The 72,089-nt window shown below is 39.6% G+C and overlaps 1 protein-coding gene across 1 annotated transcript; it reads left to right on the top strand.

The window, feature by feature from the left end:
• Window positions 1-58,547: 58,547 nt before the first annotated feature.
• Window positions 58,548-71,827, top strand: LOC121510592 (core histone macro-H2A.2). Its single transcript, XM_041788682.1, has 9 exons — window positions 58,548-58,754; window positions 62,487-62,666; window positions 66,140-66,246; window positions 67,337-67,528; window positions 69,805-69,903; window positions 70,136-70,235; window positions 70,317-70,406; window positions 70,729-70,903; window positions 71,305-71,827. The coding sequence occupies exons 2-9, from the start codon at window positions 62,495-62,497 to the stop codon at window positions 71,468-71,470; spliced, it is 1,101 nt and encodes a 366-aa protein (XP_041644616.1). The 5' UTR covers window positions 58,548-58,754; window positions 62,487-62,494; the 3' UTR covers window positions 71,471-71,827.
• Window positions 71,828-72,089: the final 262 nt, after the last annotated feature.

Raw genomic sequence — 72,089 nt, 5'->3', positions numbered from 1 at the left:
CAAAATATGAGATTAAATTTCAAATTCATGAGTTTTAAAAGTCAAAATATGAAATAAAATTTAAAATCATGAGTTTAAATAGTAAAAAATGAAATAAAAGTCAAAGTTTGGAGTTGAAAAAGATCAAAACATGAGATTAAAGTCAAATTATGACTTTAAAAGGTCAAAATAGGACTTAAAATGTAAAATTCTGAATCTAAAAGGTAAAAATATGAGATAAAAAGTAAAATTTATGAGATTTAAAGGTTAAAATATGAAATAAAAAGTAAAAACCATAAGTTTTAGTCATAACTGTGAGATGCAACATTGAGAATATACTGAAAACACAAATTCCTGCAAATTCCTACGTTCCTGACTTTTTATCAAATTATCTTTACTGTTTACTTTTTCTAACATTTATGACTTAACAAGGACATGATAAATCATCAAGATTAAGTTTACATTTTTATACTGGAGGAAATCTGCAGACCTCATACTGGTGGGCCAGTTCTGATAAAAATATCATATGATCTGGTGGGCCGGGTATAACTGTACCACAGGCCGTATTTGGCCCCCGGGCCTTAAATTTGACACCCTTGCCATAGACAAAGCTAGATCCCTAAAGAGGAAAGACTGTGCACCCGCTGCAGCCAACAGGAGGTGGAAACAGAGCTAACAACAGAAATCTTGAAGGGAACGTTTTTTTCCAACAAGTTTTTAAATTCTAATAGCAGATCCTGTAACAGGTCAATAATAATCGTTTTAGTCTTTTTGTTTCCATTCAGGCTGTTGGTAACAAAAGTGTCCCATTGAAACTTTTTAAAACCACAGTTTTCAATCCAGCCATCACAGTTAAAAAAAAAAAAAAAAAATTTATGATATTAGGCTTTTATTCTGTAGTCATTGCTTCACGCTTGCAGTATTTCCTGTTTGTCACCTATTGACACACATTTGACCATATTTGGCATGAGGGGAAATTGCATGAGTTTTTCCAGGTTTCCACTAGGGGCGCTATTAGAACAATTTATTAAAATCTTAGAATTAGACAAAAATACAGGAAAATAAAATATGTTGCTCAATCATGACATATTCAAGGCTGTGATAATCCCCTTCAAGGAAATCCAACTTGCATCTTATATACAGAAAAAATATTTATATTTTTGGTTTTTACATTCATCAGGGTATTTTGCACTTTATTATAAACAGGTATTTTAAGGGTTAAATTCCCAAAACATAACTACTAATTGATTTATGATCAGGTCTAATCTTGATAAATAAACAGCAGGTAAAATAAGTATTGAACACCTCACCATTTTTCTCAGTAAAAATATTTTTAACGGTGTTATTGACATGAAATTTTCACCAAATGTTGATGACAACTAATGCAATCCACACAAGTTAAGAAATTAAACCATAGCTTTTCATAAGTTATGCAATGTGTAGTAATGTTGAATGACATGAAGAAAGGGAGGTGCAGAAAGTCACAACACCAGCTGAGATCAACCAGTAATTAGAAAGCAATCCTGCCACGTGTCAGTGCAAACTAAAATAAGCTTGTTCAGTCAGAAAAGGACGTCTTATTACCAAGAAACATCTCATGATGGTAAAGCAAAGAGCTCTCTCAAGGCCTCTGTAACCTCATGTTGCAAAACATGCTTCCTCTCCTGTCACTCTTCTTCCTCAGTGAAGCTGTGACTGTGACATGCTCAGCATTGTCATCTAGAGGGGGTGGGGGGTTTAAAAGCACAGCGCCCTCTTGACCCCGAGTTTGCCAAGGTGACATTCCAGCCCAGGTCAGTACAGACGCTCCTCAGTTTGGGTAGGAAGTGCTGATGGAGGAGGGGACAGGTGTCTGTACCCCCCGCACATGTGGATCCATTAATCAGGGGCTAGTAAGGCCCCTAGTGACCATCAGTGAAACACAGCAACTGTTTTTAGAACCACGCCGTGGTATGAGAGTTTCTAAGGATGGGGCTTAACTGAATGGATCGCCGCGTATGACGTGTCAGGCCACGTTATGCAAAACCGCAATACCAGCACTTCATCACAGCTGAGCAAAGAGGGGAACATGATCAGGACGAGGACAGCAGGCTTAGGCTGGACCAGAACGAGGACCTCCTCCTCCTCAGACGCTGAGATTCTTCGCTCTCTCCAACCGTGTGACGTCTCCTGGACTGTCAGGCTGCTGTTGTAGATGATCTGTTTGGTGCTGCAGACTCTGTGAATGTCATCAGTCCTACAGCAGAATAATACAGCTCTGAGTACTCTGAGTGTTTAGGATTCGATCCAGGATGTGTAGTCATTGTTGTGTTTTAACTCTTCATTTACACTGAAATGTTGTTTGGAAGGCACAAAAAATACAGACATTTGAAAAAGTAGTCTTCAGTTTGGCACACTATAAATGTATTATGCTGTTTCAGCCAAAGTCAGCAAAGGCCTGATGGTTATAGAGATTATCTTGGAAGAATTTTCTGAGGCGTGAAGAGAAAATAAGGTGAGTTTTACCCTCCCTGATTAGAAATCCAAAATGGAGAAACAAGCTGTTTCCTCATAAATGTTAGAGGAAACACAACATAGAAAAAAACTACTGTTTGGGGCCCTACTGGGATGGATATTATCTTTGCAATAAGACAGTTGTTAAAATGGATATTCCACAGTCAATCGGAAGTGATATTATCATAAAATGGAAGAGTTTAGGAACAACAGCAACTCCTAAAACCACAGAGCGGGATCTACGACTGCTAAAGTGGGCATACAACATGCAATTTCCAAATGACTCTCTAACCGGTTACTGCGGCGTGCACCGAAGCGCCGCGGGTTTGCTCCAACCGAAGGTAAGCGACATCGCCCACTGGAAGCGTCTCTAGAGCGCTGCGCCATGATTACAGGATATCTGTGAGTTCACGCAGGAGTACTATGTCAACAGTGGATGATTTTACCTTTAGGGGTTAATTTATCACCCTTTCTGGTATAAGTCTATGATATTATTGCTTCCTCCGTTGGGTGAGTACATTAGGAAGTGAAAAGATTAATGTTTGCTTAAAGGATCTGTGGTTTTATGTTGTATTTTGAAAGAAACTGATATTCTACGCTTGTGACTTCCTGTTTGGAGCTTTCTGATCCATGAGAATTGACACAGTTTGGCAGAAGAAATAGACCTGCAGTGTATCTTGAACAAAGCGGAGCAGAATGGCTTACTCCACCATAAAGGTGTGGACTTTGTTATTTCTTCTGTTTAATGTCCCATGCTCCTGGTAATATAGAAGGACTTCCAGAGCATGATCAGGGGTTGTGTTGATCCTCCTTCCTGCCTGATGGTGCCCTCAGGCGGCTTACTCGCCACATTTTTGCCTTACTTCAGGCTCAGTTTTGGCCCAAACATGCCTAAAAGTTCATCACAGTGCTGTATATAACAGAAAAGTAGTAGTTACCTCCGCTAAGGAGGTTATGTGATGGTCAGGGTTTGTTAGTTTGTTTGTTTGTTTGTTAGCAACATAACTCAAAAAGTTATGGACGGATTTTGATGAAATTTTCAGGAAATGTCAGAAATGGCATAAGGAAGAACTGATTACATTTTGGGAGTGGTCCGGATCACCGTCTGGATCCAGGAATTCTTTAAAGGATTCTTTACTATTGGGAAATAGGGCTAATGGCAGAGCTTTTCTAGTTTCTTAAATAAATCGAGATATTTCACTACCAAAATTCAACATTTTTTAGCTTAAAGGTCCTGCAGACAAGGGATACACATGGATAACTGATTAAATGATCAAATGTCCTCTACCTCCAAGGTCTGATAACTGAAAACTTTATTTTTCAACTATGTCAGACCGATGATCCTGGTCAAATGCCCTCTAACTGTAACGCAGTCACTGTTACTGTTGGTGACGGTTATTGTGTAAAGTGTAATTATGCTGGTCATATAACCTCGGTATTTAGTGCAAATTCACCTCAGGAATGTGGACGTTAACCTGCAGAGAGGACTGGATGGCGGTGCTAGCGCTGCTAACTTTAGCCACATTCTGCAAATCAACTCCACTTTGTTTACCACCTGCTGTCTAAAGTAAGTAAGCTCAGTCTTGACTGTTCTCTGAACTTTATACTCATCAACTTCTTGCAGTAGAGTGTATTTGAATTATTATTCTTGTAGCATCACTGCTGCAGACATCCTGAAGATCTTGCAGAGACTCTCAGCTCTGTTCCTCTGTATTTGGTTTCCTTTAGCAGCCTCTGTTTTGTTTTCTTTGGCACAGCAATGATGCTGGACTTCTTAAAGCTTGTTGACAGGCTGATCCAGGGTCAGGTTGAATGTCACAGGCTGGTTGGTCAGCAGATATTCTGAGGATGCGTCCACTCCCTCTGTTTGTCCCGCTGCTTTCTCAGAGTTCAAACGTCTTTCTCAGAAAGGGTGATCGGTGTGAAAGCGTCCCGTTAACCTCAGCATCGTTTCTGCTCTCTGATTGTCTCAAACATCGTTAAAGTTGTTTGGCTCACGTGTGGAAGACCTTAACGGGACGGTGTTGAGACGGAGCCACATGCTCTGGGATTCCCCTCCTGGTATTCCACATTCTTCCCACGGTGCCTCCTTCTCCGCTACTCTTACTCCGCTGAGGCGTTCCTCTTTTCTGAACGCTCAGGTTAAACGTGGGGACTTTGTCTTTATGGCGTTCTGGATGGTTCAGGGGTCGTTGGTGTCATCAGTGATGTTGACGGTGGATTCCTGGAATCGGCAGTAAAAACTGTACTGAGGTGTTTACCACCTGCTAACATGGTACTCCAATAAAACATAAACAGACCTTAAGTTTTTAATGTATTAATCCCATAAACCTTTAACAGAATATTTCCTACTAATTTAAAAGCAGCTGCCTAAAAACACAATTCTTTATCTAACAAGGTGAAAGTTTATGTTACGTTTGGAAAAATTCTTCAGCTTTCAAAATCTTTATTGGTGGAATATTAAAATGAACAAAATGATCTTCATGGTCTTCTCTGTTTGTTTGTTTTCCTTCTGAAGAGTTCAAGTCAGCTCAGAAAAATATCCCCAGTGTGGACAGAGATGGTCAAATCTTCACCTCAGAGCCCTTAGTAATAAAATACCCACAGAAACGCTGTGATCAATATTTCTAAAGCTGATGTTTGAAATACAAATAAAACACGAATGCAGGTTTGAGAGAGAACAACTGAGAAAGTCTTGGAGCCAGTAGAAGGTAAACTGGTTCATGCACAGGATTAATGGACTTATTTTTCTGAATGAGTGAGGCAGACTGGACTCAAACATGGCCGCCCTCATAGAAGACTAGCTTCTACATGCAGGGCCAAAACGAACCACCAGACCCTCTGCACCTCTGTTAGTGTTGAGAGTATGGAAGCCCATTAATGCCACTGAAGAAAAGAAAAAATATAAAAGAAAGGGAATCATTAAAAAAAAAACATTTTTTATATATAAGACTTAACATTATGATTATGATGTATTATGTATGACTGTCATTTTAAATTTTTATCTCCTAATTTTGACCTTTTTATCTCATCATTTATAGTTTGCATCTGATAAATTTGTCGTTTATTTCATAATTCTAAAGTTTTATCTCATATTTTTGACTTTTTGTTAATATTTCTTAACATTTTTCTCATATTTTGTATTTATCTAGTAATCTTAACTTTTTGTCACATAAAAATGACGTTTCTTATATTTCCAACTTTTTCCTAATGATTTTGACTTTTTCCAATATTTTTGACTCTTTTTTTTTTTAGTCTGATAATTGTGGCTTTTAATCTCATATTTTTAACTTTTTTTGTTATATTTTACAAATTTTTCTCATAAATGGACTTTTTATCTTGTATTTTTCAATGTTTTACCAGAAAACTGTGACACATTATCTCATCTTTTTGACTTTTTATATCGTATGAGATTTTCAAAGGGTTGTGCCTTTAATCCATATACAAAAATGTGACTTTTTATCTCGTATTTGCTACTTTTTATTTCAAGATTATCACTTCCTGTCATATTTTTTCACTTTAAATCTAATTTTTTTACTCTATCTTGTAATTCCAACTTTTGGTCTCATAATGAGTTTGTCTCATATTTTTGACTTTTTTCCTCATAAATGTGATTTTAATCTCATATTTTGACTTTTTATATTATAAATATAACTTTTTCTCATATTTCCACTTTTTCCTGTTATTGTGACTTTTAATCCAATTTTTGACATTTTATTTTATAATTGTGACTTTTGCTCTCATATTTCTGACTTTTTTTATCAATAATTCTAAACATTTTTCTCATAATTTTGACTCTTTCATGTAATTCACATGGTCACGACTTTTTCTCATTTTCAACTTTTTCTGTCATAGTTCTGACTTTTTGATTTAATCTTTATACTTTTTATTTGACAATAATTTTCTCATATTTTCGATTTCAATTTATATTTTTGATGTTCTGTTTCATTCTTGTGACTTCACCTCATAATTTAATTTTTTTTATTTTCATGTTATTTAAATGTTTTATATTTTAGACCTTTATTTGTGGGGAAAAAAACCTCTTTCACCTGGTGTGATTTTCTTTCAGTCGTCAGATTTCAGCTTTAAAATCTATACATATTCAGTTTTGGTTCATATAAAATTATGGCTTTTTAAGGTAAAATTAGTTTTTTTTTTTCATAAATTTACCACTTTTGGAATATTAAGCCTTATTATTTTTGTACATTTATAACTTTTCAAGTATTGCAGGCCTGAGCCCTCTGAAGAGGTGGTACCAGGTGTGATTCTTATGGGCACAAACATTAAAGAGATGTGAACATCTCATATGACCGGCACAAGGGTACGCATCAGCGAGTGGAGCTGTAAAATTAACTCTAAACGTTTCCTGTCTCTACTAAATCATCATGTTCATGCAGCAGCTCATCTGCTGAGCTGAAGGGTAGAAGTATGAAGAGGGTCGCTGATGGCATCTCAAGAACAATGAAAACCTCCAGAGTAGCAGGATGCACTCTGCTGTTTGCATCATGAGTGTCTGCTATGATTGCTGCTGCAGCTTTTCTCCCTTGTAGTTTTGCTAACCGTCTTCATGCATGCTGCCACCGCTCCTGGGCACGGTAACCAATCCTGCTGATTGTGAAAATGCCTTTAATTTCCTGCAGGTGTCCTTCCTCTCACCCAGTAACAGCAGGGATCAGCTGCAGAAATAAATGAATAGATCTGATTTTTTACAGCTTTTTATGTATTTTTTTAATTTGATAAATTTATGGACTTCTTTCAGCTAGAGCCCAAACTCAGGATCAGGTCCTGATTAATAAGAAGTGTCCCGTCTCCCCTCGCCGCTGCAGAGCCTCTCTCTATATTTACCAGGTATTGTTGTCATAGCCAGCTCGCCACACTGGGGCTTCAAAGGGATGCCCACAGAGCGGCCCAGCATGCCGACACAGCCTTTGAAACCCAACACTGTTATGTGATGTTGTTGGGGTGACTGTCCATCATGGAGGCTCATAAACAAACGGCCCCAAACATGGTGGAGCATGTGACATGGACGACCTTTCTACCACTGAAGCAGCTGAATTACTCTGAATTAACTAATGTGTTAAATTAGGGGGGGTTAACTATTAGACACCTGCTGCTGGATGAACACTGATAGGAAGTTTAATCTCTGTTTTTATCTAGAGAGACGATGGAGGAGCAGAACTGTGGCTTCACTTCTGACACAGTCATAGAAGCAGCAGAGGCATTCACATTAGAGGATGAAAGTGCATGCAGAAACATTTATCCTGGTGTTTTTTGGCTAAAACATGTTTACAAAATTTTGGCACATTTGACTTTCCATACATGCTGTGGAATCACTACGACTGACAGAGAGAGAGAGCAATTCACTGAGAATCTAGAGAATAGCGGGCTCGCCTATTTTGTCCGTGCACCGTACGTAGTTATTGGCCCAAGAAACAATTAACAGAGAGACATGTTTCACTTGTTGCAGCAAACTTCTACTATTTTTTTAAGCTTTCTGTTTCCTCACTGGTACAATAACTTCATGAGTAAACTGGGTTTTCAAAGTAAGAGACTAGTTTAGCATTTCTATAGAAAAAATCCCTTCGTTTGTGCAGAATGCTTTTATTTTGAATAGTTCCTGCAAGGAAATAAAAAAAAATTCTGAGGCACATTTTGATGTGCATTTGTACACATGTTAGGAGGGACGTGATTTTCTGAATGATGTTCATTCTAAAAAAAAACTGTCATGATCAGTGGCGCTCCCTCTCTTCTGCTCAAGTTGGCTCAGACTTTTTCATAATTCTCTAAACTAAATAATTTTCACATTACTTAGAGAGCCATGGTTTGCTGTGAGTTGGGGTTCAGCTGTTTCGGTTATGGACTGGTCAGAGGAGTAATTTCAGTGAGCTGATTGGTCCACAGCAGTGATCAGCTGAATGTCTGAGGTCAGTTGTTAAATGGATCATTGAAGTAAAGTCCTGTTTGGGTTGTGGGTGCTGGAGCCCTGCACCCCAGGGAGGAAATGAGTGAACAGGAAGTAAAGGCAAACGCTTAGAACGTTCATGATCTACTGATTTATCACATTATACATTTAAATCTCTTAATAAATCATCTTTATATAGTGCATGAAAGAGTTTATTTGTATTCATTTAAATTTATTGATATTTAAAGCAAATGTTTAAAAAATTATCCAGTGAACTTAAGATCTGTCCTCTCTTTGTAGAGAGTCATGGGGGGGCGGCGCCCCCTATTGACCAGCCGCCAGACTGAAGCCTCTCTGAGCGGATATCCTCTGTTTTGTGTCGTATTGCTTTAATAGAAGGATCCAGGACGAAGAATAAAGGAACAGCTGCGTCTCTAGATTTCTTTCTTTCGTGGCTGCTTCATACAAATGAAGTTTGATGGCGTGAGGAATCAGGATTTCCACAGCAGACTGGTGCTTCATGAACATCCAGCAGTGTGTTTCCATAATATGACAGAGAGGGAGCCTGGGTCTGAGCTGTGGTTAATACTGACAGCAGATGCTACCAGACCGGGAGGAGAAAACGGAGCCACATCTGCGTCACTTCTCATCTTCCCTCTCATCTTTGGATCTTTTCATGTCAGAGAGGAAACTCCGGCTCCTCCGAGGTTTTTTCTGATCCCAGTTTAGCAGATCTGACTGCAGCTTTTCCCTTTTCTTCCGTTCGCTTTGAATTCCTGTTTAATTTGGAGAAAAAATATATATTTATGTTCGAAGTGAAAGTTTGAAAAGTTTTAATCTCACTGTAGATGATTTAATTCATTCTAGAACTGAACCTGAAAATTTCAGAATAAAGCAGTCTTCAGAAACAAGGTGGTCAAAGCAGGCTTTTACTTTGAAAAGCACAAACCAGAAATGTAATCATATTGTGTTTATCTTTCCTGTTATATTCTGCTAATGTGGAAACACATATCAGGTATGTCAGGTAAAGCAAGGTAAGTGTGGCTTTTGTAGTTACAACCCCAATTCCAAAAAAGTTGGGTCACCATGTAAAATGTAACTAAAAACAAAAGTCAATGAATGTCAAGTCTTATTGAACATAAACAACATATCAGATGTTGAAACTGAGACATTTTAGCATTTCATAAAAAATATTCACTCATTCTGAATTTGAATGCAGCAACACATCTCAATAAAGTAGAGACAGGGTCATGTTCACCATTGTGTAGCATCCCCTCTTTTTTTAACAACAGTCTGTAAACATCTGGACAGTGAGACCAGTTGATGGAGTTTTGGGAGAGGAATGTTGTCCCATTCTTGTCTGATGCAGGATTCTAGCTGCTCAACAGTTCTGGGTCTTCTTTGCTAGATTGTTTTTTTCCCCTTTTCTGATGCTCCAAATGTTTTCTGTTGAACTGCAGGCAGGCCAGTTCAGGACCTGGACTCTTTTCCTGTGAAGCCATGCTGTTGTGATGGATGTGGTATGTGGTTCAGCATTGTCCCTGAAAGAGACGTTGTCTGGATGAAACCTCTTTCTACTTTTCAGCACTGATAGTTCCTCTTCAGATGTTTAAGCTGCCAACGCCAAAGTCACTAATGTAACCCCATACCGTCAGAAATGCAGGACAAGTTGGGTGGTCCCCCTCCTCTTCAGTCCACAGGACATGGTGGACTGAAGAATTTCAAAGTTTGATTCATCTGGCCACAGAACAGTTTTCCATTTTGCCTCAGTCCATTTAAATGAGCTTTGAGTCCAGAGACAGTGGTGTTTCTGGATCCGGTTCACATATGGCTTCTTCTTTCCATGATCCAGCTTTAACTGTTATCTGTGGACGTAACAGTCAGCTGTGTTTACAGACAGTGATTAGTTGTAAATTAGTTGCAAAATGTTCCTACAGCTGTTTTTATTGGTACCATTTACTTTTCCAGCCTGTTGTGGAAGTGTCCCAATTTTTTTGAGATGTGCTGCTGTCATTAAATTCAAAATGAGCCGGTATTTTTTATGAAATGGTAAGATGTCTCAGCCTTAACGTCTGATATGTTGTTAATGTTCTATTGTGAATAAATTGTGGGTTTATAAGATCTGACATTTTACACAGCGACCCAACTTTTTTGTACCTGCAGTTGTATCACTTTACTATCTTGGCCATTAGACACACATGGCCTTTGGTATGAATAGTTTGGCCTCTATTCTCTAGATTTTTGCCGTGTGAGATGTAGCGCTCACACAGGCAGTCTGAACACCCTGACTTGTTAACGTGCACACAGAAATAAAAACCAGTGTCACAGTCGTCATGCTGCCACCATGCACCCATTCTGAATCAGCTGCAGTTGTGCACTTCTTCTGCAGACCTCTTGCACATGAAATATATAAATGTATCATTGACCTCTCCTCTCCTGAACTCTAAACAGCCAAAGTATGAACGAGGTGTTGGCAGATGTATTTGCTACTGTGGACAGGGCTGCATCCCTCGGCCTTCAGTCCTTCTGGATTTTCTCCCAGACTTGGACTAAGCCCAGGAAGCCGTCATCCTGGTTTCTGACATCCTAGATATCTGTCTCAGAAAGAGGAATCATTGTGTTTCCATAAACTATTGCTTCACTGATTTACTGCAGGCTACAGATGTAGAGACCAGCTCTTGGGGTTGGGTGCAACATTCATTCATTGTTCATTTTTCTCAGTCATGGTCTTTCCACTGTGACGTCATGCTGGGTGGGCAACCTCAATATTTTACTGTTAGTCACATTAGTGTCAAATTTTGGATAGTTGTTTTTACTTTCAACTTTATGAATAAAATCCGCTATGTGGACAATGACACTGAAAATCCAAAGAGAGATCTATTCCTTTCCTGAGAATAAAGGTCCTCACACACTGGGTCCATGATTTTATATGTTGTTTTCACATCCGTAATCCAAGAAACATCCCACACTCAAACCTTGCTCACTGAGTCTGTTGCATTTAAATTTGCCTTCACTGTGAAAATTCATAGAATGTGGCAAATTGTTTTGTGCTGAGCCTGTGGCTCTGTCCCTCCTTCAGTCTGGATCCATCAAATCTGACAGAGAGCTCTGTACAGCACACGCTCACCCGTCACAGCACTGTGAAAAATTAGAGAGATGGAGAAGAACTTTTTAATTCAGTCTCTGTTACGACCTGTGAGTAGGCTACAAACTTCTGCCTTTATCTGTTATATTTCAAGGGTCCAAATCCACATAACAGTGGATGAACTAGCGTTTAAAGACTGGGTTCAGAGTGAGAGAGGGGGAGAGAGAGGTGGAGGGGCGAGCGAGAAGGAAGCAGCAGGCGCTGATCTGAATCATGAAGATGAAGAACCGTTTTATTGACCTAGACTGATGCAGAAAATCACATGAAATCAAACCTGTTCCAAAAAACAAGATTGACAGACGAAAGTTTTTACCTCAGTGTGAAAAATATTTCGAACATGAGCTAACTAGTGTGCAAAGACCTTTAAAGTCAGAATTCTGAGATTAAAGTAAAAATTCTAAGATTAAAGTAACTCTGAGATTAAAGTCACTCTAACATCAAAGTAACTCTGAGATTAAAGTCACTCTGCGATTAATTCAGAATTCAGAGATTAAAGTCAGAATTCTGAGATTAAAGTAAAAATTTTAAGATTAAAGTAACTCTGAGATTAAAGTCACTCTAAGATTAAAGTCACTCTGAGATTAAAGTCACTCTAACATTAAAGTCACTCTGCGATTAATTCAGAATTCAGAGATTAAAGTCAGAATTCTGAGATTAAAGTAAAAATTCTAAGATTAAAGTAACTCTGAGATTAAAGTCACTCTGCGATTAGTCCAGAATTCAGAGATTAAAGTCAGAATTCTGAGATTAGTCAGAGTTCTGTGATTAAAGTCAGTCTCAGGTTAATTCATAATACAGTCAGAATTCTGATTTTAATCTCAGAATTTTAAAACTTAATCTCAACAACTGCATGACACATCATGTCAGTACGCGAGTTCTGTCGTTTTTGAAAAGAAAACAAATCTTTGTTCTTCTTTTAACGAAAAAATATCGTCAGGTTCTGATGAAACTTGCGCTTTAGCAGCATCCACGTTAATCTTTTCCACCATAATTGCACCAGCCTCTTGTTGTTGCTTGCTTACGTCACGACTCCACCGAGCCTGAAAGTACTGCCCCTCGTTGCTGATTAATCCTGTCACCGGGCCCAGACAGTTCAGATGTGCAAGATAGATTCGCCAGTGAGAAACATGGCGTAGCCATCTGCTTTGCAAGGTTATGTTTAAAGGGATACTTCAACATTTTGGCAAATACGTCCATTGCCATAATTCCTATAGTCTTAGTAATAGGTTCGTTACCTTCAGTTGTCGGTGCAAGCTGTTTCTAGATCGGCCGCTGCCGAGTTTGGACCTGCTGTGCCAACTCAATGTAAGCAGACGGTATTCCAGCTTTCCCTCATCAAACTCATCAAATACACAACCCAACAACTCCAAAACGCTCTCGTGGACAAGTTGCGACCTGCACATTCACCACGCTACGGAGATGTTTTTAAGCTAAATGCAAAGCCGGAACTACACTCCAGGCGTGGCTGCTGCACTGTGTCACTCCGCCCAGTGGTTTACTCAAGAAATAGTTCCGAGTATTTGCTTCATGCGTCATAATGTTACATAATTGTATGTTATTATTTCATAAACCATGTCATTCTTGAAATGAGGAGGAAAACATCAGAGCCGTGTCTTCTCCATGCCCGTCTATCCTGGTTTCTACTTCAGGTATCTCATGGTAAGTCTACCTTGAATGGTCCTGATATTATGGCTGGTAATCAAAGCTAAAAGGCAGCATAGACTGAATGATGTTGTGGCTGATGAGGGACAACATGAACAGGTTTTTTCAGGTCAATCTTGGCCCTATTTCTCTGGATTTTGCCTCGTATTGTTTTTGTTGTTGCTTACTGAAAACATACTGTATATTTACATTTATTGTTAAGAGTTTCCCCCTTTTCAGGATGTCACAGGAACATGAACCACATGGGAGCATGGTCTGTATCTTGGCTGTAAGAAACATTCAAACACCACCAGCCTTAGCCTGTGTTTTAATATCTCACAGAGAAAGCGTTCCACGTCCATGCTGTAAAGTATGAGTCTGTAAATCACCGTCATTCAGACCCTCTAAAGCCATGTAGAGTGGAGACCCACTAATAGAACAATTAAACCAGAGAGGTGCACAGAGATCTGTCCTTCGTTTCTGTCTTCATCTGCCTGCTCTGCAGCCTGCAGGTCAATGCCGTACGCAGCGGTAGCCTAATGAGGTAACCCGGGCTAAGTGCTTCCACAGGCGGCTGCCGGCTTGTTCACCGCTGCTGGGAACACGGAGCGCTGGCTGCTCAACAAACATCTGTATTTGTATGAGTGCAATTCTGTAAGTCACTGCAGTAAATTTTCTCTTTTCTGTTTTTTTTCTGCGTGCTCGGCCAGCACACGGTGCTGCATGTCATGATTGATGAGCGTGACTTCTTTTCCAGATGGATGCCTGACCGCTGCAGGATCTTACCTGCTGCCACGGCTCGGACTGCTGGAGGAGCTACAAAAGCACTCCATCATGGCGCTCGTCCACATGTGGGTTTTGCCCCGGCGTAGCACAGACGAGCAGGTTGGTAGACGGCTTTCAGCGCCGCCTCTCTTTGAGCTTTCTGTGAATGGTGGGAGGTTTTTGATATATCGGCTCTCCACAAGAAGCAGATGGCAGAGACAGCGATATATTTTCAATACGTGAGGATTAAAGACGGCTAAATCTTGAGGGCTTCAAGATGTAACCGTATTCTATTTAAAAATCACAGCTGTTTTTTTATTGTGTGACTCAACTTCCCCTTTTTAATCAGCAGAGGCTGTAAATTTAATGAACTACAAACGCAGACCCAGCATGGAGACAGCATTCAGAACAATGTCATTAAATCAGAAACCTGCTTCAGATGCACTTTACTACTACTCTGTGTTTTATCAGCAATGTGTGACTTAAATGTGTATTTATTGACTGTAGAGCTGCAACAAACATCAGTAAAAGCTTTCATCCACCATGAAGTCTTTTACATCACCCTCCAACAGTCTAAAAGAGTTTAAAGCTCTCTGTCAGCTTAATCTGTCTTTAAACATGCTAATTTTAAAAGTTTTACTGTTATAAGGAGAATTAATGATTTATTAATCACACTGACATCATCACTAAACACGGTAAAATGATGAAACTCACGGATTATATTGGTAAGAAGTAGTACTAAATGACATTTTAGTCTTTTGTGTTGGATTTCTATCCAAAATGAAAGAATCGTTATTGATCACACGCCTCTTTAGAATGACTTTAAAAGCAGGTCTATTTACAGACAGGCTATATTTATGTCTACTCATGCCTACCAAGGATATTTTCTTTACCAATAACTTAAAAATAAAAATGTAGGAGAGTAATCCAGTGCAGGGGTGTCAGACTCAATCTCAAATACCATTTAAAATCTTGACTTTAAATGGTCAAAATATGAGATAAAATTTGAAATCTTCAGTTTTAAAGGTCGAAATGTTAGATAAAGTTTCAAAAGTGATGAGTTTTAAAGATCAAATTTTAAAAATTCAAATCATGAATTTAAAAGGTCAAAAAGAAAAAAATTCAAATAGGGAGTTTTTAAAGGAAAAATAAAGATAAAATTTAAAACGTATTTAAAAGGTCAAAATATGACAAGATTAGAAATCTTTAGTTTGAATGGTTGAAATATGAGATGAAATTAAAAATCATGAGTTTAAAAGGTCAAAATATGAAATCAAATTTTAAAAAATGATGAGTTTTTAAAAATAAAATAAAAGATACAATTCAAAATCTTGAGTTGAAAGGTCAAAATATGAAATAAGATCCAAAATCTTGAGTTACAAAGGTCAAAATGAAAGATAAATTCAAAGCATGAGTTTAAAAGGTCAAAATATGAGTTCAAATTAGAGATCTTTAATTTAAATATTTAGTCCAAATATGAGATAAAATTCAAAATCAAGAAGTTAAACTAAACAAAAGATGAAATTTGAAATCGTGAATTTGAGATTTCAGAAAGTGAGATAAAATTCAAAATTTAAAATATGAAATAAAAACACAAATTTTATCCCCACCTTCCTGACTTTCTAACTTTACTCTTTACTTTTTCAATATTTTATGACCAAACAGGGATATTTTAAATCATCAAGGTTAAGTTTACATGTTTTTATTTGTGGAAGTCTGCAGACCTCCCAGTGGGCCAGTAGGAATAAAAACAAATGATTTTGTGGGCTGGTTATAATTCTACCATGGTCGGCTTTGGCCCCAGGACTTTGAGTTGGAGACCCCTGCTATAGTGTGTTAGATGCTGCCACAGGTATAGAGCCAATAAAAATAACTGATTCCCTCTGATGTTTTACCCTTTTATTGATTTTATCAATCAATCAGGGTCAGTATAATTTGGTCTTTTTCACAAAAAAAAAAAGAAAAATACAAAAAACTCTAATGTCAAAGTGAAAGCAGATTTCTACAAAGTAATGTCAACTAAATTAAAAGTGTAATGTAAAATGAGTGACTGCATAAATATTCACCCCCTTTGAAGTGACTGACCTGATTCAACAGAGGTCCCCCTGACTGATGCTAGTAGTCTCACAGTTAGTGAAACGGGGATCACCTGAGTGCAGTTAATGTGTCTCAGTGATTGTAGGATAAAGACACCTGTGTCTGGAAGGTCCAGTCACTGGTTAATCAGTATTCCTGGCTACCATTACACCAGGAGGACAAAAGAACACTCCAAACAACTCAGAGAAAATGTTATTGAAAGGTGTAAGTCAGGGGATGGAGACAAAAATATTTTAAAGGCACTGAACATCCCCCAGAGTTCAGTTAACTCCATCATCATGTGTAAATCTGCGTAGATCACAAACTGAGGCTGAAAAGAAGGAGCAACAGTGAACAGAGAAAACGAGGCCCAACTGCACTTTACCAAAACAATTAATGCTAAGTAGAGTTTTAATGTGAAAATCTGGAGTCCTGGCAGCGACAAGGCTCAGCTCATAAAACCCTGAGTCCATGCCAGCTCACTGTTGAGTCCATCAGCGCTAATTACTCAGTGTCATGGAAAACATGGCCTTTAGGAAACATGCTGTCGACACCTGGACGGGGAGCCTGACAGCCAGAAAATCAGGCTCTTGTTCAAAAATGTGTGTCACTCAGAGAGCGCCGTTCTCCAGTGGGGAGCTCTCATCATTAATTCGTTTTACATGCCAGCCGGGCAGTTTGCCTCCACAGCAGCTCTGAAGTCGGCTCCAGCTCTGAATTAGCACGTTACAGGAAGTAGAACTGTAGGCTGGAAACAGAACCAGCCCTCTGCTCCCAGAGAGACGACACCCAGGGAGAAGGTCGGAAAGTCCACGGCACCGTCCTGTGAGCTGGATTTAAGTTCATGTGACTGCAGGATTATCAGAGGGTTAGCTAGCCATAAACATCATTGAGGGAATAGTATAGTTCCTGTCTACATTCATGCAGAGGGTCATCCAGAAAAGCCAACACAGATGACATGAAACTCTAAACAATCAGGGGGAAACTGGGTCACCGCTGATGACTGAAAGCCAGGGATGTATGTGGTTGATCATGGCATGAAAAGCTGTTTTTCAGTGATAATGTGTCAGTTTCTCTAGATTTCTATAATAACCAACATTCACACATTATCACTACAAACAAAGAAAAGTAAAATACACCTACAGAGGTTTGCAGTCATAGTTCGGTGCATTTAGTCACATGACAAAGACGTGAATGGAGAAATATCTACGCCCAAATGGGGTAACACTCAGAGTGACACCCAGGCCAGGATTAAGACTGCAGAGGGTCCTGGCCACAAAATCTTGGAGGTCCGGCCCCACATTCAAGCATGCAATCAAGGTTTTGAATTACAGGCTGCTATTTGCTGGAAACACATGTAGCTTATACACAGTTGGCTAGCAGCCTTACTACTAGCATTGCTGGTAGCTAAGCTACATTTAAGTAGTATCGTAACCGCTGCACGGACATGTTAGTTGAACATTTTCTAAGATTGTGAACCTCTGCCCATTTTTACTTCTGAGAGACTTTGCCTCTCTAAAATGCTCCTTTTATACCCAGTCATGTTACTGACCTGTTGACAATAAACATAATTAGGTGTAAAATGCATCTCCATCTGTTCTTCCAACAAGTACCGTAAAAGGGTTAGAAGAGGTAGGAAAAAACGAGGGAAATTTTTATCTAAAGTGGCAAAAAAGTTGTGAATATGGGTTACAAGTGGAACAAAAGGGGAAAACAATGGATTAAAATGGCAAAGAATGGTAAAATGGGTTAAATGTGGCAAAGGAAGTGGTGAAATTTGGCTTCAAGTATTGAAGACATTAGTTCAAATGCATTTAATGCAGCAACAATATTTAGCAAAAAAAAGGTTAAAGCTGGTGAAAAAGGTTCCAAAATTGGTCAAAAAGTGGTAAAAAAAAATGGTAATTGGTTAAACATGGCAAAAAAAAGTGGTGAAAATTGGTTAAAAAGTGGCAAGTATGTGGCAGAAATGGGTTCAATGATGCAAAAAATGGTTAAAATGGTGGAAAAGTAGTGGAAGTAGGTAATTGTGGCAAATAATGAGTCAAAAGCAGCAGAAAGGGGCCAAAAAGGGTTTAAAAGATGCAAAAACAGGCAGAAATGGGTTAAATAGAGCAAAAGTAAGATGCAAAAAGAGGTTGGGGGGGGGGGGGGTTAAAATGGGTCTAAATTGGCAAAAACATTTTACTGTGATTGTTCCACAATAATAAGGTGCAGTTTATCACAGATTGGTGAACCTCTGCCAATCTTTACTTCTGAGAGACTCTGCCTCCATAAAATGCTCCTTTTATACCCAGTCATGTTACTGACCTGTTGGCAGTTAACATAATTAGTTGCCATCTGTTGCATCTCCATCTGTTTTTCATTCATACCACTTACTTTTCTAGTCTTTTTTTGCCCCGTCCCTAATGTTTTGAGATGTGTTGCTGCCATCAAATTCAAAATGAGTGAATATTTTTAGTTAATTGGTAAAATGTCTCAGCTTCAACATCTGATATCTGATCAAATATGGGTTTATCAGATTAGACAATCATTGATTTCTGTTTTCATTTACATTTTACACAATGACCCAACTTTTTTGGAATTGTGGTTTTATGTCCATATCAGTAGAATATGTTGCAGTGAAAGATAAACAGTAACAGTAACTCTTCAGGTTTGTGCTTTTCAAAGTAAAAGCCTGAGTTTACATTGTTTAGAGAGACTGCTCTCGTTTGAACTCTTTTGTTCTTATTCTTTAACCTCGTCTGTCCGTCTGTGACCGGCTGTTTAAAAAGAGGAGTTTTTGTACCCCGTCACATCACTGCATGGATTTAAATGGTTTTAAAAATGGTCATACTGCTGCTGTTTCCAAACAATTATGGGATTTGGCCATAAGGAGCCGTCATGATCACCACAAAGACTCAATTTGCAGCTGGAGCTTTGGACCAAATGAGGAAAAACTCACAGAGAGGTTATAGGCTGTAGAAACTTTGGACTAAACTATAATTTGTGGTTTTAAATGTAGAGAGAGGACAAATCTAAAGCATTTAGTGGTTTGTGTCAGAAAGTATTTAGACGTCAGTCTAAGTTTTAAAGCTTCTCAATCCTAAACATTTCTACTTTTCTTACATTCAACCCAAACTTCGAGTGTTGTCCTTTTGGCATCCTGTAAACAAAGACCTCTGAACCGCTCTGATTGGCTCAGGGGCCGGCATTGGTCAGAGCCATTTCCTGAGCTTTCAGTGCTCTGGAAATTAGCGGTCGTCTTCTCTGAGGCCGAGCGGGACGGCTTGGACTCTTGGTGGTGGCACAGCAGGAATCAGGTTACATTCAGAGCATACCTGACATTTCCAGATGAACATCCATTCGGGTGTCACTGCGTTCCTCTCTCATGTCGCTGGAGCATAAATTACAGCTCCTGTCAAACAAACACAAATAAATAAATAAAGAGACAAATGAAGGGATTAAACTCAAAATCAAGGTGAAAGAGGGCATGAGTAATGACCTAAATCATGTCTGCACATTGAAAGGCAGTTTTCCTTTTTTGCATGGTTTGAGAAAAAATGACCCTGTTATTATTATGATTACTATTATTACTACTATGGGCTTTTGCTCTAATTTGATAGGACAGCTGAAGACAGGCGGGGGATATGGGGAGAGAGAAAGGGGGAAAACATGCAACAAACAGCTCCAGGACTGGGACTCGGTTCAACAACCAGCATGTGGAGGACTCCAGCCACTGCTCCAAAGAATGAGCCAAACCAGCACCCGAGTACTGCTTTTATTATCCTTACACAAAGACAGAGTCCACTGTTTGAAATTTTACTTTTTAATATACACTATATTGGCAAATGTATTCACTCACCCATTCAAATAATTGAAATCAAGTGTTCCAATCACTTCCATGGCCACAGGTGTATAAAATCAAGCACCTAGGCATGCAGACCGTGTCTACAAACATTTATGAAAGAATGGGTCGCTCTCAGGAGCTCAGTGAATTCCAGCGTGGTTCTGTGATAGGATGCCACCTGTGCAACAAGTCCAGTCAAGAAATTTCCTCTCTCCTAAATATTCCACAGACAACTGTCAGTGGTATTATAAAATGACAGAGCGGGGTCAGCAGATGCTGAGGCTCATAGTGCGCAGAGGTCGCCAGCTTTCTGCAGAGTCGGTCGCTACAGACCTCCAAACTTCATGTGGCCTTCAGATTAGCTCAAGAACAGTGTGTAGAGAGCTTCATAAAATGGGTCTCCATGGCCGAGCAGCTGCATCCAAGCCATACATCACCAAGTGCAATGCAAAGTGTCGGATGCAGTGGTGTAAAGCACGCCACCACTGGACTCTAGAGCAGTGGAGACGGTTCTCTGGAGAGATTAATCGTGCTTCTCCACCTGGCAATCTGATGGACGAGTCTGAGTTTGGCGGTTGCCAGGAGAACAGTACTTGTCTGACTGCATTGTGTCAAGTGTAAAGTTTGGTGGAGGGAGGATTATGGTAGAGCTCAGAGACAGGATTGTTGACAGGGACAGATCTGGGGAAGGCTACAGAAACATTCCTGCTGTACTGAAGGTTCCCAAGAGCACAGCGGCCTCCAGAATTCTCAAATGGAAGAAGTCTGGCACAACCAGGACTCTTCTAAGAGTGGTCGCCTAGCAAAACTGAGCAATCAGGGGAGAAGAGTCTTAGTAAGAGAGGTGACCAAGAACCTGGTGTTCATTCTGACTGAGCTCCAGAGATCCTGTGTGGAGACGGGGCAAATGTTCAGAAGGATGACCATCACTGCAGCCACACACTGATCCGGGCTTTAAGGCAGAGTAAGAAAAACAGGGAAGTGAAGGGGTTCTGAATACTTTCTGAATAAGCTGTATGTCTTCTAACAATGATAACAATTAGATGGATTTTATCCTTTACAAGAATTCAGCCATTGTGGTGTTATAAAGGAAACCAGTTAATTTGAGAGTTTGAGTTCTGATGTTCTCATCAGAGCTGATGAAGTTCTGTTGGCTATTTGGGTGTTTACGTATATTTCACATTTTACCTTTTTTGTAATTCTCTGGCTTTCTGCTAAAGACTGCTTCTTTAGCTACTTTCACACTGCCTCTCTTTTCCGTGTCTGTTACGCCTTCTTTCCGCAACGCTGCTCTGTATGAAAGCGACCGTTCTACAATGGGGGGGTCGATCTCACCCCACCTCTGATCCGGATCGAGAGATAGTATCAGAGCCGTAACAGACTTTTCCGCGACGAGTGTGAGAGGACATCACGGCATTTCGCAACAGCGAGTGTGTGCTGCTGTCTCCATAAACAGGAGGTTTTAAAATCAGCGTGGTTTAATCACGGCAGCATCTGCACAGTTCCATGATGTGTTCAAGTGAGCTCGGTACTCTGAAGTTTATACAAGTTTAATACAAAGTTTTGAACCGAGAAATCCAGAGTTTCAAGTTTCATTGAAAGCAGCAGCTCGGGCAGCGGCTGCCATCTGATTACAGGACACCGGGTGTGTGTGTGTGTAAGCTCAGGCGTGCACGGCTCTGTTACACTTTTGTGTGAATTGCTCGTTGCGGAACAGAGACGGGAATTCCTTTTCGACTTTATTGTGGAATCTCTGTGTAAAAACAGCTTTTGACTTTTGCAAAGGAGGCGTGCCTGCGGGGTTTACATCGTTCTTAACAGAGATTACCCGGAGAACGGGGCACTCGGAGACTATAAGGAGGAGAATACGGAGGCAGCACGACACCTACAGCCAGGTGGGGAGGATAATGACAGAAATTTGGCTGCATGAAAACATTTCAGACCTAGCTGTGGAGCTAGTAGGCCGCACTATATACTTCGGTAAGACTATAGTGTTCTTTGATGTCTCCTCCCTCCACTTAACCCCTTAATGCCTGTTGTCGCATATTTCATAATACTTTTATGAAACCTCTATCTAATAAATATGCTCAATAAATTACTCAGAAAACTTATGAATACAATCTGATAAATGATAAAAATGCCCTCAAGTGGATTATCAGTTACCAAAAACAACTAATGAATGAAATGAGAAACTAAAAATATAATTTTTACATTTTATGGAAATGTGGATTGTGTGGACCCCTCACACCTTGGACACTGTCGGTTAAATATCACCCACACAAACCTACGCTACCAAGCGTCGTTCTGGTAGGATGGAGGATGTGGGGCTGCGGATTTCTAACCACCACTTGGAGGACTGTATTTGCTGCTGTAGAGGAGAATACCAAATGTTGTATTTTTACTATGCAATGACTGTTTTATCTATTTTAGGTAAGGGGCCTCATGTTGGTCTTTGCCTGGGGCCTCCAAATGACTAAAACCGGCCCTGGTTCCTAACCTTATGTACACATTCAGGCTTCATTTCACAAGCTTTAACAGTCAGAGGTTGAGGTGGGTTTGATGCCAAATAAAACTTTATATTTTTTAAACTTCCTGTTTGTCTGGCGACCACACTGGATTCAACCTTCCTCGTATATTTGTGAAGTGAAATGACTCTACCAGAGTAAACATGCATCATTTTTAGCTGCCGTTTTATAATGGGCGCTGATGTGTGCTGTCTTTTACAGGAAGAGGAAATAGTGCACATGCTATGAGTATGTGCTGTAATGTGTTGCCAACTTTAAATGCCAGCACTAAAAATACACGGCTGGAATGCAGGATTTGGCAGCAGGGACAGGTCGGTGGCCCGGGCTTTGTCGCCACTCTCAGGGCCTGTTTTGACACAAGAGGTCCGTCTGCCCGTCTATCAGACCGAAACCTGATGCCGGCTCCTCGATACAGCCCCCGCTCTGATCTGAGACTTTTCAGGGGACACTCGAGGGGCTCCAGGAGCAGATGAGGGGGGATTTGGGGGGCTATTTCAGGGCTCCTTGGGGAGAGACTTCTAAAAGCACTTTTTTTTTTGTCTGCCACAGAGCAGTGTTCCAGCGTCTGGTGGCTAAAAATACCCGGAATAAGGTATCCAGGCCTAGCAGATCAGGTTGTTCAAACTTTAACTCCACTTCCTGTCCCACCCCCCCTCCACCTCGCCCCCAGTGTCCTGTCTGAGCAGACGCTCCTCCGTAGAAGAAGATCATTTGTTTACATTCAGGTGACAAAAACCTCATGTGGATGCAGGAATTATGATGGGAGTAAAACAGGAGGTCAGGTGATGTTTTATGGAGTGACAGAGTCTGCAGAGGAGGGGGTGTCAGCCTGAAGGGAGGGGGCCAAAGAAATCACACTAACAGGAGAGACAGTTCAAAATGATTGCTAATACTCTATCGTGATCATTTTTTCCATGACTGGTATTCATGTCAAAAAGATAATCCCCAACTTAAACAAAAATCCAAACCTTTTCTTAGACAGGGACGTCCCAATTAAGGATTTTCTTAGTCGCCTCTGATTGGTCAGATTTTGTCCTGAGTGAATGACTGCAATGATTGCCAACCCTCATAAACCCATATTTTATTCTTATTTGAACTCAAACTACATATCAGATGTTTAAAAAATGAGAAATGAAACACTATTAGCTCATTTTAAACTTGGTAGCAGCAACACATCTCATAAAAGTTAGGACGGGGCAACAAAAGATTGGAAAAGTAAGTGGTAACAGCCGGAGAAGCATTTTACGACTAATTAGGTTAATTACCAACAGGTCAGTAACATGGCTGGGTATTAAAGGAGCATTTTAGAGAGGCAGAGTCTCTCAGAGGATGAAAAACTGAGTCAGAAAATTGTTCCTCAAAGTAAAATTGTGAAGCCTTTGAATCTCCAGACATCTACAGTTCATAATATCCTCAAAAGATTCAGAGAATCTGGAGAAATCTTATTATAAACAGGCATGATTCTGAACTGGAAACCATTGCATGGGCTCAGGAACACTTCCAGAAACCATCGTCTGTCACTACAGTTGGCTGTGCCATCCACAAATGACAGTTAAAGCTGAATCATAGAGAGAAGAAATGAACAGGATCCAGAAACACTGCTGTCTTCTCTGGGCCAAAGCTCATTTACAATGGACTGAGGCAACACGGAAAACTGTTCTGTGGTCACATGAGTAAAAATTTTAAATACTTTGTAGAAACCACAGATGCCATGTCCTGCAAAGTAAAGAGGAGAGGGACCATCCAGTTTGTTCTCCTGGCTCAGTTCTAAAGCCTGCATCTCTGATGGTATGGGGTTGCATTAGCGTCGATGGTGTGGGCAGCTTACACATCTGGAAAGGAACTATCAGTGCTGAAAAGTAGAAAGAGGTTTTACAGCAACATGCTCTGATTCAGACAATGCCTCTTACAGGGAAGGCCTTGACTATTTCAGCAGGACAATGCTAAACCATATCCATCACAACGGAATGGCTTCACAGGAGGAGTCCAGGTCCTGAACTATCCTGCCTGCAGTCCAGACCTTTCACCAACAGAAAACATTTGGAGCATCATAAAAGGAAAAATCCGGCAAAAAAGACCCAGGGCTGTTGAGCTGCTAGAATCCTACATCAGACAAGAATGGGACAACATTCCTCTCCAAAAACTTCATCAACTGGTCTCCTCACTTCCTGGACCTTTACAGAGTGCTGTTTAAAGAAGAGGGGATGCTGCACAATGGTAAAGATGGCCCCGTTCCTACTTCCTACTTTTTTGAGACGTGTTGCTTCCTTCAAATTCAAAATGAGCTAATATTTTATATTTAATGGTAAAATGTCTCAGTTTCAACATCTAATATGTTCTGGGTCCCACCTTTGTTTGGAGTTGGGGTTGTACACAGAAAGCAGATAGCTTCAAGTTAACAGAAAACCAGATTAGCTCGATCAGTATGTCACACCAAACACCAGGATGATCATCAGCGTCTGGTAAAAGAGATTTTTCCGTTCAACTTCCTTTCAGTTTAGCACTGAGCTCATTCCAATTCAGTCTTTATGAATAATAAAACAAACACATCTGTTTTAACACTGTATAAACAGGGGTTCACATCTGTTTTTGGCATTCAGATACCGATTGGTAAGCCTAGATGGGATATTTTGGTATTTTTGAAGTTTGTTATATCAGGTACTTGGCGGTAGAATCTCAGCATTTGGAGAACCAGTAAGCTAGCAATGCTACACAGCTCTACAGACAGGAACAGTTTCTCTGTGTAGTTTATCCAGTTTTAGGGGAAATGGGTTAAATTTTAATCAAACAACCCCACAAGGTTTATTTTCCAGATGGTATACCAGTGCATCAGTCCTCTAAATGCATGCTAATGACAACATGTGGGAGAAAAGCTGTTAAAGAGGCACGCCAGGAAGACAGTTTATCGCTATCTATGTATTTGATCCATCTCCACCTATAAACATATTGAAAAGTGTTTAATATTTAGTCTGAGAGAGATTGATGACGACTGTCAGGAGTGTTATCACCCCCCTGCTGCTCCTGGTTACACTTTCCTGAACTCTTCCTCTGATTTCATCCTGCTTCTTTCCCTCACAGGTATCGTATCTTCACAGCGTCACTGCCAGAGCTCGTCCTGTAGAGACAGGCGCAGGTTTCTGGTGGAACAATCTGTGGAGGGTTGAAGTGAGGAGCGGTGGATGACAGCTCTGGTGAAGGATGACACTGATAGAGAGCAAGAGCCACAATCCAAATTTATCTGTATTAGACTGAGATTATTATCTGGGTTAAAATGCTTGTTTAAGACATCAATTTTATCTACACTGTCAACTCTGTCAGGTGACGGTTTTATTCATTAGAAAAAAAATGCATTATCCTTTGTTTATTTTATACTGCTTATTTGTTAAAACACCAGCTAATCCATATGCTAACTTATTTAATTAACAACATTGGTTTAATGGGGTTAATATCAAAATAATGACAATCATAAATTCCCAAGATAGGATGCTGCAGATGAGTGAAAAAACAAGTGAAAATAATTTATTTTATTTCCAAGTATCATGACTGACTACCAGTATAATATAAGTGAAAACATGACCTTTATCTTGAATTATAGAGAGATAAAATGTAATACATTTTAGTGTGTCTGACAGAGTTGACAACAATCCTGATATGATGTGCAAAAACAGTAAAAATGTTGAATTAAAAATCCTTTCCTTTACGCAACTGATAAGTTAAGATCTCAGCCTACACAAATAAATATCCATTTAACTAGTAAAACAAAATACAATGTCAAGTTCTGAACCTGTTTTGCCTCTTTTAGAAGAATCAGTGATATTTATCAGTCATATTCTTTCCTGTACACATCTGATGGAAATAAACAGACAACAAAAAAAGGTTAAATTTGACCCTCAGAGCCTACTGTATACATGTGGAAACAAACTCACTGATGTGACTTGCAATGGAATATTTCTGCCGTCAAAATTTCCCTTTATTGAGGATTTTTCTGGGGGAATTATGTGTAAGACTTTAAAGAGCACGAGTCATCACCAAAGAGCTCTGCATTTAGTATCACTGTGCTAACGACTTTGATAGTCGACCAGTCACTGAGCAATCCAAAGGTTAGCTGGCTAACCGGGTAATGTTTTTCACATTTAATCAGTGGGTATCATCGAGGTATAATGCCATTAAAATCTAAAGCAATTTTAAGCGTTATTTTTGTCTTGTCTTTATTTCTAATAAAAAGAATACTATGTTGACTCAATGATGGCCAGCCTACAGAGCGATATAAGTCAAAACTAGGGCTGCAAGCAGCACTGAAGGCCCTCACACCCAGGTGCATGTCGGGGTGTGCCACAACAGTGTGGGAATAGTTGTCCGCGGACTTTCAGTTAATACACATTTAAATCAGATTTTATGCAAATCACAAGTTTAATATATGAGTCACAGCGACTTCCTGTCAAACTGCGTGATAATGAATTGCTTGCCAATAAAGAAATGGCCCTATCATGCTACTTCCTGTTGCCAGTAGGGGTGCTGCATCAAAACAATAGAATTCACATTTAAATAAAGAGGCAGACCTTGATCCTGCATGTGAGATTTGTAGGTAAAGATGTTTGGTATGTGTTGCACTTTCTTCCTGTCGAATTGGCAAGGTATTGAAGTGCTCAACATTGCTGGGGAGATATCCTTCAATAAAATATGTCTGTGTTGTGGCCAATTACTGAAGCCTTTCTTTCACAATCAGAGGAATGACCCCATTGTCTCACTTCCTGTTGCCAGTAGGGGGTGCTGAGAGAGATGTTTGCATGTGAGCGTGTTTCTTGTGATACCATTGTCTTGTCAGAAGAGCAGAAGATCAAAGAATATTGTTTCCTGAAATTCTAATTGGTTAAAGTCCTTTGGCACCATCAAAACTGCCTTACTCTGAAGTTGATATGAAGCTCATGATGTGTATTTTATCCACTCTTCACTTCCTAGATTAATTTTTTGATTTAAATAATCATTTTTTTGTGAATGTCTGTCCTTGTTAAAGTTAACATTTACAGCGATGCTGTCTGTACCTGTTTGTCTGTAGGCTCCGCCCCCTCGGAGCGAGTACGGTCAGAGCAAAGCCTTCAGTGTTAGAGAAATATTGAATTATTTTTTAAAAGAAGACACTGACAGAGAATCGCACTGAAATTTGTGTTCAGTACATTATTTCTTTGTTGTAACAATGCTTCTTGGCAATAAATTTTATACAGTTGGAAAGCCTGTTTATTTCCCTTTTAAATGGTGCCACATTTGTAAGGAACATACATTTGTGGGATGAGCAGCAGAGCTGAGTATGTGGGTTGCACTCATGAAAGATGACAGCTTATTTTGCTGTTGCTATTGACTCTTGTTTTGTGCTTCTGGTACCCTGAGGAGCTTAAATAATCTACCAAACACAAAACACTAATTTTCTTACTTTATACCATATTATTATTATATTTTTCTTCATTTAGCCATGCTAACTGTTAGCGCTATAAACTGGAAATCTATTGTTCTCTGCTGAAAACATTGTATGCACAAGCTACGGTTTTTAGAGCAGTGAAGAAGAACCAAAGGACCCACTGCAGCAGCAAAGAATAATTGCTTCGGGACAGTTTTTCCCTGAATGTGATCATTAAAATCCCTTCCAGACCAGTGCTGTTATACACAACAAGAAGTGACACAGTTTATCCAAAGTTAAATAACTTTTGCACCATAAATCGTTGCCTTTTACTTGTATTTCCTCTTGAAGCTAGCCATTGTGCCTTCCCATTGACGCTATTGATACCTTTGAATCAATTGCGGCAGCATTTTCAGTGAGCCTGGAACTTGTGTGACTTTTGGAGACTTTAATGATAAAATCAACACCAGTAAACCCGATACTGAACGTCTTTTGTCCTCCTTAATCCAATTATGCTCATGTATTACTGCTAGCTTGAATGCTAACCATCATACTGTTTACCCCTCAATGATAATTCAATAAGAAAATAAAGACATTTCTTGAAGGTGCTTCACCTATCCAGGATAGGCTACTAGGATAGTAGAGTACGTCTTCCATGTAGTGCCAGGTTTTTAGTTTCATTTTAAGGAAAATTTACTGATAAATACATCTCAGAGCATGGGTCATTACTCAGTTGTTTTTAGTTTAGTATTTAATCTAATTTAGATGAAAAACCTTCTGACCCCAGGCTGAAAAAAAGTTTTGATAAGTCTCAGTCGTGATCCAAAATAAGGTTTGATCATTACCTAACATGAGTCACGCATGCCTGGGAAAAGTGGGCCAAACAGACAGAAAGTAAACAGTCAGATAGCTTTTCCAGCTGCTTCTTAACGGTGCCACCTGAGTGCGGTTTGGAAGATGACTTTTCAAGGGGCTCCTCTGCTGGGAAACAGCTCCGAGCCAGTCCCACACGCCGCCGCTGCTGCTGCTGCTGCTGCTGCTGATGGGTTTGTCACACAGGCCCCGGTTAATCCGTGCTGGATCTCCAAATGGGCTCCATCTGACTTTAATTATGGTGAGCATCACAAAACCACAGGATGTTAGGGAGATCAAACACGCTGCATTGGCTTATGGGTCTGCTAACACACTTTAATATGTGCAGATACACGCAGTCACATCAGTGGAGGGAGAATTGAACTTGTCAGGGAGGGGATGTAAGTGGATGTATTTTACTCCAATAAATCATTAGCACATTAAAGTTCAGACATGAGAGCAGAGCTGGATCCTTCCATGGTATTTTTCACATTATGAGGCTTTCAGAGGGGACTTGGCTCTGCTGTTGTTTACACAGATATCACAGTAGTCCACATTCCAGATGATTCTGCTCGTCTAAAATATACAGGAAACAAGCAGGGGTGTCCAAACAACTCGCTGGAGCCCATGGTCACTTTTGATTTGAGTTTTTGTGTTTTTCATGTCTCTATTTATGGAGGAGGGTTAGAAGATAGAGTCGGGAACAGGGATGAGACATCGGAGAATGGCATACGGGAAAGGAGCCGCATACTAGACCCAAATCCAGGCAGCCTGCACACATGGGAGTTCATTTCTAAAAAGGTTGTGTGAAGAGGATTTCATGTCAAAGTGGAGAACTCCAGATGGGGGACAGGAAGTGATTTCTGCATAGAGAAGCGCTATCAAAACATGAAAAGGTTTGCTGTTTACAGCTGCGATAACTGTTCACTCAGTTATTTTTAAGTCCTAAGGTAGTGACATGTTCAGGTCAAAAGTTTAAAAAGCTCACAGAAAAATAACCTCGGTCTAAAGTCTGGAGGGGCGGAGTCAGACAACGCTCACATATGATCCATTTTCATCAAGTGGTCCGGTTCGGTTCTGTCCAGTTAGTCTCAGTAAAACCTGATCTTTCTTGCTTGTGTCTTTGTAGCTGTTGTCAGTCCAGTCTCACTCATTCTGATGGGAAATCTGTCTCTTTAGAGCAGTGTTTCTGGGTCAGGACCCCATTTGAGGTCGCAAGACACTTAGAGGGGTTCGCCAGATGCCTTTACAACTATGAATATTTTTTCAATGATTTTTTTTTCCCACAATTTCGATTTCTGTACAATTTGGATCCATTTTTATCTCTTTTTTTTTTTTTTACCCAGTTTTGCCACTTCACACCAGTTTTGCTTTAACCGTATTTTACTATTTTATTTCACCGTATTTTACTATTTTATATTACCGTATTTTACTATTTTATATTACCGTATTTTACTATTTTATTTCACTGTATTTTACTATTTTATATTACCGTATTTTACTATTTTATTTCACCGTATTTTACTATTTTATTTTACCGTATTTTACTATTTTATATTACCGTATTTTACTATTTTATTTCACTGTATTTTACTATTTTATTTCACTGTATTTTACTATTTTATATTACCGTATTTTACTATTTTATTTCACTGTATTTTACTATTTTATTTCAAAGTATTTTACTATTTTATTTTACCGTATTTTACTATTTTATATTACCGTATTTTACTATTTTATATTACTGTATTTTACTATTTTATTTCACTGTATTTTACTATTTTATTTCACTGTATTTTAATATTTTATTTCACTGTATTTTACTATTTTATTTCACTGTATTTTACTATTTAATTTCACCGTATTTACTATTTTATTTTACCGTATTTTACTATTTTATATTACCGTATTTTACTATTTTATTTTACCGTATTTTACTATTTTATATTACTGTATTTTACTATTTTATTTCACTGTATTTTACTATTTTATTTCACTGTATTTTACTATTTTATTTCACCATATTTTACTTTTTTATTTCACCATATTTTACTATTGTATTTTATGGTATTTTACTATTTTATTTTACCGTATTTTACTATTTAATTTTACCATATTTTACTATTTTATGTCACCGTATTCTGCTATCATATTTTACTGTATTCTACTCAGGTCTTCTCCGACTTCCATTGCACTACTGTCTACACTGCTCTGCTTGGATAAAAACTGATTTTTATTGCTTACATTGTAAATATTTGATGTTAGTTGTCTCAGTCCAAATTGTAATTTTTATTAATATATCTCAATTTTGAGAGCAAAAAGAGAGAAAAAGAAAGAGAGAAAAGCAATTTGATCCTCTACATCTCCTGTACGTATTGCAGAATTGAGTAAAGACTGATAAAGATTTTGAATCTCTTTTGCTGAATTTTAACCCAATACCATCATTTTCCCACTAATGTTTGCCAATTCTAACATACTTTTGCCACTCTAAACCCATTTTTGTCAATTTTAAACCCTTTCCACCATTTTTCTCCCTCTTTTGCCACCTCTAAACAATTCTGGGTACTTTCCACCTTTTCCTTGCTCTGTTGACCCATTATTGCCACTATTACCTCTTCTTTTTACCACTTTTTATGTCCATTTTAACCACATTACACTGTGTTATGCCCATTTTAACAAGTTTAAACCATTTTCCTACTTTTAAATCCCATTTCACCAAATTTCCCACACATTTTTGCCACTTTAAACCTATTTTCTCCACTTGTTAATCCCTTTTTACCACCTTTTCGTGCCTGTTTTTGCCACTTTAACCCTGTTTTGCAATTTTTGGCTTTTCTTGCCACTTCTATTTTTTAACTCTTCTAACCTGTTTCTGCTAGTTTTACACTCCATTTCACCACCTTTGTTATAACATTTCTAACCAATTTTAATTCTTTTTTTAAGAAAAGGGGTTTACATTTTTAAGACAGCTATATACTTCAGCACAAATAAAGATATTTGTTGCTTTGATGAGAGTGGCTATTATTCAGATTAATATAAAACATGGATATCACAGCTTAACTTTACAATGCACCACGATTTTGCTGACCTCCATCGCCCCCAGTTTGACTGGGCCCCAAAGAGCTCCCCCTCTTATCCCCCCTTATGGACCGCCTTGTCTGCACATGACTATTCTTGAATGGCCGGCTGTACCTGCAGAGGGTTGAATACATGTGTTCAGCCCCCTTCAGGTACAGCCGGTCTATGGCACCTTTATTTTTGGGGCTGAGAAAAAAGGTTGAGAACCCCTGCTTTAGAGTTCTGGATCATTTGTCTCAGCTCAGTAATAAAAGATAGTCCCCCCCCCCCCCCAAACAGCTCTTCATTTGGTATCAGTTTGACTTTTTAAATTTGGATTAACTAGCAACAAAAATGGGAGAAAGGAAACTGGCACTCAAACGGGGGCTAGCTCCTGCTGCTAATATAAAAGAGCTGTGTTGTAGAGCTAACGTGTTCAAGAACAACACATCATCACTTGGTCATTTACAACCGAGATTCATTTACTTAACAGTATTTAATATCAATGTTTCCACAAACAATATGTTTATGACAAAAAAAAAAGAGAGAAATGTAAATGGACTATAGTAGTCTACTTTTACACCACCAAGGACACATCACCATGTGACTGTACCCAAGACCACCATAATATGCAAAAATCCATTTTCAGGCTTTGCCCCTGGCCTGTCCAAATTCCCCTCAAATACTAGAAAAATCTATTCCCTTCCACCCACCCTTCAGAAAATGTGTGCTGAAACAAGCCACTCTCAGATTTTCCTCTCATGATGTCACATGGGGAGTAAGCACCCGCCCCCAGGTTTGGTTGGCCCTCCCCGCTTGGAGGAAAGTCCCGCCCTCCTCTCCTGATCGTCCTCTCAGCTGCCAGTGGAGATGCTGGATAGCTCAGTGGATTACCCTGCTGACTTTGGTCCAGAGATTGATGGTTCAAATCCCAGTGTGGTCCTCAACTGTGGATAAAAGTGTCTGTAACATTGTAACATTAGGAGTCTCCATTTCCTGAGAGGGGTGTAGTCAGGGGTGGAGTCAGGGAGCTAATTACCATTTAAAGCCACAAAAACAGCTTGTTCTGAGCAGGGCTGAAACAGAGGGGTTTATAGACGAACTAGAGTGTTTTTTTCAGCAACAAACTTCACAGGCATGTTTGGGTCACCCCTGAAAACAACATAAACTTGTTTTAAAAGGGTAAAATATGTCCACTTTAAGACAGAGCTAAAAATTGTTAGAGGTGGCAAAAACTGGCAAAAATGGTGAATGGTAACCTTGCAAAGCAGATGGATACGCCCGTTTTCTTGTTTTTCACTGGCGAATCCATCTTGCAAAGCTCCCATCTGAACCATATGGGCCCGGTTAGAAAGTGACAGGACCAATCAGCGTCGAGGGGCAGTACTTTCAGGCGCAGCAGAGTCGTGACGTAAACAAGCAGCAGCAAGAGCTGGTGCAGTTATGGAGGAAGAGATTAGCGTGGATGCTGCTAAAGCGCCAGTTTTATCAGAGTTTGATGACATTTCTTTTTTAAAAGAACGAAGAACAGCAGTGAGTTGTTTTCTTTTCAAAAACGACAAAAGTCGAGTACTTACATGTCTACAGTGGCTATGTTTTGTGTTATTCCTCAGTAGCTGCGCACGTGCAGCTTGCTAGCGGCTGCGTCACGTGTTTTGTTGCTCTGATTGGCCCATAGAGATGTGACAGACAGAACGTTCATCCAATCACACTCTGAGGAGTTTTCAAAGCCTCTGCCTTTTCTCAGACGTTTCCTGCTGAAGCTTTCCCAGATGGATGTGGGAAACAAATCCATCTGGCGTGTCAGGTTAGTGAATAGGGGTTACAAGTGGCAAAAATGGATGTGAAAAACTGTGAGCTTTGGTTCAAATTTAGAAAAAGTTTGCAAAGACAATGACAAAAATGGGTCAACAGAGGCAACAAAAGGTGGAGAGTAGCTAAGCTGACAGAAAATGTGACCCAAATTTCCATATACAGCGTGCGCGCCGAGCACCGAAGCGCCGCAGGTTTGTTCTGACCAAAAGGCGAGCGACCTCACTCACTGGAAGTGAGTCTAGAGCGCTGCGCCACGGCACACAAGCCCTGATCAGCAGGATGAGCGCTGGCTATGGAAATGCTCTGATAGACTAGAGAAGGAGTGAAGTGCTTCGCAGTATGGCGATCTGTGGCGCGCATGCTGTACATGGAAATTGGGGGTGATGGAGAAAAAAAAAAGAGTGGCAGAAATGGGTGAAAAAAGTGGTAAAATGGTATTTTAAAAGTAGCAAAAAATTGATTAAAAGTGGCAAAATTGTTTTTGAAGAGGCAAAATCGGTGAAAAAAGGTGATAAAAGGGGTTAAAATTGACCCAAAAATAACAACACACTTATCAGCTCCAAAGTAAAGTTACTGTTAGCCAAGGCGCTAGCACCAACGCTATGATCTGACACGCATGCATCGATGAATCAACAACAATCCCGTACTCTGGGTTTCTCAGGGGCTTTCCATGAGATTTTAGAGTGTTTCTGTGGGAATGTGTGCCCATTCATCCTGTGGAGCATTTATGAGGTCAGGCACTGATGCTGGACCAGAAGACTTGGCCCGCAATCACATTCAAGCATCATCACCAACAGTTCCTGCAGTCTACTCGTTTTAGACTGCAGGAACTACTTGTTTTATGTCTGAATGTGGAAATGAGATGTCATTGCCCCCCCCTCTCTGTTGCATGGAGCGCCATCCTTATCCTCACCAGGGGCGGAGCCAGTGGTAGCGAGGGCCAACTAGGATCCCCCTGAAATCTGACTGGACACTCCAAAATGATTGTCGGTTTGTTGGAAAAAGTGTAAAGCTGATATGTTGGCTGCTTTTTTTTCCTCCATCACTAAGCATATATTAACCTCACCTGGATTGGTTTGAACATAATTGATAAAAGTCATCAAAGTGGCCCTACAGCAGCATGATCCTGTTCTATTTGTGGCCCTCATAGGTGTTGTCTCTTTGTCTGCATGCTTGGACCCTCCTTGGTTTGGGCCAAAGCCCTGAATATTTGCTTTTAGCTTTGCCCCAAGTGGAGACAAATAAAAACTAGAACTAGGAGGTGAAGGCTGGCAGCATGGACCACAGCAGGAAATCACAGGCGTCAGTGTTCCCTCTTTACTGAGAGTGAAGTGCTCTTTGTTTCAGCGATTATAAAACCTCACAGATCAGACCAGGTGCTCCGTCACTCTCACCCTGACCCTGAAGCTTAATGGTCAAAAGTACAAAAGCTCTGAAATAAATAGTCACCCCTCTGGCTGTCAGGATCCTGGTCCAGGAACAGCCAGGAGAGGAAAGGCAGGGCTTCCCTCTCATGTCAGACGTGTGTAGGTGACGACCCGGTCTGAGGAGAAGGATGGTAGGAAGTCCCACCCGGCTGTCAGTGGGGTCACTTTCCCAGGGTGAAACAAACAAGGATGTTCAATGAAAGTACAGGAGATTATCAGAGAACCTCAGAGTATTTTCCTTAAATTCAACAGGTATAACACAGGACTCACCATGGCACTGAACTGTGGTGATTTAACCCCGCAGAGCTGATGGACTGCCTAGATTCCATGTCTGTAGTCAGGTGGATCCATCTCCAAAGCTGTAAGCTGATGGGCTTGTGTGTAGTCAGAGGATGACTGAAACAATCAGAGTCATTTGAGGAGGAAGAGAAGTTAAGACTGGAAACAACGGAGGCTGATGGATGCAGCTCTAGCAGCACTTTGATCCAAACTGGACATTTCTTTAGTAGAAGAGCAAAGAACCACACTGAAAGATTTTCTTGGTAAAAAAGATGTTTTTGCTCGTCTCCTGACCAACTTTAGGAGAGTTTAGTTTACCATCTGAAGAACTGTGTATCACAGTGTTGTGAATTCTCACATGCTGTGAAAATGTAGTGGAACATCTCTGGAAGGAGTGATCGCTGCTGACAGGTGTGTCAGGAACACCTGTGTGCCTGCAGCCAGTATTAAAGGTCCAAATCAGCCATGCAGAGGTCTCTCTGGTCTCCATCCACTCCCAGACCATGAGCATGTAAGAGTGACTGCATTTTCTTTAACATGTTTGTGTTAATGATAAAAATTAGAAATTGAATGTTTGTAGCGTATGTTAACCTATTACTTTAATTGTTTGTTGACATAGAAACCATGGCTTGGGATGGAAATAAATCCTCAAACTTACTTTTGTTGTCATCTACAGAGCCCCAGACATGACATGGTAAAAAAAAAAAAAAACAATTTGTGACCCCAATATAGCTATAACGTACACATGAAATACTTATTTATGGCCCCAAAAAATATTTATGGTCATGAAGTAGGTATAATGTATGCATGAAATACTAATTAATAATACTGATATCATTCTTGGACAGCTGGGTAAGCAAATCGAGCGCACCTTCTCTAAGGTGTAAGGTAGAGGCAGTAGAGAGGCTAAAGCTACAGGATGGACAGGGATAGTGATTGAATTTTATTTTAGGCTGGGAATGAACCACAAAGACATTCTGAAAAGCCTGACATTGCAAGGAACTGTTATTACCGAGAGGCATTTAAACAGAATATTGAGAGCCAGGTTGCTTTACCAGCGGAGGTACAACTTGGACGCCGGGATAGGAGGGTGTGCTCGATTTGCTTACCCAACTGTCCAGGAATGATATTAATATTATTAATTAGTATTTCGTATGCACATTAAACCTACTTAGTGGCCACAAATTGGTATTTTGTGGCCATGAATTTGTATTTCATGCACAAGTTATAGCTATACTGTGGCCACAATTTAATTTTTATTTTGATCATGTCATGTCTGGGGCTCCGTAGTCATCAGCTCTTTAATTTGAGATTCTTAGGCGGTCCACTCTTTCAGCAGAACCTAACAAGTTTTAATACACAGTGTTTTTCCACCTTTTCTGAGCTGAGGTATATCTTTTACATTCAAAAACTTCCAACCAATACAAAGAGTTTGCACTGTTCTCATTTTCAGTGTGCGAGTGGCAAAACATTCTGACGTACAGCCGTCTGCCCAGTGAGGAAACGGGAGGAAAACAGACTCATATCTGCTTAAACTAGAGATATTTGGACTCAGCAGTGATCCATACTGTTTCATACAGACAGTGGATCATTCACACTGACATGTGGACTTAAGTTGAGTTTCCTGACATATTTTGGACCTGATTTTAAGTACATGTAGCCTGAAGGCACTGGACATCACATGACACCTGTGGGTTTCAAAAAGAATTTCATATTTTGATTCATCTGACCACAGAACAGTTTTCTTTTTTCTCTTTGGAAAACATTTGGAGCACAAGAAAAGGAAAAATCCAGTAAAGAAGAACCAGGACTGTTGAGCAGTGAGACATTCCTCTCCCAAAAAAACAGCAACTGGTCTCCTCACTGGTTGAGTGTCGGTTGCAAATGAGACAGCTCTATGTGCCAGCTTTTAAGCGTGACCAGTGGAAGCTGGCACACCGCTGAAAGTCCCCCCACCCCAACCCCTGCCCCTGCGATGACAAGGGCCAATGACGTTGCTCCTCAGTTTTCATAAACAATAGTTTCTTATAAATAAGGACTGATGCTAACCTTGCAAAGCAGATGGATACGTCTGTTTCTGTCTTTCTCACTGGTGATCCATCTTGCAAAGCTCCTGTCTGAACTGTCTGGGCCTGGTTAGAAAGTGACAGGACCAATCAGCGACAAGGGGCAATACTTTCGGGCACGGCAGAGGCGTGACATAAGCAGGCAGCAACAAGAGTCTGGTGCTTATGGCGGAAGACATTAACATGGATGCTGCTAAAGCGCCAGTTTTATCAGAACCTGACGACATTTCTTCATTAAAAAAGAACAAAGAACAGCAGTGAGTTGTTTTCTTTTCAAAAACGACAAAAGTCGAGTACTGACATGTCTACAGTCGCCATGGTTGGTGTTATGCAGTTCTATATTGAGTTTATTCCTCAGTAGCTGAGACGCGAACCTTGGTAGCGGCGACAATGTTGTATTTTGTTGCATTGATTGGCTCGTAAAGGTGTGACAGAACGTTTATCCAATCACCCTCCAAGTTTTTTTTTCAAAGGCTCTGCACTTTCCCAAACCCATTATATCTAAGGTTTTCTAGACGGGAATGTTAAACAAATCCATCTGGTATGTCAGGTTCGACTGATGATAGGTTGTGTAACAGTTTTTATACAAAACATTGGGAAACTTTGGTCGTTCTTTGAGTTTTATTGCTTTATTTTTGTCCCTGTGCTCCATCTAGAAAACAGATTTATTTAATTTATTTTTGACCAAGCATTTGCTTTATTATAATTTATATTGTAATCGAAGTTAAAGAGACTATTTGCAACGTATTTTATGTTTAATGGGGGGAAAAAATGACTTCCAGCATTCAACTTATTAAAAGGTTATAAAAATGGTGCTTTACAACTAAAAATATAAAGTGTTGTGTAAAATTAAGGTTATTCTGAGAATTAAAGGATTTAGTCCAACAATTTTCAAGAAATACATGCTGTCATTTTCAATCATGGGTCAATAATTATTTGTTTCCTATTTATTAAAAGCCAAAGCTGTGCTAATTTAAAACTATGACTAAAAATGTTCGTCAACAGCGTTTTTTTCCTTGACAAACACTAGACCAGGACAAACAAAAATAGATCAGTGATGATGAAAACTGACAAAAACTAAGTTTAGTTTTCATCAAGATAACTAAAACTAAACTAAAATGTCATGAAGTTTTTGTTGGACGTTCAAAATCAGTGATATTTCTCCACTGTGGGTAAATCTGTCAAAATGCAATGCATCTGTATCTATTCTGCCTCTCAGCTGTAGAAAGCAGGGACCCCAGGTTAGACAGAGAACACACTACTATGATTTGGTACCAGATTTAGGCAAGAAAATAAATGCTTGGACTGAAAGTAAAGACTAAAATGTGAGGACTTTTTATGGACTAAAACTAGACTAAAATGTTTTGAGTTTTCGTCGACCAAAACTAGACTAAAACTAAAAAAGATAGAAATGACTAAAATGTGACTAAAACTAAAATGCATTTCATTTAAAGACTAAAATTAAGACTAAAATCAAAAACAGCTGTCAAAATTTACACTGAGCCAAAGTGGTACCGAATGAAGAGCCACTTTGGGACAGAAAGAGCCAGCTCTTCTTGCTGAACTGAGCCGGATAATCCAGATTTTTTTACAGAGCCAGAATTCCCATCACTGATCCTCACTTCCCAGACGTTTACAGACTGTTGTTAGGAGAAGAGGGGATGCTTCACAATGGTAAACATGGCCCTGTCCCTACTTTTTTGAGATGTGTTGCTACCATCAAATTCAGAATGAGCTAAAATTTCTCATGAAATGGTAAAATGTCTCAGTTTCAACATCTGATCTGCCTTTGTATATTCTATTGGGATTAAAAATTGAGTTTCTGAGATTTTTCAGGAGCTGTGTCGTCCATATTTATACCAAGAAGACTCTAAAGAGTCATCAGTACTCACAAAAGGCCCATGGGTGACTTTGAAGCCTTGGGTTAGTACTACAGCTCTACAACCTCTCCATGTGTTATGAAATGCCTCATCCTCTTCCTCTTTTATGAAATCGTTGGCTGACGTTGTCCGTCGACGTCTGCCACGATCATTAAGGTCAGTCAGACAATATCGCCTCGATAAACTCCACTTAGAGCAAACAGCCTGAAACATAAAGTAAACAGCACATCGACCACCTCTCTGCTCATCCGATGAAAAATCCCTCATGAAGAGGGAGCAGGACCACCTGGATGCTGCACTGACGAATGAGTCTGTTGCTAGGATACCGGCTCAAACTAAAATAAAGGCAGAGTTCACTTTAATGTTAAATGATTACCCAGATACAGCAGAACACCATGGAATAACAGGAATCACCCCTGAGCCTGAAAACAAACCTGTGAGGACTTACTGTCACTGTTCTTGTTATGTTTGATCCTCAGTGGATGCTCATTTGTCTCTCTGTCTTCATGATCGTTGTTTTTAAAGACAGATTCATCAGATGAGGAGGAGCATTTTAGCAGCAGTATGAAGGAGTTTGAACTTGGGAAAGTAATATTATTGAGGAAACACCGGACCTGCAGCTCAGATGACTGCTGCGTATACAACGTGTCATTATGCCCGTCTACATGGAGGCAGGGGTGTTTAAAAACTTTTCTCTCTGGAGCTCATTTCCAAATTGTTCCTTTCCAAGCACCCAAAACATCTTTCTCATGTAGACCAGCAGCCAAAACACAATAAAAGCTGCATTTTCACCTTTAAACATTGTGTAAACAGGGCCTTTATATTTGAAGAAATCTATGCGAAAGTGCAGTCTCTCACTGAACATGATAAAGTACCCTCTGAATAGACAAAATTAGACAAAGTGCTCACTTAAGTGCCCTCTATGTAGACAACATTTGTCAAAGTGCACTGCTTAGTGCCCTTTCAGAAAATAAAATTAAATGTGCTCTCAAGGGTGTCCAGAGATGATGACTTGACCTCAGTTCAGCTCCTCTACTGGACGATAAGATATAGGATAGCAGGGTTTCCTTACAGTGGGCAGGGTGCCCTGTCAGAGGATAAAACCTCAGAGAACACATCTTAGGGTGCTTTAACGCTGGGCCCGATTGTTTCGAACTAAGGCACGATTCCTCCCCCCGCTGGTTTGCTTTCAGACTCACAAAATCAATCTGTGCCCAGGCTCACTTGCGTATGCACTAAGTCTGAAACAGCAGGTGGCGGTATGCACATAGCTGGCCTACAAACCCACCAAAGAGGAGAAAAAAGAAGAAGCAACCATGGCAACCACTTGGGTCACGACCTGAGCAACGATTATTTGTGTTTTTACCTGGCAAAAGAGTCCATCGTGCCACTGAGGAAGTTTTTAAAATCCCTCTTAAGGTGACAGCAACATAGTTTTTGTATCTGCACATCTAAGTGTAGCTCAGAGGATTAAATGGTCTCCTGCTTCACAGATACTGTGGTTTTTTTGTGTTCATCTGTAAGGTGAGTCATAACAAACTGCATGTTAGGGCTGTCAATATTTATCTACAGTCCCATTCAAATTTCATTTATCATTTTTTACAGATTTTGAATGATATTTGAATATTTATGCACATTTTTTATTAATATGTATGTGAAACAATGAGTTGTTTTTATTACCGTGTAGTTACACATTTGTCCACAAGAGGACCCTCCAATATTACATTACAGATTGCAATGAAGAAATCATGAGCTAAAAGCAGAAGGAGTTAATGTGAGTTTGTATGTACTTTTTTCTTGCAAACACAGCCACCTGCACCCTTTAGAGCCATAACAGGTATTTTGGTACCGATGGTCAACTTTTAAACGAACGGGTTAGAAATAAATGTCAAACAAAAATAAATTAAATCGCACTGCTTTACAGCGGTGATGACATCATGGTGACCAAAACATTTGAAAATGCTGGTACTATCTTGTCCCTACATGTTTTTACCTAAAAACACGAGGCGATCCACTTTTTCTGAATTAAGAACAGAGTGTTTTTTGGTCACTATTGCCCAGCCGTGGAGGACACCCTCTCTGCCCTGATGGAGGTGCCTGGGATGCACAGGTAACGGTGTGCCAGCTGGGACAGAAGAGGATACTCAGACGGGAACATTTTCCACCATGACAGCGGGTTACTGTCGGTGGGCATTGTGGTTTTACTCTCGTCCATCAGCTTTACTTCCCAAATCACCACCAGCGTGTGCACCACCTTGGTGAAGAACCCCTCAAACATCCCCAGTGGCGGCCATTGTGGGGCCTCTATGTTAGGAGTGTGAAAACTTCTTTGTTCATCATGTCATGTGTCATGTGATGAAACATTTGGATCCTACACCTACATATGGGTGAAGAAGAGGCCAAGGAGAGAGGGGAGAGACTCGAGAACGATTGTAAACAGCAAAATATTTTTAGAAACACGCTCGAATAGTAACTTCAGCTTTCAAATATTAATGAGTTTTTAAATATTCTAATCATATTTGAACCCCAAAATTTGAGCCAACAGCCTTACTGCTTGTTGAATGATTCTAATGATTTCCACCTTTTAATCAGGAAAAATATGAACAAACCACCACACCGAGGAAAGAAGTTTATTTTTTACAATGATGTCATATAGCTGTTAGGACACCCTGTCCCGTACCCGGGTGTGGTTGCATTAACATCTCATTCCAACTGTGCCAGTCTACTCGAATCCCACCTCAGACCACCTCTCCAAGCAGGCCTGATGCCCAGGTGTGGTTTGTTCAAATTCACATTGACCAGAAAACCGGACTTTGGGCTCAAGAGCACTCGGATCAGGGACCGGGCCCCTAGTGTAAAAGCCACCTAACAGTATTGATAATGCAGTTACTGTAAGTGCTATATTTGTTGGTATAAAGTTCATTTTTAAGAGCATCCGGGGAAGTCACTGAGATTGAAAGACAGGGGGGGTTGCAGGTAATGGTTGCACATAGCACATTATTATTATTTTTTTAATCACACCTTAAAAGAATTTATTCATTAATTTATTACTAGTTATTTGGCTCACTCTCTTTTCTTTCTTTTTTTGGGAAACATATCCATGCATTAAGTGAAATAAGAATGCTTTTATAAATCTAAATTGGGGTGGTGGGGGGGTGGTGGATTAGGAACATTTAGGGTGGTTTCAGCACTCCCAAGAAAAGTCTAATGATGTCCATGAGAACATCCTTCCTTAAGCATCTTTGTGAAAGCAATGGTTAAATAGTTCATTCTTCCTCATCTGTTTTTAAAAAGTTCTAGTCAAAATAATCAAAATAAAACATGTTCAATCTTCTCCAGGTTTTGTAACTGTTTCATATTAAATTTTTGACAGTTTTATAGTGCATCAGGTGCCCCTCAAACATCCTGAGTCCGCTACAGCTAAATTAAAACTGACCATTAGAAATGTTAGGAGCATTAAAAGATAAACTAGAATATTTAGCAAAATTGAGACAGTGAAATTACAAAAGGACAGAAATACAGAGGGCTTTTAGCAAAATCTGAAGACAACTGGTGTGATTACACTCAAACAATAAAGTTAAAAAAGTCAAACATGTCGGTCCCCTGCCACGACAACAAATAAGACATTTATGGTAGTGGTAGATAAACCCTGTAGTCTGTCTGTGGTATGGTGAAAAAAGAAGCAAAGACAACTCATGTCCACATTACTGTGGATGTTTTTAGTTTCACTGAGTCACCAACGACCCTCTTCCCACTTCCATGACTGCTGTGCAGCTCAGAGGATGACTAAAGTCCTGTGTTTTGCAGACACGACCGTTTTGAAGGGACAGGAAAACATGTGGAAGAAGAGTATCCCATGTTTGGGCGTCTTCTGGGTAAAGTACCTGAGTCTACATGGTTAATGGCTGAGATCACTTCTTCAAGCATGATGCCTGATGGTGACCAGTGTGAACCATCCTCACTAATGTTAAAGCAGACCAGCAGGGGAGAGGGGCATCTGGGCTTGATTCAAACAATCAAGCCTAATGTGGATAAGTCATGTTTCTGTGTTTGAGTAGATCTAGAATGGTAATAGAACATTGTAGGAGTTGATTTTGTTGTTAATTTCATAAATAAAACTGTGAGTCATCATAAATATTTATCCTAACTGGTTATTTGAGCCCAAACTCAACAACCAGAGAGCTGAAGTACTCCAGTAGGATGACAGGAGGCTTGAAATACTCCTCTGGGTTCATGATGGTGTATATTTTCCTGTTCCCTTTAGCTCTGCTTGTTGTTTTTATGAGAATAGATTTGTTGTCTTTGGCCGTGCCGATGCTCACACTGAGTCAGAGCGATCACACATCATATCCAGTAAGTTACAGCGTTAATGTCCTGCTTCTGTCAATCCTTCCTCACTGGATCACATTCATTAGAATGTACAGTAAACTCTGTTTAGTTTCTCCCAATGCTGCAGAGCCAAGAGACCTTGGTCCTGTCTTTTCATTAGTACAGATAGAGGCTTTGTTTAGACCGTCTTTGTGTACAGCTGTTTTCTCCATCCATGCTGCATGCTGACTCACAGTGTCCATGTCTCCTCCCTCCCTGAAACAGCACCGTCCAGGTCTGTGCTGTGTGGATATGATGGTTCCTGAAGAGACAGGAGATGATTAGAAAACAACTCTTTACTCACAGCAGACCTGGTTCCAGTCCCTGAGTATGGTTCACATTGACCAAATGGAACCACATTGAGGTCAAGTGTACTCTGATCAGGGTCCAGGTCCCATGGATGTCAGTGAAACAGTATTTACTCCAGGTTTCTGTTTTTCAACCTCAGAGAAATCACCGCCATGTTAGACGATAATAACCACTAGAAAGGACCCTCCTTCATACAGGAAGTCGGCTTTGATTCCTTTTAGAGACAGGAAATGGGCAGCTGTACAGGAAATAAACATCAGTCTCTTGACCTGAACTTTTTACCTCGATATAATGCTGTCAGATCTCTTCCTTTGGTCTGGATGAAGGTCATAAATCCTAGAATATTAACAAGTTTGAAAGATTTCAATCAGGAACTCTTGTCTTATATTTTACCATTTTAATCCAAAATGGATAAACAGTTTTACTTGGTGGAGAAGGCTCTGCTCAACAGATGCTCCAGGCAGCACACAGCTAGAAACCCCAATATGAATGGATACATTGATGACAAGGCGTACTGAATACAATAAAATTAGTTCAAAAGCAAGTAACACGTAGCACAAACCTCAGTACGAGGGTACAACAAGTCTTATGCTATAAAGAAGGAGGCTGGGGTGGAGGGAGCTAAGCTTTGCCAGCATCAGCAGCATCAATTCAAGCAGGGATTAGTGAGAAGTACGTCATATTTAAATACACCACTGTGCTGAGAGAAAGAGCTGCGATTGGCTGTGGGAGTTGCAAGGTGATAATTAACCAAAAGCAGGATCTCAGGAAGATATTATGATCTATCAGACCTTACATAATATACACAATTCAAGATGAGGTTGAAAGAAGATAAAGATGTTAAGATCAAAAAGAATGAACGCATATGAACATGTGAAATCACAACGATACCCCTCAAAGGGATATTTCTGTACTTTTGAAGTTTGGTTGTATGAGATACTTGGCATTTGTTTTGGCATTATCCTCCAGAGCTTTCATCGAGCATTGCCTCTGCAAACAGGACGTGTTCAGGAAGCTAGGCTATACAGCGTAGCAGACAGGTTGTGTTCTAGTCAAAGCCACACTATACGAGACCAAGACATGCCTGAGACCAAGACAATACCAAGACTTTTGGGGATAGAGACCAAGTCGAGACCACGACTGAGACAAGCCGAGAGTGAGACAAGACCAAGACTTTTGGGGATAGAGACCAAGTCGAGACCACGACTGAGACAAGCCGAGAGTGAGACAAGACCAAGACTTTTGGGGATAGAGACCAAGTCGAGACCGCGACTGAGACAAGCCGAGAGTGAGACAAGACCAAGACTTTTGGGGGTTGAGACTAATGCCAGCCTTAAGCTACCCATACATCAGAAGACTTTGAAAAGATTTGGAAAAGACTCTTAGAAAACTATCAGCTCAGTTTTTAGTCACAGCCGAATCTCAGACTGAGATTTTACAGACACTGTGAATCTTGCAGGGTCACTATTTACAAGACTACTACTAGATTCTTTTAGCAATTTTTTCCCATCATACTCCTCATGATTGACGGTCCATATTGGTTGGGACCAGGGCTTGACATTAACTTTTTTGCTCACCAGCCACAGTGGCTAATGGTTTTGCAAACTTACTAGCCACTCGGTATTTCCACTAGCCACAATTTTGATGTTGGAAACTATGAGCTAAATGCCAAATTTGGTACAAAGGGTATGATACAGTATGACATGCGTGCTTTGGCTGAAGAAAATCTACATGTCAAAACACCAAGACTTTTGGAGTCGAGACTGAGGCAAGACCAAGACAAGACTGAGACAAGACCAAGACTTTTAGGGGTCCAGACTGAGGCAAGACCAAGACTTTTGGGGGTTGAGACTGGGACAACACCATGACAAGACCAAGACTTTTGGGGGTTGAGACTGGGACAACACCATGACAAGACCAAGACTTTTGGGTGTTGAGACTGAGTCAAGACCATGACTAGACTGAGACAAGAAAAAGCAAAAACAGGAGCATCCTCCTAACTTTCAACTGAAAAGTAGGTGCACGACCACAAAAGTTAAACTAGAAGCAGGAAAGGTCAGCACCCAAAATGTCCTTTTACCGTTAATTAGGGTTAACAGGCCACACCGGACACGTTTCGACATGTAGGTCTTCTTCAGTGTTCGCTGAAGAAGACCTACGTGTTGAAAAAACCAAGACTTTTAAGGGTCGAGACTGAGGCAAAACCAAGACTTTAGGGGGTCAAGACTGGGACAACACCATGACAAGACTGAGACAAGACCAAGACTTTTGGGGGTCAAGACTGAGGCAAGACCAAGACCGAGATAAGACTGAGACAAGACCAAGACTTTTAGGGGTCGAGACTGAGGCAAGACCAAGACAAGACCAAGACAAGACTTTTAAGGGTTGAGACAGAGGCAAGACCCAGACTTTAGGGGGTTAAGACTGGGACAACACCATGACAAGACTGGGACAAGACCAAGACTTTTGGGGGTCAAGACTGAGGCAAGACCAAGACCGAGATAAGACTGAGACAAGACCAAGACTTTTAGGGGTCTAGACTGAGGCAAGACCAAGACTTTTGGGGGTCAAAACCAAGCCAAGACCAAGACCGAGACAAGACTGAGGCAAGACCAAGACTTTTGGGGGTCGAGACTGACACAAGACCAAGACTGTTGGGGGTCGAGACTGTCAAGACCAAGACCACAAAAATTTAAAAAAAAAAACACATCAAAAGGCTGAGCAGTAAAAGAGTGTGCTCTCTTTGGTTTTATTTGCTGTTAAATAAATTTGCTCCACATATCAAGAAGTCCACAACTGTTTTCAAAGCCCCGCAATACAAAAATCTCAAACCTTCGCAAACTTTTTCAGCTAACTTATTGTTAAAAATAAATCCTTGTATGTAAAAAGCCACTGAAAAGTCTGGAAATGTTTTAGATATCTGAAAATTAGATATTTGTCTAGATATGTCAGGTCAATGAGGCCTTAAACAAGTGTTAAGAGGTATTTCTGGCTGTAACCTTTTGCAGGTGTCTCTGCTGCTTTTCAGTGCCGCCTCTTCTTTTATGATCCACTTTTTCTTTTAATTATGATCTCGAGTTTCTTTAGGGGGAGGGATTAACGGTTTTAAGGAACAGAAGCGAGTATGGAACAATGTAAGTTTGTTTCCAGCCAGACGGACATGGACGGACCTCCCCAACACTAAGGGTTCAAACTCCTCCTGGCTCCTTTATAGGTATAAAGAGCCCAAAATAAACCATACTGGGTTAATTGACTTTGAAAACAAAAGTACTGATTTGCTTTTTGGTGGTAACAACACTCACCCAGTCCTTTGCTATTGTCTTCTTTCTCTCTCATTTTTTCAGTAACTACTTCATTTAAAGACACAACACGTTTAAAATTATATGTAAAAGAGAGCAGCAGGGCTGACAGGAGACTCACTGAGGCCTCTGACTCCTTTACTCTGTACAGTCCTGTTCTGACCTCTAGTGGTAGGAGTAAGGAACAACAACAGTGAAGGAAGACATTACTGTCACAACTATTACACTACAATCTTCTCACAGCCATAACTAATATCTTTAGTTAGAGGTAACTGCTGGAGTCCTCGTACTCCAAGGGACTCAAGATTGGTGTGCATCAAATAAAGAGGAATATTTCTACAACCCCATTTCCAAAAAAGTTGGGTCGCTGTGTAAAATGTAAATAAAAACAGAAGCCAATGAATGTCAAATCTCATATTTATCTACAACAGAACATAAACAACATATCAGATGATGAAACTGAGACATTTTACTATTTCATGAAAAATATTATCTCATTTTGAATTTGATGGCAGCAACGCATTTCAAAAAAGATGGGATGGGGCCATGTTTACCATTGTGTAACATCATCTCTCCTTTTAACAACAGTCTGTAAACGTCTGGGAAGTGAGGAAACCATTTGCTGGAGGTTTAGGGAGGAATGTTGTCCCATTCTTGTCTGATGTAGGATTCTAGCTGGGTCTTCTTTGCTGGATTTTTCCTTTTCTGATGCACCAAATGTTTTCTGTGGGTGAAAGGTCTGGACTGCAGACAGACCAGTTCAGGACCCAGACTCTTCTATTGTGAAGCCATGCTGTTGTGACGGATGTGGTATGTGGTTTAGTATCGTCTTGCTGAAATAGTCAAGGCCTTCCCTGAAAGAGACGTCGTCTAGAAGGGAGCATATGTTACTCTAAAACCTCTCCCTGCTTTTCAGCATTGATATCTCCTTTCCAGATGTGTCAGCTGCCCACGCCATAGGCTCTAATGTAACCCCAAACTTTCAGAGATGCAGGCTTTAGAAGTGAGCCAGGATAACAACCTGGATGATCCCTCTATCCTCTTCAGTCCACAGTACACGGCGTCTGCGGTTTTTCAAAAAGAATTGCAAATTTTGCTTCATCTGACCACAGAACAGTTTTCCATGTTGCCTCAGTCCATTTTAAATGAGCATTGGCCCAGAGACGGTGGCGTGTTCACATGGCTTCTTCTTTGCATGATAGTTAATTCTAACACCTTTGTGCAATGACTCACACAGTTGTGGATTAGACTGATTTAAACCTCCAGGTTAACCATATATCTATGTAATGTCTTTTTTGTGTTCATTTATGGTCAGATTTTTCACAAACACCTCAGGTTTCTACAGTTAAATAGTTTGGCGTTACATATTCCTCTTCCTGATAAAATCTTAACTCGGTCTCTGAGGTCTAAAAACATTTCCTATTTAAGAAGATAAACATTTAGTTAGCTTCCTCTTGAGTTTCCTCCTTTTCTTCCAAACATAACTACAGAATTTTCTGCTTGAATTTCCTGGATTTTTAATATTTACTGAAGGCAGTCTGCATGTTTAATATTAAAATAAACCAATAAAGAAACGTTCATCCATAAATATAACTGACAATGAGGGAATCAGCTGAAAGCTCACGCTGTGCATCATCATTGCAAAAGCATTTTAAAGTCATGTCTGGTCTAACACCTCCAGATTCACTGAGCTGAAAACGTGCAAGCGAGCTAAGAGCTTGTGTGTGATTTGAGTGTATCATACGCTCATGTCCAGATGACCATGCACCCAACTTTATAGTGTATGCACGTTTGATAAATGAGGGCCACTGAAAGGATGACTTGGCCCATAGCTGGTTTTACCATCAGGCATACTGTAGGTAGGCCTTATTCCAAGGGGCCTTAAGACTTAGTCTTTATAGGTGTGCATCAAATACTAAAGACCAAAACACAAGACCACAGTTGTGATTTAAATAACCACTGTTAGCACAGACTTAGCAAATAAACAAGAAATAAACGTCTGTCTATTTCAGGGCTGAGATAGGTTTAAGATTTCAGACTTTGTTAAATTTTGTTGCATTTCTTTAAGATTTTCTCTTATCACTCAGTAGTTGAATACAGATAGCTGTGTTGTTTTCTCATTTGATTGCCTGCAAGAATCTAGTTGGAATGGCTTCAGTGAAATCCTTGGATAATGTATCATGTCAACATGCTCCAGTCACTAAAAAGCCTGTTATTCCTCTCTGATTTGTTATTCCTCAGAGTCTGACAGCATTATGTAACGCTCTAAACGTACCATATGCCCAGTGAGTGGATCTGGCTGGCATCCCCCTTCACAGATCTATCTGCTTTGACATATCAAAGATGGAGTTAAGTGATCTGGTTGGCTACTGAGACTCTCCTTTTCCCCTGTGATTTCTCTCATGATGCATCAAACAGGCTGCCAGGCTGATCCATCTGATTCACTTCCCACAGTCAGCGTGCTTTTTGGCTGATTTGCCAGGCTACCTGTTGGACCTGAAGCATGCAGAAACAGCCTGGAGGAGGGAAAATGTGATATTAAATATACTGTAAGGGGGTGAGACTGGGGTGGGCTGTCTCGTGGATTTGTTGTCACATTGCTTATTAAAGCCAAATGATACGGCTCTGTTTCATCATCTTCATATTAAATATCTGGTCTGCTAATTTGTTTCCAGACATCATGAGGCAGGCACAATCATTAAACCAACACACCAGATATACATGTGGACAAAACTGTTGGCTGTTGTTTTACCAGACCTGGCCCAAGCTAACTTGGGGGCCTAAGCAAAGTTTGTTTGGGAGGGCCCCAACCATCACTGTTACTGATGCAGTCAGTGCGAGATAATCTGAACATACTAGTATACAGCTAATCTGAACTACAGCTGGGAAAAAATAAGGTAACAGAACATGAGCTCCTCTACATTTTATTTTAAATGGCTTTATAAAATGTGATATTAAGAGTAATTCAACACATAAAGTCATGTGCATTACTTCAGTTAAACATGAAATGATTTGTTTCAGTTGAATCTTTAAATGAGTTAAACTAAACTCATGTATTTGACCAGTGTGTATGAACTGTCTGTTTAATCTGCTGGTAATCATTCCTAATGGTAGCAACTATCAGATGAACACTCTGGACCTACTTGCATGCATGCAGTAAATTCAGATGTGGAGGAACATTTGTGGATGTGGAAAGGACTGTGATTGTTTCTGGGAGATCAGGAAGTCCTCCACCCCTCTGCCTCTGCTGGGACATTACAGGTTTTACTGTTATGAGCACAGATGGAAGAAAGGCTCCTGTCTTCCTTCTCTTTTCTGGAGTGTCTGTCTGTAGAGGGCTGTGTCGAGGCCCCTAAATACTCCGAAGTCTGTAGGAGTGGACATTTGTGAAGAAGATGGACTTGTTCCGCTCTTTTCTCATCTGTCTCTGGTTCTTAGTGGACTCATATCATCAGCATGCATCCAAACTGGGAAAAAAATCATTTTTTTAAATTTTGTTAGTGCTAATAATTTTGTACAGAACACACAGAAATACATCTCATGATAAAGACCCCCCCCCCCCCCCAAAAAAATATCTCTCCCTCTTTCTAAAACATCATACTTTTACACCGCTTTCCACATTATTATGCAAATTACATTTTTCTCTTTGTTTCCTAAATACTAATGCAAATGACGGAATATTTTTCAAGTAATCAGCCATTAGAGCATAATTCAAATTATCTTGGACAAACTTCATAATGATAACCATTATTTTTTTAAAATAAAAACCTCAACATGCACAGTGCCACATTATTATGCAAAACAGAGTTTTAAAAGATTTTATAGGTTGTAAAGAACTAAAAATGGTCATTTGTTGAATTTACAGCATTGGGAGGTCATATTTACTGAAATCAAAGCTATTTCAATCAAAAACATCTTAATAGGCCAAGTTACATGTTAACATAGAAGACATTTGTGTTTCAGAGCACAGACGGGTTTGTGCAGATAAAGGCATAATGACGAAGGTTCCTGATGGAAAAATACATCAGATTAAGAGAGCAGCTGATAAAATGCCATTACAAAGCAGCAAACAGGTATTTGATGGAACGTATATTATTCAGCCACCTCTCACCAATGCTCACAAGCATAAACGGTTGCAGTGGGCCCAAAAATACATGAAAACTCATTTTCAAACAGTCTTGTTGACGTGCAACCCTGGATGGTCCAGATGGAGTAATGGATGGTTGGTGGATGGCCACCATGTCCCAACAAGACTGCAACATCAGCAAGGAGGGGGCGGAGTCATGTTCTGGGCCAGATTCATGAGTAGAGAGCTGGTAGGGTCCCTGAAGGTGTGAAAATGACCTCAGGAGTGTATATAGAGTTTCTGACTGACCACTTTCTTCCATGGTAAAAAAAGAAGAGCAGTTCCTTCTGTAGCAAAATTTTCTTCATGCATGACAATGCACCATCTCATGCTTCAAAGGATCCCTCTGTGTCATTGGCTGCTATGGGCATAAAAGGAGAGAAACTCATGGTGTGGCCCCCATCCTCCCCTGACCTCAACCCTACTGAGAACCTTTGGAGCATCCTCAAACTAAAGATCTATGAGGGTGGGAGGCAGTTCACATCAAAACAGCAGCTCTGGGAGGATATTCTGACATCCTGCAAAGAAATTCTAGCAGAAAATCTCCAAAAACTCACAAGTTCAATGGATGCAAGAATAGTGAAGGTGATATCAAAGAAGGGCTCCTATGTTAACTTGGAACTTGGCCTGTTAAGATGTTTTTGATTGAAATAGCTTTGATTTTAGTAAATATGACCTCCTAATGCTGCAAATTCAATAAATGACCATTTTCAGCTCTTTATGACCAATAAAATCTTTTAAAACTCTGTCTTGCTTAATAATGTGGAACAGTGCATGTTGAGGTTTTTATTTTTTAAAAATAGTAACAGCTATCATTGTGAATTTTGTTCAAAAACATTTGAATTATGCTCTAACAGTTGATGACTTGAAAAATATTCTGACTGTCATTTGCATTAATATTCAGGAAAACAAGAGAAAAATGTCATTTGCATAATAATGTGGAAAGCGACGTAGAAGGATTTAGGTCCATGAAACACAATACAGAAGGCTAGTAGTTGATTTATTTTACATGCTTTTTGCTTCAACCATAAACCCCATTATAGTAACAGCTTGTTTTATATAATAAGCATTTACTTTACAGCTCTTTAATGATCAGTATCAACATGGAAACACGTCCTATAGTCAGATATTATACATAGACTACTGACTTAATGCAAGATTGGTTGTCTTCCTTAAACGCAAAAATAATAGGGTACTTATCAATAAAGTCACATAATTTCTCTATAATTATGTTAATCTGGATAATTTCCTTAAACTGTGTCTTGCCTGTGATTGTATTCATCTATCCCTGCAGTCTGCAGATGCTGTCTGAGTGGATTGGGGCACGACTACGCTGCTAACTTTATGCCTTATATGTCTGTTCTCCTGGTCCGTACAAAAACAAGTAAACCCTACACAGCTCTAACCTTGCAAAGCAGATGGATACGCCTGTTTCCTTGTTTCTCACTGGCAAATCCATTTGCAAAGCTCCCATCTGAACCGTTTGGGCCCGCTTAGAAAGTGACAGGACCAATCAGCAACAAGGGGCAGAGTCGTGACATAAACAAGCAGCAGCAAGAGCTGGTGCAGTTATGGAGGAAGAGATTAGCGTTGATGCTGCTAAAGCGCCAGTTTTATCAGAACTTTCAACATTTCTTCGTTAAAAGAAGAACAAAGAACAGCAGTGAGTTGTTTTCCTTTCAAAAAAGACAAAAGTCGAGTACTTACACGTCTATAGTCACCATGGTTCACATTATTCCTCAGTAGCTGCACACGCACAGCTCGATAGCTGCTACGTCACGTGCTTTGTTGCTCTGATTGGCCCATAGAGATGTGACAGACAGAACGTTCACCCAGTCACACTCCTAGTTTTTTCAAAGCCTCTTGAATGCTTAGTATTGATGCTTTCCCAGATGGATGTGTGAAACAAATCCCTCTGGCGTGTCAGGTTAACAAGCTCAGCTTCCCGCTAAGAAGAGACAAATCTGTGCATGGAGTAATTTGCCAACAGAAACTTCAGAAAACCACGAGTTTAACAGGACTGTAGTTCTTGTTTAGCACACCTGTAACTGCTGTGCAGAGATGCTGTTTAACTGTTGTTAACGCAATGTTCAAGAACATTGCGTTAACATTCATTTCAAAGAACACTTTAACGCTTAAAAAAGCAATTAATCTCCTAATTTAAAACATCAACTAAAACTTTTAAATCTGAGGCAGGATACTGTTTCTTCCTGACTTTTACTGCAGGCATCTCATTCCCCTTGTTTACAACCTGGCTGATCTCAGTTTGCATCTGAACTGCTTGTGAACATCCTCTTCCTCGCTCTTTGGGGTCCTAAGCAGCCTCTTATGTCGCTTATGCCTCAGGTGGCTCTGTGTTTTACTAAGGTGTGTCCTGTAATTAGTGTCACAGGTGGCTTCAAACTTGTAATCAGTCAGTCTGCCTATCTACACCGCGTTCCACATTATTATGCAAATGATATTTTTCTCTGATTTTCCTAAATATTAATGCAAAGGACAGTCAGAATATTTTTCAAGTCATCAGCCATTAGAGCATAATTCAAATGTTTTTAAACAAACTTCATCATGACAAAAATTATTAAAAAAAAAAAAAAAAAAACTCAAAATGCACTGTTCCACATTATTAAGCACAACAGCTTTTTGTAACATTTTATAGGTTGTAAAGAACTGAAAATGGTCATTTGTAGAAATTGCAGCATCAGGGGGTCATATTTACTGAAATCAAAGCTATTTCAATCAAAAACATCTTAACAGGACAAGTTCCATGTTAACATAGGAGCCCTTCTTTGATATCACCTTCACTATTCTTGCATCCATTGAATTTGTGAGTTTTTGGAGAGTTTCTGCTTGAATTTCTTTGCAGGATGTCAGAATATCCTCCCAGAGCTGCTGTTTTGATGTGAACTGCCTCCCATCCTCATAGATCTTTAGCTTGAGGATGCTCCAAAGGTTCTCAGTTGGGTTGAGGTCAGGGGAGGATGGGGGCCACACCATGAGTTTCTTTCCTTTTATGCCCATAGCAGCCAATGACACAGAGAGATTCTTTGAAGCATGAGATGGAGCATTGTCATGCTTGAAGAAAATTTTGCTACAGAAGGCACGGTTCTCTTTTTGTACCATGGAAGAAAGTGGTCAGTCAGAAACTCTATATATTTTGCCGAGGTCATTTTCACACCTTCAGGGACCCTAAAGGGGCCTATCAGCTCCCTCCTCATGATTCCGGCCCAAACATGACTCCGCCCCCTCCTTGTTGACGTCCTGGCCTCATTGGGACATGGTGGCCATCCACCAACCATCCACTACTCCTCCATCAGGACCATCCAGGGTTGCACTCATCAGTCAACAAGACTGTTTGAAAATGAGTTTTCATGTATTTCTGGGCCCACTGCAACCGTTTCTGTTTGTGAGCATTGGTTAGAGGTGGCTGAATAGTAGGTTTATACACGACTGTAAGCCTCTGGAGGATTCTACACCTTGAGGTTGGTGGGACTCCAGAGGCACCAGCAGCTTCAAATACTTGTTTGCTGCTTTGTAATGGCATTTTAGCATCTGCTCTCTTAATCTGATGTATTTGTCCATCAGAAACCTTCCTCATTATGTCTTTATCTGCACAAACCCGTCTGTGCTCTGAATCAGCCACAAATTTCTTCACAGTACGATGATCATGCTTAATTGTTCCTGAAATATCGAATGTTTTCATTCCTTGTCCAAGGCATTACACTATTTGACACTTTTCAGCAGCAGAGAGATCCTTTTTCTTTCCCATATTGCTGAAACCTGTGGCCTGCTTAATAATGTGGAATATGTGGAAAAGTGCATTTTGAGGTTTTTATTTTTAAAAAAATAATAGTTATCATTATGAAGTTTGTTCAAAAACATTTGAATTATACTCTAACTGTTGATGACTTGAAAAATATTATGACTGTCATTTGCATTGATATTTAGAAAATCAGAGAAAAACGTTGTTTGCATAATAATGTGGAACGCGGTGTATTATTCAGAAGTTTAAGGTCCACAGGACTGTAGCCAACAATTAATGACAAATTGAAGAGACAGATAACAGGAATGATGACCAAAGAGCCCAGAACAACTGCCAAAGAGATTTGAGGTGAACTCCATGGTCAAGGTACATCAGTGTCAGAACGCACCATCCACCACTGTTTGAGCTAAAGTGGACAATGACTATATAAAATGTCCATTCAGTGGTACTCAACCTTGTTCTACCAAAGAGCCACATTATCTTAGAAATACTTTAGCAAGAGCCACAGTCCAAACTGGGGATGTAAGGTAGGTCAGAGCTCAGTTAATCCGCAGTCGAAATAAAACTAAACAGTGAATTGCTGGATGATTGGGAAGTTAAATAAGAGGCAATAGACTACATAGAAACGTCTGTATAGTGTCAGAAGAAATAATATGTCACTGGTAATGAGCACATGTTCTTTTTATTTATTGCTGAGATGAAGCCAAAACCTTGTATCTCTATTTTTCACAATTTTAATGCATTTCTATAAATCAGTGTTATTGGTCAGCCTTTACATCGGTCAGTGGGTTTAAACCAGTTTTAAAGCAGTAAAAAATCTCAAAAGATGCGTTTTTCATTCCCTGAATAGTGGTTATTTTTGAGTTATGAGTCTTTTGCCCGACACCAGCATTATGAGAGCTCCACTTGGCCTAAAGGTTTTTAAGAGAGGCATTGGGGCATTTACTGGAGTTCTGTGGCTTTACTTTCACAAAAGAGATGCTTTCTAATTTTTTCCACTCATTATTAATTTTTTAGCTAAAGGGGGAGGGGCCTCATCTTGGTGTATGCCCTGGGCCTCCCAGTGACTAAAACCAGCCCTGCCTTTCACCTGCAGCTCTACCAGACACTAACCTTACAAAGCAGATGGATATGCCCGTTTCTGTGTTTCTCACTGGCGAATCCAGCTTGCAAAGCTCCTGTCTGATCCGTTTGGGCCCTGTTAGACAGTCACAGGACCAAACAGCAATGAAGGGCAGTACTTTCAGGCGCAGCAGAGTCGTGACATAAGCAAGCGGCAACAAGAGGCCAGTGCAGATATGGTGGAAGAGATTAGCTCGGATGCTGCTAAAGCGTCAGTTTTATCTTATTTACCTTATTTCTTGATGAGCTGGTCTCTTGAAATCTTTTTAAAGGTAGATTGAAGGCGTTAAAGGATCAGGTTGTAGATATTTTAACTGATGACTTTCTGCTCTGTGACTCTGGATTTTGTTTCTCTGTGATTGTAATTGCTTTGTTTGTCATATATAACCATGTGGTTTTGTCCTTATAAGGTCAGTCTCATTATCTGATAGCCATACCTTGTACTCTTATACAAGGAGGAAGGAACCCCAAAATCCATTGTGACTTATTTTATTCTTCATTAATGATAGCTTTTAAAGCAAAGGTTGTTGGTATTGTAGTGTTTTTGGCTCACATCATGAATAAACTTTGTATTTCTTGACTAGAAGTTGACATCCTATGAACTTCTACATACCATTGTTTCTCAGGTAGCTGGAGGTCACTTCAACTTGGGTACTCCAGATAATATTGCTCTTGAGCCCTACAGCACATTTGGTTCACATGGACATGTGCTGGGTTGTCTGATGCCTGATGCCATCTTTTACGAGGCTACATAAAGTCGTATAAAAGATCAGTGTAACTTGGGGAGGGACAAACATTCATATGAAAAGGAGAAAAACATCATGTGGTGTTAATGAGGAGGATGTTTTGCCCCTATGTCTGCCTTGAAACTCTTCTAATGTAGGCGACAAGCAGAATTTTGTCAGATGTAGCCAAACTTTGGAAAAATCGGCCAAAGTCCAGAAAAAAATTACTCGCAATTGTACACAGCAAAATAATGAATGAATAAATCACTGGTGAACAAGTTTGGATTGACCTGCTGTTTGCCAAATTATTCTTACAGATTTAAAAAAGCACATCCTGCTTGCAAAAACTGAAAACACAATTCAAAATAGCTGCAGTAATTCACATAGCTCTGATCCCTGATTTTAGACATACCTTATTATTTTAGAGGGGTCTGGCTGCAGACCACAAATCTCAGATGCTCCCTCTCTCAGACCACTACTGTGAGACACCACCTCTGTCAGAATGGAAGGGATGTAATAAGCCCGTAGTTTTTTAAACTTTTTTAAATTCAACCTTATTCAAAAAACAATCAGCCAGTTACTTTCATGAAATAACCACATTGAAAAAATTACAAAATAAACACATTTTATAAATAAAACAGAAAAGGTCCGTTTTAGGAGCAGATACGTAAATAGTGGCTTGCTTTAGCTTTGTTAGCTTTAGCTAAAGCTTCACTAGCTATGTAGTTAATGCTACTATGTAAGCAATAGCTACAATAGCTTTAGCTAAAGCAAATGAAGCTAAAGCATAGCTACTTCTAAAACAGGCCTATTTTTAGCAAGCATAGCATAATCTTACATAGCTAACATAGCTTTCTTTGCTTTAGCTACATTAGTCATGTAGCTACCTTAACCACATAGCTAATATAGAATTGTTAGTATAGATTTAGATTTGCTAGCTACCTAGCTATGTTATTTACGTACCTAACATAGCTTTACAAGCAGACCATTTTATTAAAAGTATTGTTTTTCAGGCCAGGTTTTTGGCTTAACTTTTGGTATCCTAACCCTTGCCTAAACCATAACCAGGAGCTTAATCCGGTTTTATTTTGAAAGTTTTAGCATGTATTTCTGTTCTGACAGATGCGGTCACCAGTCTGAGATTTCCCCAGACAAAAACCTTACCTGAAGATTAAACTGTCTACAGTCACAGTGGATAATATCTGTATTCCCAAGGCATGGAGGCGGCTGTCTTCATGGTTGGTGGCCCTAGTATGAGTCCAGCCAGTGGCTGCTGTCCTGCTTTTTATTCCCTCTTCTCTAATGCCTGAGTTTCCTACCTGACCTATCGAAATAAGAGCACAAAATTCATAAATAAATATTTAATAATATTAATAATTTTAAGGTATAACGGGTATATTTTTCAATGCATGGCCCTGAGTTTCTGTGTAATTTAATAATAATAACAGATTGATTGAGCTATGGAGTAAAAGTGTGACAACCAGCCCCAGTCTCCCCTATCTCCATGCTCCTAGGCCCTATGTAGGGTTTCATTGCATCTCCATTAAATCTAATATATTTTATATTTAATATTGGAAAACCTAACTGCACTGTCAGGTTTAATTCATCCGAAGCTCATCTCGTTGGTATCCTTCATCCTTCCCCGTCTTAAGCCATGTTCGGGGGGCGTTTTCAGTGAATTTTCTCTCTGCTGAATTTTTCCCCTTAGCAGCATCAGTAGCACAGAGCCAGCCTCCAACCAGTCTACGCTGTTCCTGCTTGCTCTGTTTTTTTTCTAAGGTTGGAGAGCAAGATTAGGCACAAGGACAGCAAACAAACAGGACCAAAACAAACACGGCCGTGTTTCACCGTGGGGGATTCCGTGTTCCGTGCAGGAGCATCTCTGGCACTCGCTGATTGAGGTGAAAGGAGCACAAAAACAGGTAGAAACTTGGAGGGTTTGTCATTTTTCATGCCTCAGCGCATATCCGGACAGACCGGGGCTCTTTACCGTCCATGTCTGTTGTCATTACTCACATGCAGAGGATTGGAGGCGATAGGAAAACGAAGGGGGCGGGCGGGGGCTTGTTTAAAGAAATGGGTCGTCGTGCTTAACGTCTCTATTGTACTGGAACGAGCCAAGCGGGCTGGCGGAATGATTCTGTTAGCTACACCGTGTCGACCTGGTTTGCTAACACTAACCCTTAGCTTTATTAAAATTTCAAACACCGCTACGTGTAAGCCAGTGTCGCTGTGACGTTTGTTTCCACTATTTAAATGATTGAAAAATCCTGTTTTACGTCTGCGTAGCTACGTAGCGGAGCTTTCCCCCGATTATCTGTCGTGGTTCTGTACAGTAACGGCAGGCTTCATGGCCCCGCGGTCACATTCCCGTCTTTTTCCACTCGACTCCATGCGCCGAACACCTCACTCACTCGCTCACATCATATCCCTCCACCTCTACAGGGCTCCGGAGTTAATTAGTGCATACGTCCAGGTTAGACGGGGGGTTTGAGCGGCGCTGCTGCAGGCCGCAGCCTATCACAGCGTTCAATGCTGGGGCTTGTTTACATGGAAACCCCGGGGGGGGGGAGCGCTAACCTTCCCTCCTAAAACAGTCTCAGTCCGGTTTGAAGGAAAAGGAGGAAAAAAGTAGGGACTTTATGATGGCAGCCCTGTTACAAGAAGTGGATATGACGTATGTCTCTGTGAAATAGTACACCAAAGGTTTATCTACAGGAATGTCGACGTAATATTCGTCATACAAAGTTTATAAAGGAATGTTCAACTGACCTGGATCACACAGTGAGATTGAATTCATGCTGCACTTCACAAATTAATAATACTATACAAAAATAATTTTAAAATGATTACATCAATAATAGTTTTTATAGTCTTTGTTGTTAATCGCAAAAAATCGTATATTAGTACAGAAGATGGGCCGATGATGAAAGCTATATTTTGAGATGCAAGTTTGTTTTCCAGTTTTTAGAATACATTTAGAATTCTGAGAAAACGTCTGGCTTAAAGGCCAGAATTCTGAGATAAGAGCTACAGTTACGAGGGAAAAGCCAGGGTTCTGGGAATAAAACCGGATTTCTGAGATTAAAGAAAAACTTTAGAGATCCTAGACAGAATTCCAAGAATAAAGCCAGAATTTCAATTTACCCCAAAAAGGTCAGAATACTTAGTTTAAAGTCAAAATTTTGATTTTTAAAAAGTCAGAATTCTGAGAACAGAGTCAGAGTTTGAGTCAATAAATCAGAGCTCCGGGAATAAAAGATAATTCTGAGATTCAAGTCAGAGTTTAGATGAATAAAGTTAGAATTCGGAGAGTAAAGCCAGGATTCTGAGATAGTGCTGGGTATTATACAGGGCTTAAAAAATTTATTAGACCACCCTAACCCTAATCAGAGTAAGGTTTATGCCACAGCTGCCCTAAATTAAGTAATGACCAAAATCATTTTTTATGTTTCCGCAATTGTTAATACACCAATATGTAGAAGCTCTTTAACCCAAATGATATTTTTAATGCTAAAATATAAATATTATTGTTATCCATGAATTTTCAAATTTACTGATTTACAAAAACACTGAAAAAAATAGTAAAGCACATTAATATTTCTTGATTGATATGTCAAATTATAGTTATTTACTTGCATTCCTGAACAGAAAAATGAGTTTTGGTGGTTGAATGTTATTAAATTTGGGTATAAAATGTTCAATTCAGTTTGAAATCCCTCATTCCTGTTCAAAATAGTAAAACGTCAAGAGCTGACTGAAAATGAAAGAGTCTGCATTAAAGCACTTCATGATGCTGAATGGTCTTTGAGACGAATATGACAGGTGGTCTAATAAGTTTGTTAAGCACTGTATTGAAAATTAAAATTAAATTGCAATATCCCCTTTTGCCATTTTCAAAACACAGAAGGTACAGTGCTTCTTTTAATTTGAAATATGTTTCAGAATACCAGTTTAACACATTTTTTAAGGCAGAGATGTTATGCTCTACACACCATGCAAGTATTCAAGTGTCATTTTTTCTCTAGAACAGTGTTACTCAACCAAAGAGCCAAACTGTTGAAAAATACATTTGCAAGAGCCATAATCTAAGTGGTGAAAAGTGGCAAAAATGGGTTAAAGTGGCACTAAGAATTTGTTAAAAGTGGCAAAAAGGGTCAAAAACTGGGAGAGAAGTGGCAAAAATGGGTAACACTATGCATGAATGGCAAAATCTGAGAGGAAAGTGGCAGAAACTGAGAGAGAAGTGTCAAAAATGGGCAAGAAGTGACAAAAAATGAGTGAAGGCTTGCACAAATGGTCAAAAAGGGGCTAAAAAAGTGTCAAAAATGCAGTAAAACATGAATGAAAAGTGACTAAAATGGGCAAAAAGCAGCAAAAAGGTGGGAATCATTTGGCTAAAAGCAGCAGAGTGGCAAGAAAAGGGTAAAACGTAGCATTTAATGGGCAAAAAATGGCAAGAAAGGGGAAAAAATGCAATAAGAAGGATAAAAGAGGAAATATCTGGTGAAATAAGGCAAAAAGGGGATAAAAGTTTCAAAAAGAAGTAGCAAAAGTTGGCTTAAAGCAGTGAAAATTAATTAAAAGTGGAACAAAACTGAAAAAAGAGCAAACAATTGCAAAGAGGGTAATGGAAATAAACAGACAAAAATAAGGGTGACAATTAAAGCTAACTGTAAGCGTGGGAAACAACCTTACTAATGTGACTTGTAATGGATCATTTCTGAGGTCAGCATTTCCCTTTTTTAAGGTTTTCTGGGGGGAAAATATTTCAAATTTAAACACAAAAGAGCCACAAATCACCGAAAAAGAGCCAAGTGGCTCAAGAGTCATGCATTGAGTATCACTGCTCTAGAATAATTTTAAAAATCAACTTGTTTTATTTAAAATGAGGAAGATATAAAATAATCTTTTCCTTCAATACAACAATTCATATCAAATTTGCAATGAGTCAAAGTTATCACAATTAATCCACAATTTTATCGCTTATTTGTTGAAAAATACACAAGATGAGGAACACAGTTTATATTCCCAAATCAGTCAGAAATATTCTGGAATTAAAGCAAGAAATATGAGATTAAAATCAGAATTCTGGGTAAAAAGTCAATTCAGAGATTAAACCAGAATGCTGAGATCATTTTGAGATTGCACAGCAGCTTTTATAAAAACTGCTGAAAGGTTATAGCCAAGTCTGAACTGATGGGCCAGTTTTGGAAATGCAGCTGATTTTTCCCCCAACAATATGAAACCAACTGCGTTTACTTTTAGTTTTTTATCAGTCCAAAATGTTCAGTTACTTTTTTCAGTGCAAACTTCCATCCATTTCCTATGTCGCTTATCCCATTGGGATGGGACACTCACAGTTATGGCCAACTTAGAGTCACACAGAAAGGCCTTGAATGGGAAGTGAACCAGGAACCTTGTTGCTGTGGGGCAAGAGCACTAACCCCTGTGCTGCTGTGCAGCTCTCAGTGCAACCAAATAAAAAGGATCATGCATTTACAATGACAGATATCTTTGACAGCAGTATCTTTGTTTATCCACCGTTTCACACCACTGATATATTAAAACATTGACTTTATGGTGAAAAGGATGTACTCAGATGTGAAGCCCCCTTTATTAAATGAGTTTCCCATGGTTGTTCTTTGTGTCAGAAAGCAGGATGTCAGCCAGAGGAGGAAAGAAGAAAGCAACCAAGCTCTCCCGTTCATCCAGGGCAGGTGTCATCTTCCCCGTGGGGAGGATGATGAGGTACCTGCGCACTGGAACGCACAAATACCGCATTGGTATGGGGGCCCCAGTTTACATGGCCGCAGTCATCGAGTACCTGGCAGGTATGGTGCAAACCTCATACATAACAGTGTCAGGAGGCATTTCTTGTGAGCCTACAGTGTGATTTTAGCAATAAATAAGTATTTTTTTACTTTTACAAACTTTTGTTTGTTCATCTCTTTTAGTTTTTGATAAGTGATTCCAGAAGTCTAGTTTTAACGTTAAACTCACTGACCATCAGATTTGGTCTCTTTAATAAATATTACATTCTACAGTCTTTTTATCTTAAACTTTTAAAAAGTTAAAGACCTGTCTATCACATTTACCTCCATTCTATTTGATGAAATATTTTCACCCAGAAAAGAAACAGGGCTGCCTTCATTCTGAAAACGTACCCTGGATGGATTGCTCTAATCATGGAACCAAATACTCCTAAATAATGCCCAGCTGGCTGTTGAAGTAAAGAGCCTTCTTCCTCTGCTGTTTTTTAAAACTGTGAATAGCACCACCTATTGTTCAACCTTTTGATGTAAATTCACACAAATTTTCATTTTTTCCTCAAATTAAATAGTGTTGTGATATCTGTAGGAGCCAAACATGTAAGTTTTGGAGATGCCTTTGGGTGTAGGTGGGTTTCGGTTTACGCACGGAATAGTGGGTGTGGTTTTTGGTGGCACGGCGGTGATCAGTTAATGTATTTCACCTGTGCACCTGTGGTGCTTCTGCTAGAAGTTGGAGTGGGGTGAGCACAGGGAGGACATTTTCTGTTGACCGCACATTCTAGGTTAGAATTTGACCTATTATCAGGTTTTTGTTCGGTAAAGTTGTTCAATGGTAAGATGCAGCGCTATGTAAATAAACTGGGTTTGGTGCGATAAAATAGTGAGTGCGCGTCATCACTTTGACTCCTGTGTTTAGCCTGCAGCAGCTTTAATTTTGGATGGATAGGCCGCTATAATATATTTGGATAGGAGTCTCACTGCTGTCGAGCTTTTCATTTTCCAGGAAATTTGTGTAATAATATTATGCTGTGGTGGATAAATATGGAGCTATTATTGTTGCAGAAGTATTTGCAAATGCGTGCACAAATCCACAAATGCTTGCACAAATCCACAAATGTGTGTACAGATCTGCAAATCCGTGTAAAGACTTGCAAATGTGTGCAAAGTTTTGCAAATTTGTACAAAGATCCACAAATGTGTGAACTAATCTGCAAATATGTCGACCAATTTGTAATTGTGGACTTAGTTCATTTTGGTTCAGAATCTGCCTCTCAATTGGCTGTCATACACACGTGACTTTTGCAACACTTGTACAGAGCACGATTTGTACTCAGATCTGTAAGCATGTACTTAGATCTGTAAGCGTAAAGGCCGGGTCTGTTGCCCTCAGCGCAGGCTCATAGGCAAGGCTGCCTTTCTCATCACATAGGCCTGAAGCAGCAGTTAAGACTTTAGTAGCGGCTCTATATAATGTCAGTGTGGAAGAAGAAATGATATCGTATTATACTGCTATTGTTATTGTTCATATTTTCATTGAAAAAGTGAATAAAATAATGACTTCCTTATCTCCAAAATGGTATCACAGCGGTGGTTGAATTGCTGTTTCTACAAGACGGGGTTCATTGTGTTGTATATAACAGTGTTGTGCAAGTGTTGCAAAAGTCACGTGAGTATGACAGCCAATTCAGAGGCAGATTCTGAACCAAAATGAACTAAGTCCACAATTACAAATTGGTCTACATATTTTCAGATTAGTGCACACATTTGTTGATCTTTGCACAAATTTGCAAAACTTTGCAAACATTTGCAAGTCTTTGCAGATCTACGCATTTGTGGATTTGTGCACGCATTTTTGGATCTGTGCAAGCATTTGTGGATTTGTGCACACATTTGCAGATCTGTGCATGCATTTGTGGATTTGTGCACAGATCTTTGTACGCATTTGCAAATACTTTTGCTACAATAATAACTCCCTATATCCTTACTGCTTTTTTACTCTAATTTGTATTTATGTAGGTATTTTCTATATTTATGTATAACATGGGAAAAAAGTCAAATCAAAGCCAACAGTTTAACCCTCAGATGGTGTAAAAGAAACACAAAAAAAAACAATAAAAATAATATACATTGATATTTTTTCTAAATCTTTCGTATTCATTTTTTAATCAGGACCTGATCATTATCAGATATTTATGATTTTTGGAAATTTAACCCTTTCAATGCCACTTTAAGTTCAAAACACTGATTTTTGCAACATAAAAAACAAAAAATAAATTCACAAATATCAATAAAAAATTATATACAAAAAGCTTATCCACTTAATTCCAGTTTTTTTAATAAATCAAGATCAGACCTGATCACGAATATCAATTATCAATTCATTTTTAGGGATTTTAACTCAATGCCAGTTTAGTGGGAAAACAACCCTGATTTTCGCAATGTACAACACACCAATTTAAATATTTCTGATATATTAAATTCAAATTGCATTTCCTTAAAGGGGATTACCACAGCATATACCCTAAATATGTCAATATTAAAGTTAAATTTGTATGGATTTTTTTAAATATATTTTAAGATTCAAATAAATTGGTACATTCAGGGTGTGATTTCACAAAAATTGTGTACATAAATAACAATAAAAATAATACATATTAATATTTTTGCTCTACTTTATTTTTTATTTGAGATCAGTCCTGATCAATTATAGAATATGTATTATTTTTTGTTAAGAATTTAACCCTTTAATGCTGGTTCAAGCCCAAAAACCCCAGATGTTTGTCATGTAAAAAAAAAAAAACATAATTTTTATAATAAACTATAATAAAATTGGACTTCCTGGAAGGGGATTGCCACAGCCTTGAATATGCTAATAGAGAGCAATAACAGATTTTGATGCATTATCCTTTTTTTAGTTAAGTTTTTAATAAATTGTCATAATTGCATCCTTACAAGAAACCAGGAAAAAAGCATGCAATTTCCCCTCATGCCCAATATGGTAAATGGCTGACATTTGGTTACAAACAGGAAAGATTTCTAATTTGATGCACTGACTCCAGAATGAAAGCCTCAAAACAGAAATGCATGTTTTTTTTTTTTTTAATACTGTGATGGCAGGAGGATCAAATTTGGGGTTTTAATGGGCCAGTTTTGGTCACCAGCAGCCTGAGTGGATACAAAAAAAAAAGCTGCAAAATGGCCTCATCGTCCTCTGCAGGCTTAGAGAAATTGTCTGACTGTGTCACCTACAGTTTATTATAGGACATGTCTGGTCTTTTTTCTGTCTTTTTCCTGGGTGATGACGTTGGTACAACACAAGCGTCTCCAAACAGTGAAGAAGAGTCTTATTACATGACTGTTTGTTGTGTCCACATCATGCAGCAATAATCCAGTGTCTTTGAAGAAGATGTTGATCTAAATGACTCTTTTCTTCCTGAGAGGCTGAAAAGTCGCAGTGGAAAATAAAGACGTTTAAATACATAAACAAACGGCATGTTTGAGGGGTTTCCAAACCGTGTTTTCTCTCCTCACAGCTGAGATCTTGGAGTTGGCAGGAAACGCCGCGCGGGACAACAAGAAAGGCAGAATCACTCCCAGGCACATCAAGCTGGCTGTGGCCAATGACGAGGAGCTGAACCAGGTACGCCAGTTTTAGAAAGAGCCTGATTAAAATATGAGGGTAGGTCTACTAGAGACCTTCAGGGAGTGATTTATCATGGCAGTATGAAGACTAAAGTCAGGAGATTTTCTAACATGAGCTTTAGATTACTGCTGTGGCTGCCCAGATAGAGAATAGTCCTTTCCCCCCTGCTGTAGCCAAACTGAACTAATTGGAGTGAATTTTGCTTTGAGTTTGCTGTAAGATCAACCTGGAAGATGTGCCAAAGGAGAGGCAGCAGCACTGAGACAACACACAGGACTACATGAATACACCTTAAAATTTTTTGGAATCAGACTTTAAATTTTTTTTTAAATAGAACAGTTGTCACAATATCCAAATGTAGAATTTCAAAACAATACTAGCTGAAACCAAATGATGCCTGTTTTGATACCACAGTGACAAAAATGACCTCCTGGACACCCAAAAGTGGTGAATATGTATTTTTTCCAGTCTGCATATAAGAAAAGTTCACTGAACAGTAGAGACTTACCAGCATCTGACATACTGTTTAGAGTAATACAAGAAAAAAAAGAAGATATTTCTAAAACTAATGTTTAGGGCCTTCCTAAAATCAAATATTTTTCTTCTGTGCTTGTGTGTTTAACTCTATATTTAATTGTTTAATAATAGTTAGAGCTACAAGTGCTGCTGCTGGCCCTGCAACAGTAAACATCTGTGTTTGTCTTTGACTGCATTTGTTTATAGCTGTGTTTCTCTGTGGTCCTGCTCTGACATTATTCCTTACATCAGGGATGTACCTTCTCAATATTCCTCTGCTTTCACTGTTTTCTGCCACCTCTATGAGTGTAACCACTGTGATGCAATCCTGACGTCGTCTCCAGATCAGTCTGTATTAGTTCTAAGGGTTTCCCTGGCCATGGCAGCAGTAAAACAGGAGTGAGGTCTGTTCCCAGCGCGAGGCGTCTGGAGGTTTCAGCGCACAGCAGAACACGGTTTCTGACCTCTATGGGGAACAACCACTCTCATGTCATGTCTGCTACCTCCTTATAGACATATTCAGTTTACAGAAGTGTCCTTACGTGGTCTTTGTGAAACGTTTCCTCCTCAGCTGCTGCGGGGGGTCACCATATCAAACGGGGGCGTTCTGCCTCGGATCCACCCAGAACTACTCTCCAAGAAGAGGGGAAGCCGGGTGAAGGTGGACAGCCAGGCGTCTGCAGAGAAGGAGGAAACCTCAAAGAGGAAGAAACCCGTCAAAACCGTCAAGAAGGTCAAAGGCAAACGAGGCCGTAAGCCAAAGGTCAGTAATGCAGTGACGCTGCTGGGTGGGAGGGAGGAGAGCTATAAAGCTTGCAGGGTTCCTGCTGATCCTTGAAAAGTCTTACAAAGTTTTAGAATTTACATTTGGAATGTAATGCCATAAACAGTCTGATTTTTACCAGTGAGAGGTTTTAAATTTAAGTAGACATACTGACTAAGACTAGTCAGTATCCAGTCTTTGTTCTCTAGCACAGGTCAGTCTTTTCTTTGTTTGTACTCATCCACTTAAAAATTATTGTCATTTATAGCAGTGCAGCCTGTTCAAGCGAGTTTCTGACGCTTCTTTGAGTGAATCTAATCTCATAAGCATATCCATAAATCATTATGTTTTATGCTACTTCCTGTCTTTGGTTCACACGTTGGTCCACTTTGCTTTCATACCTCAAATGAACCACTCCAGGGCTTGGTTGGCAAAAATAATGTTTGATGTGACTCAGTGTGGACCAGGTTATGTGGTGTGGTGGGCCGCCATTTGGGGATGGCTGCCATACAGCACACTGATAGAACAGAGCCATTATAGCTAACGGAAATCATTGAATTTGGGCATTTATGTCGTAAAAAAATCACGGTCCTAAACCATTTGAGAGGCATCTGTTTCAGACATCTGCAATGAGGCGACCTAAACATGGGGCAGGAAGTGGATTTCTAACCCTTGTTGGGTTTTTCCTTAGATTGTTCTGTGTTGCTTTTAATTTAATCCCACCTTACCCCAACCATGACCTTTAGTCCCTAACCCTCTTTGTGTTTTCCTTTGTGTTAAATTTGAATGTATCTCCCTCTGTAAAATTTCTGCTGTTGTTAAAAATAACCTTTTAGCGTAACCTCTGACAGCGAGTGGAAAATGTACGTCATTCAGTACGTCATTCTGGTTCCAGCTTGGGTAACGCACGTTTCTTCCTGCCCCATGGTTGAGGTCGCCCCATTGTAGAGGTCTGTAGCCCGGATCCTCTTGAACCATTAGACCAGGGGTGTCAAATTCAAGGCCAAATCCAGCCCATGGTACAGTTATACCCGGCCCACCAGATCATATGATATTTTTATTAGAACTGGCCCACCAGTATGAGGTCTGCAGATTTCCTCCAGTATAAAATTGTAAACTTAACCTTGATGGTTTATAATGTCCTTGTTAAGTCATAAATGTTAGAAAAAGTAAACAGTAAAAATAATTTGATAAAAAGTAAGGAATGAAGGAGAAATTTGTGTTTTCTCTATATTTTCAATTTTGCATCTCCCATGACTAAAAGTTATGGTTTTGACCATTTATTTCATATTTAAACCTTAACATGTCATAACTTGACTTTTTCTCTCATATTTTTACCTTTTAGATTTATAATTTTACATTTAAGATCCTGTTTTGACCTTCTAAAGTCATGATTTTGACTTTTATCTCATGTTTGGACCCTTTTCAACTCCTAAATTTGACTTTTATCTTGTTTTTTTATTTTATATTTTCACTTTAAAAAACTGTTGGCTTTGATTTGACTTTTTTCCTGTGTTATACATAAATATAGAAAATATCTACATAAATGAATTTGAAATTTAATCTCATATTTTGACATTTTAAACTCACAATTTTGATGTGTATCTCACATTTAATCATGATTTTGATTTTTTTCACAGTTTGCTAACATTTCAACTCCCAACTTTCACTTTTATGTCATATTTTGATGTTAAATATAATTTTGAGTTTCATCTCAGTTTTGCTGACCATATCAGCTCCTTACTTTGACTTTTATCAAATTTTTTACTTTTAAACTTATGATTTTTCATTCTATTTCATATTTTGACTTTAAAAACCCATGATTTTTAAAATTTATCTCATATTTTGACCTTTAAAAAATCATGATTTTGACATTTATCTCATTTTTTGACTGTTTAAAATCATGGTGTCAGTATTGTTTCTCATATTTTGCCTTTTAAAAGCATTATTTTGACTTAAATGTCATGTTTTGAACCTTTAAAACTTATAAGTTTGACTTTTTATCTCAGATTTTGAGTTTTGGTTAAATATTTTGGTTAAATATTGACCCTGTTAGGCCCTCAGGTTAGACCCAAATTCAGAATCTGGCCCCTGCTGTGATTGAGCTTGACACCCCTGCATTAGACATTTCATAAACATTACATAAAAAAAATCTACACTGGTCAGAGAAATCTCAGGTCTTTTATTTTTGACAGTTTCTCACACAAATAGTCGTGATAATTTTCCCAGTTCAGGTCTTAAAAAGTCTGAAATGTGATTTTCTCCGTCTGTTAAAGAGCTCAGACGGCGAGTCTGTACCAAACTCCACAGCTGAAGACGGCCCAGGAGAGGGATTCACTATCCTGTCAGCAAAGAGCCTCTTCCTCGGACAAAAGGTAGCTCACCTGTGTTTGACTCAGTCTCTCATTTATAAAAACACACACCGTGGTTATCGTGACATCAGAGAAAAATGGTACTGCCTTAGATTATTCCAGACTTAACTAGCCTACAGGCCAACAGTGCTATTTAGATGAAATGCCAGTTACTTATCAACGTTTAGCTTGCAGAATCAGAGTTTTAACTCTCCCTGGGTTTTTCTCACTTTGGAATGGCTTTTTGAATCCACAGCTTTCACTAACAGAAAGCGAACTCAGCAAAATCGGAACAATCAAAGTGGAGGCCATAATTAACCCCACGAATGCAGAGATGGACCTCAAAGATGGAGTCGGTGAGGACGGCTCGTTTATGTCCAGTTTATCTCTTATTCACAGGTGTCAAAGTATCTCACCTGCTTCTGTTCTGATTTCAGGAAACGCCCTGGAGAAAGCCGGAGGCCGAGAGTTCCTGGATGGAGTCAAGGAGCTAAGGAAAGCACAGGGGCCTCTGGAGGTGGCATCAGGTATAAAGAGGGCTCTCTGAGGATAGCTTTAAAGCCTCTGCACTGATGATAGTCGAGGATTCAGGTTTTCTGGTTGTCCGTTTGTCCCCGCTGTCCTAAAGTTTGTGCAAATGTTGATCCAAACTCAAGGATTAACTGACTAGATTTTGTAGGTCATGCATGTTCTCACTGTGCATGCATGCTCAGGGAGAACGTGCGAACTCCTCCTCAGTGAAAGGGCCCAACATAATCAGGGACATGTCTGGAGACCTGGGCTGTTTTAAGGGTTCTTGTTTAAAGGTTAAACTGTCATACTTAGTGCTTGTTTCTTTGCTTCCTGCAGTGGCAGTAGGCCAGGCCAATGGGATGGCGGCCCGCTTCATCATCCATTGTAACGTCCCTCAGTGGGGTTCAGAGAAGTGCGAGGACCAGCTGGAGAAGACGGTGAAGAACTGCCTCTCTGCTGCCGAGGAGAAGAAGCTCAAGTCTGTGGCTTTCCCTTCACTTCCCGCTGGACGGTGAGCTCACATCTCACTCTCTGTCCTCACCTTACTCTTTTACTCATTTCAAACTTTATCATTGCAGTGCGAGCTCTGTGATTGGTCGGCTGAGTAGCACCAGGTGTAAATTCGACAGGTATTCTGTGTGTACTCTGCTGAGATGAATGGCTGCAGATGGAGATACACTGGTAAAAATGTACTCGCTGGCATTCAGCTTTAAAATAACCTCCATTTTTATTAAAAGTCTTAAAAGTCTACAGAGATTATTGTTGACCTTTTACGGGTTCTGATAGTTTAAAAAAAAGAAAGACACAAACATCCTCACCACCCTCTACAGGTCCAGATAAACCAGCCTTGGCCTGGATGCCGGTGTCGTTCTCTTTCTTCCCTCTTTAAAACGATCCTTCTCTCCGCCACAGGAATGGTTTCCCAAAGCAAACAGCCGCTCAGCTCATCCTCAAGGCCATCTCCAACCATTTTGTGTCGTCCACTAGCTCCTCTCTGAAGAACATTTACTTTGTGTTGTTTGACAGCGAGAGCATCGGGATCTACCTTCAGGAAATGGCCAAGCTGGACACCAAGTGAGGCATCCCACCGTAGGCGTTTGTTTTCTAACTGTTGTTTGTCGCCGCTGGTGTAGATAGGTGGTATGACAGTAGGAGTTTCTCATGTGGAGTCGTCTTTGGTTTAAGAGAAAATCCCAAATATCTGTGAGTGGAGTGCTGTTCACATTTCTGTTCCTTCAGAATATTCTGGTTCTTTTTAGATTAGATAATTTAAATCTGTACGGTTTGCTTTGGATGTTTCATTGATGTTTTTACATTCCATGTACAAATTTAACAGTTTTTCTCCAGCCTGTAGTTTCTGATACAGTTAGTTTACTAAAAAACAAACGACTGTGGTTCTCATTCTGCTTTGAAATAAAAACTCGGATGTTTTACACCAGACGTTTTTGACTCATTTTTCTTAATGTCTCATGGTTAAAAGTTAAAAAATGAACTCCTACAATAACCTTAAATAGTACACTAATATGTAAAAGCACTGTTAACCCTGATTGGCTCGCACCACCTTTCTGTCCTCAGTGTTCCCTCCACACAACAGGATTCACAACTAGAAATACTGAACATGTATAGATCAGTGCTGTTAATTGATTTAAAAAATTAATCAAGTTAATCACATCCCTATGCTGTGATTAACTTGATTA

This window comes from Cheilinus undulatus, linkage group 6 (genome assembly GCF_018320785.1).
Source record: "Cheilinus undulatus linkage group 6, ASM1832078v1, whole genome shotgun sequence".
Lineage (NCBI taxonomy): Eukaryota > Metazoa > Chordata > Actinopteri > Labriformes > Labridae > Cheilinus > Cheilinus undulatus.
This window is presented reverse-complemented; position numbering and strand designations above follow the sequence as displayed.

Bases quoted from the DNA above. Each gene is read 5' to 3' on its own strand.
- LOC121510592 (XM_041788682.1), top strand. From the start codon at position 62,495: ATGTCAGCCAGAGGAGGAAAGAAGAAAGCAACCAAGCTCTCCCGTTCA. The intron at 62,667-66,139 runs GTATGGTGCAAA...CTCTCCTCACAG, and splicing joins AGTCATCGAGTACCTGGCAG to CTGAGATCTTGGAGTTGGCA. The intron at 70,904-71,304 runs GTGAGCTCACAT...TCTCCGCCACAG, and splicing joins CCTTCACTTCCCGCTGGACG to GAATGGTTTCCCAAAGCAAA.